Source organism: Urocitellus parryii, unplaced genomic scaffold (genome assembly GCF_045843805.1).
Source record: "Urocitellus parryii isolate mUroPar1 unplaced genomic scaffold, mUroPar1.hap1 Scaffold_59, whole genome shotgun sequence".
Taxonomy (NCBI): Eukaryota; Metazoa; Chordata; class Mammalia; order Rodentia; family Sciuridae; genus Urocitellus; species Urocitellus parryii.
This window is the reverse complement of record NW_027554094.1, coordinates 2,567,478-2,639,566: the sequence shown is the minus strand read 5'-3', so window position 1 is coordinate 2,639,566 and position 72,089 is coordinate 2,567,478. Positions and strand designations below refer to the sequence as shown.

The following is a 72,089-nucleotide window of genomic DNA, read 5'->3' as shown; positions in this document are numbered from 1 at the left end:
TGAGAATCAAATGAGATAAGTTAAAAGTGCTTACCACAGTGGCTAGTTCAATGGTTCACAGACTACAACTGCCAGGCAAGTCTGTTTTGCTGCCTGTGTTTACAAATAAAGTTTTATTGGACACAGCCATATTGATTAGCTTACCCATCATCCATGGCTGGTTTGTGCTACACCAGAGAAGAGTGGTTGCAACATTAACTCTATAGCCTGTGAAGCATAAGATGTTTATTCTCTGGTCCCAGGCAGAAAGTGTTAGACCAGGACGCAAGAAAAGACCACTGACTCCAATTAAAATCAAATTAAAGCAAGCTTATTATTTTGACTGGCCGGGCTGCCTTTCCCTCCCAAAACGGCGGGAACAAAACAGCACCCCACCTTTCCTACAGCCCAGCTTTATAGCCCAGAAAGTTACACAAAAGGGGGGTTACAGATAACAGAACTCTGACAAGCATCACACTAATGGTAGTTTACATTTTTTGCTGGCCCCAAAATCAGAATTCATGAGGACCATTAGAGCCTCAGAGAGGGTCGTTGTCTGGCCAGGGAAGGCCAATATTTATGAGGTGTCACTAAAGTTTCAGAGAGGGCTGCTATCTGGTCAGAGAGCCAGGCATGGGTGAGTTCAAGGCACAGGCAGGCATCCCAAGCAGGTTCAGAATTTGCAGTAATTTATAGTAAAGCCGAAATTAGCTTTTCATGGCTTTGTGGAAAGATGGCTCCCAATTTTAATAAAAGATCAGGTTGGGTCTATCAAAAGAAAGTCTGCCAACCCTTGTGCTAGTTCATAGGTGAATTACCCAGTAAATATTAGCTGCTGTTACTCCACTTCATTTAATTCTTCCAACAGCTCATTCATTGTGAACATGAGGATCCAACTCCAGAGAGGGTAAGTGACTGGTCCAAGGTCACACAGCTAGGATGGTTCAGAACTGGGAGTTGAACTTTCAGCTCCAAAACTTTCTAGAATGTGATACTGACTGCTGCAGTCTGACTGGGTACAAATAACCAAGTTGCCACAAAGCTTTGTAGATTCAAACAGCAACTCTTTATTCCCCAATTCTCACTGGCACTTCACACACCACAAGGGAACCCACTCTTTCCACCGGGCTCCATCCAATTTCCCCCAACTTCCAGGGAACTCACAGAAACTCCAAAGTAGTGGGCGCCCTAGGCAGCAAGAGCCACCCTATTGCCCGACAGTAAAGGTCAAATATACAATACAATCAATCCAGCATCACAGCAATTATATACAGCTTAACTCAAATCATCATCTCAATGGTTCGCTGGCATCACCTTTTAACCATTCCCTCTGGCAAATGTCAGGCATCATTCTGAATGGGTTGCTGCTCTCAACAACTGACTAGGGATTCTCCCATGCTTGGAGTCCTTGGGCTTTGAGTTCTTCCTAAATTAGGCCTTAGGAGGAATGGGCTTAGCTCCCTAGGCAATGAAGGCCCACTGCCAAGTCCAGGGACACCTCCTTCCTCTCTGTGCCCAAGGCTCTACCCAGCCAGCAGGCACAGAACAGCTTTTTTACACCATTTAGGCCTTTCAACAGCCTTGTCTGCCTTCCTCTCCTTGGGCCCATGGCCTTGCTAGGCTGGGCTGCAGTGGCTGCCTCCCCGGGTCATTGACGTTTCTGTTCCACACTCAGGACTCTGTGATCTGCTTATTGGCCTTGCCCTTGTCCTTATAATGGACTGGTCTGAGGCCTTTTCCATTTCCTTTGGTGTGTTCTCCTGTCCTATAGCTACTATGACAGAATTATGTTGTTCTCCCTATCCTTAATCCTCTCAAACTGCCTAGTTATCTTTAATTTCCTATCCATTTCCCATACCAGGGAGTTAAGTGGAGCTAAGTCAGGCCAGTAGTGACAGATTAGTGGGGGAAAGCTCAGAGATGCTCACCCTGGGTCCCTGGAGCCCAGAGAGGTAGTTTGGGCCCCTGGAGCCTGCGGAGGCTGGCAGGATATGGGGACCACAAGATATCCCAGACATTACTGCTCTACTACACTCAAGCTGCCATGAGATTTGGCAACATCTTATTACCAGGGACTTGGATATGATATCAGTTTCCTTGGCTGTTACTAGAGGTTGAGCCCTGATCTGAGTCCCACCAGAACTACCTCACTGTCTTCAGCTCCTTCCCTTCCCTTCCCTTTATCCTCTTGAACTTCCCCTACCCCATCAAGAGTCTTGTTCTCTCTACAGAACACATTGAGGATGGGTACCAATGGTCTCACATGAAACATCACTTTGGCTGTGAGACCTCCATTGACAGGCCCAAGCCTCTGCCTTCCCCTTCTTCCCACCTTCCTGAGCACTATAGTTACCTTCTACTACAGAGTAGGCTCTCAACCACACTCAGTTTTGCCCTCTCCCTTGTCTTATAGATGGGAACATTTTTTCTCAAAATATGCTTTGGGAACCAGCCCATTTGTAATGGTGACACTTCCTGTTTTTTTTCATTTATTCCCTAAATCTGAAATAGCTTCTCACTTCCATTTAACTAAGTTCCATTCTCCCTTCTTGTAACCCTTCCTGGATAAAATCTCTCACAGGTACCTTGTCAGAATTAAGAGGCCAGAAGGTAAATGGTTTTAAAAGCATTATCAGGGCTGGGGATGTGGGTCAAGCAGTAGCGTGCTCACCTGGCATGCGTGGGGCACTGGGTTCGATCCTCAGCACCACATAAAAATAAAACAAAGATCTTGTGTCCACCGAAAACTGAAAAATAAGTATTAAAAATTCTCTCTCTCCTCTCTCTTTCTTCTCTCTCTCTCTCTCTCTCTCTCTCTCTCTCTCTCTCTCTCTCTTATAATAAAAAGCATTATCATCTATCAGTAAGGAGATGTCCTCATAGTCAAAAATGACCCACGAGGATTTAGTTGGCATTTGACACTCACCTTCTATTTCAAGGATGGTTTGTCTCAGAATGTGAGTTTTCTAAAGACTGAGGATTGGCTGGATCCTGGGAGATTCCCACTGGGACAGCACTTCCTCACAAGAAGTGTCTGGAAACAGCAGCAATCTGGTCCCATCTGTAGAGAATGGCAGGGCCCAGGCTCTGTGTCCCCATTTGACTTAAGTGAATGCCTGCTGGAAGTCAGGATCATGCGTTACTTGACACTTCAAATCTCCCATCAGTGAGACTCATCAGAATATTTATGATCAAAGGAATACTAGACCAGGAGTTAGGCAGACCTGATGAGACTCCCCTGTCCAGCTTATTTGGTCATTCCATTTGGTCTCTAGAAGTCTTGATATGAGATTATATGTGCAGAGTAGTTAAGGCTGTTCCTGGAACACAGTAGATGCTCAGCACATCAGGCTCTTAGTACTGCTCCTGCCTCCATTGCTTCCCCATCATCCCCACCCCATCAAGCCCCGTCCAGATCTAAATACTTTCAGAGCAGCCCAGATCCCCAAAGGGGGCTGGGCCATGACTGCAGGAGACCCTGGGACTCCTTCTGGGCTGTGCAGTGGGCCTGGGGAACTAGGGTCACAGGAGCTTAGATTGGCCCAGGCCTTGAAGCCAAGAATCAGGGCTTTAGCACAAGTAGTTGGGTCTAAGAGTAAGAAGGATGTGGTCAGTGTGGAGGGGCTTGGCTGCCATCCCCAAAGATCCATCTTAACTTAGCTGAGTCCCTGGTCCTGTCTATCATGTGATATTGGGGCTGAGGTGGCTATAACAATGATCTCCAAAGTAACTCCCAGCTTGACCACTTCATGGGTGTGAAAAGATTGAGGAGAGAGAGAGTTGGGGGAGCCAAGGTCTCCAGCTTTGACACCCCAGCAGGGGGCAATGCCACCAGAGCCTGGTGCCAGACCCTCTGAGGAATGAGGTACCACAGGGATCTTTCAGGTGAAGCAAGGGCTGAGCAGGAAGCCATCCTGTTGGCAGCATGTTGCAATGGAATGGAGGCAGAGGCCACCAGTGACCAATCAGTTTCTTGTGTTTGCATTCATAACAGCTTCCCCTTGGCAGGAGCAAGAGTCACCACACAAGGGCCAGGGGAGCCTCACCTCTGTGCAAGCTCCCAAGGCCAGGCAGTGCTCCCTGGGGACCCCAGGTAGCCTAAGTGTATTCTGTTTAGCAACTGAGGCCTCTTACCTCTCCATCATTATACTTCTCTCTTTTCAGAACTGTTCTGAATTGTCACGGAAACCAAAACTGTAGTCTCCCCATGTTTTCTGAGCCAGGCCTGCTGATGAGGCCTATTTCCAGCCAGTGTTGGTAGACGGGGCCTATTATGGTTTGGATGTGACATGTTCCCAAAAGCTTATGTTTGAGACAATGCAAGAAGGTTTGGAGGAGAAATAATTGGGTTATGAGAGTGTGAACCTCATCAGTGAATTAATCCCTGATGGGATTAACTGAGTAGTGACTGGAAGCAGGTGGGGTATGGCTGGAGGAGGTGGGGCATTGAAGGTGTGGCTACGGGCTTTATATTTTATATCTAGAGACTGAAGCTTCTTTCTTTCAGCTTTCTGATTATCATGTGAGATAGTTACCTCCATTACACTATTCCATCATTATGTCCTGCTTTACCTCGAGCCCCAAGGAATGGAGTCTTCTGTTGATGGGTTGAGACATACAAAATTGTAAGCCCTCAAATCAACTTTTCCTCTTTTACAGCTGTTCTGATTGGGTCTTTCTGTCACAGCAGCAAAAAAAGTTAACTAAAACAGGGACCATTCCTTACCTTCTCTCCCTCATATGGCCTCTCAAGCCAAGACTTGAACAATGTCTACCTGCCTGCCAGTCTTCCATCTTTCCTTCCTTCCTTCTTTCCTTCCTTCCTGCCTTCCTTCCAGTACTGGGGATTGAACCAAGGAGTGCTCTACCTCTGAGTTATTTTCCCAGTTCTTTGAATTATTATTTTTAAGACAGAGTCTCCCTAAATTGACCAGGCTGGCCTTGAATTGTGATCTTCCTCCCTCAGCCTCCCCAGTAATCAGGATAACAGGAGTTTGCCATCACACCTGGCTGAAAGATAAATTGTTGATCTTTCTGGCTCTGGCTGACTCTAGCCCAGTGCAAGTACCCTAGGTGTACCCCTTGTGTCCTCCTTGAGCCTCAGTTTTCTTGTCAATAATCTGACTGGAGGGAATAGGACTGTGTTGAGCTCCAAGGGCCCCTCCAATTGTGAAATTCCCAGAGTTGGAAGTTGCATTCCATGTCTGGCTTTCTTTTCCTGGTTCTGTAGAGAATGCTGAGCCTGAGTCTCTTGCCCTTCTTTTAGAGGGACCTGCAGCCATTCTGATATCACTTTCCAGTTCCCTACACATCCTTAGCCCGCCTATACATTCCTCACTTCTGGGGGATCCTGGACCTCTTAAGGGTGTGTGTGCACCACACATGCTCATGCTCATACCCCAGTGTGCCCTCCACCCTCATCCACATATGTAAATGGAGAAAGAAAGTGCTAATATGTCTTGACCTTTGTCCATCCACATGGTTTCCCCAAAATGGTGGTAAACACATACCTGGGGCCCAAATTCACAGTCATCAGGCAGACTATATGTGGAACTTAGGCTTTCTTATTTCCCTGTCTGTAAAAACTTTCACTTCATTAGGACTTTATGAGATTTCATTCATCCATTCAGCAAATATGCATGGAAAATTTACTACGGGCCAGGCACCATTCTAAATGCTAGAATGAAATGAGATAACACATATAAAGTGCTAAGTCCTAGACCAGGCATTTTGCAAGATCCAGTCAAAGTAAATTTTCCCTCCTTTATCCACATAGTTATAGCCAACATCCACTGATCACCTACTATGCATCAGGCACTGTTTTATGCAATTTTATTTGTATATTTCTCACAATTCTTTGAAGTAGTCACTATGATTATCCCCATTTTCCAGATGAGAACACTGAAGCACAGTCTGGTGAAGTGATTAGTTCCAGGACACATGGCTAGTAAATGGTAGTCTGGCCCAAAGTCAATGCTCTTAACCACTCTAAAAAAAATCTATCTCTCTGACTAGTGCTTACAGGTTTTTTCTTCAATTAGGACTCAACTCACAGTTCCACATGTATAAGAGAAATGTACACATACAGATGCACACATTGTGCACACATTCATGCTGTAAGTGTTATTGCTCATGCTCAGTGACCCTGGCCCTGTGCTGGTCCCATGAACATGAAAAGGTCCATCCTCCATCTATGTGGGATGCTCCTTTTCCCACTAGACCACAGCTTTGAACTCCCAGGGCCACCCCCTCATCCCAGGGACACACAAGCACATCCACACTTCTTCCTCTGCTCCCATGGCCAGATTAGGGGGAAGAAAAGAGAAGGAATGTTATCTGCAATTGGAGGCTGTGATGTGTGGTGGGCAAGGTAAGCAGGAGGAGGGAGCGGGGAGGGGGGATAGCTGTGACCACAGACAAAGGGCTGGGTGAGGGAGCCTGCATCAGCAGCAGCAGGAGGAGGAGGGAGAGCGAGCCCCAGATCTTGATAAACCATGCAAGGTTGGAGAGGGTGGATTTGAGGATTGGACTTGCAAGAACTTTCTCAAGCCATAAATTTTCACTGGCTGCCTGAAGCCCAGAGCCTGGAGGCCAGAGGCCGGAAACCTGAGCAAGCCCTGAGAAAGCCAATCTCAGGATCAGCAGGGTCAGGTCCAGGCCCCAGTGGTAGGAGGAGCCATTGGGCTGCCCAATCTTTTGGGATTCAGCACTATGCCCCCAGCACCTGGAGTGAGAGTGGCACCCTGCTCTGGAGGTTACCAAGGAGTGCCAGCTCCCTGTGTTGGTCTGCATTTTTCTGCTATTGTGGGCACTCATGTGTCTGTGTGTCTGTATATGCAGTGGAGTAGCTGAGCAGTTAAGAATGAATGTACAAGCCAGGCATGGGGTGCATGCCTGTAATCCCAGTGACTCAGGAGGCTAAGGCAGGAGGATCACAAGTTTGAGGCCAGCCTCAGCAACTTAGTGAGACCCTGTCTCAAAAAGTGTGTGTGGGGGTGTTGGGGATGTAGCTTAATGGTGAAGCACCACTAGGTTCAATCCTGAGTACTGCAAAAGAAGAAAAAGAGGAAAAGGAAGAAATGTCCACATCTGGCTCCACAGCTTACCAGCTGTATGACCTGAGAATGCTGTATATCCTTCCTGACCCTCTGTCTTATCTACAAATAGTGATAAGTATTGCTACCTTATAGGATTGGAAGGATGGTCTGATGTATTGCATGTGGGCCTGACACACAATAAATGCTTAATAATTGAAGTGTTATTTTCACTACACTGAACCCACCCACCCAAGAGACCCCCAGACTCAGTTCAGCTTCCAAAAGGAATGGCTGCCACCCTCACACCTCCTCTATGGTCTTGTGTCTTTATCAGTGAGCATGACTAGCACTCTACCATTCCTGCACATTCTCACCACCCAACAAGGGCCCAATTTGCAGCCCAAGATCCCACCTGAGGTAGCACACACAGAGGATGCAAGCACGCATTCCCACAAAGCATTCATGAATCTACCTACACACATCTGCACATACCTGCATGCACAGGTGCATTCACATTCCTGCATGGGTCATGCATATGAATCCATGCATGATTGCTCAGGATCATATACACTAGCTGTAACACACACACACACACACACACACACAAATATATTTTTGGCACTTGGGATTAAACCCAGGGTGCTTAACCACTGAGGCACATCCCCAGCCCTTTTTATATTTTATTTAGAGATAGAGTGTCTCTGAGTTTCTTAGGGCCTTGCCAAGTTGCTGAGGCTGGCTTAGAACTTGCAATTTTCCTGCCTCAGCCTCCTGAGCTGCTGGGATTACAGGCATGAGCCACCATGCCCTGCTAAACATATATATTTCTAATTGTGATCTTCAACAACTTGCTGCTCCTCTTGGAGTTCAGTTTTCTTACTTGTAGAACAAGTGTAACATTGATCCTTGCTTTAGCCACTTGACCTGTATCTTGAGTACATCCAATTCAATATTGCGTGTGGAGTATACTTGGAAATTTCTATGCAAATATTACCACTACTCCTGTCCACTCTGCCACCAAATTAACAGACAAATCCATTCCCTATACCCCATTCCACTGCTGCTCCTTTAGCCCAAGCCACCTTCTTGTCTCATCTGGATCCCTGTTTGCACCTTTGCCCCACTACAGATCTCTGTCCACCCTGCAATGATGTGTTTTAAAAAAATAGTTCTAATCAGTTATATGTGACAGTTGAAAGCTCTTCGATTCAGTTGAAAGCTCTTCGATTCATGGAGTAGAATTTTTCACTTCTCTGGTTGTGCATGAAGTAGAGTCACACCATTCGTGCAGTCGTACATGTACCTAGGGCAATGATGTCCTTTTCATTCCACCATCTTTCCTAGCCCTTTGCCCTCTACCCCCTGCCCTTTGCCCCATCCAAAGTTCCTCCACTCCTCCCATTCCCCCCACATGAATTAGCATCCACTTATCAGAGAACACATTCAGCACCTGGTTTTTTGAGATTGCCTTATTTTGCTGAGCATGATATTCTCCAACTTCATCCATTTACCTCCATATGCCATGATTCTATTCTCTTTTAATGCTGAGTAACATTCTATGGTGTATATATGCCACAGTTTCCTTATATGTTCATCTATTTAAGGGCATCTAGTGCTTCTGTTAGCTTGTTGCCCATGGTATTTCTCCCCTGCTTAAACCCTTGATGGTTCCTTGGCTTCTAGTTTCCCAGTGTTTCAGAAGAGCAGTGAGCACAGTGGTCAGGCTCTGGAGCCCAACTGTATCCTGCTTCCTAATTTGAATTTGCACTGGGACTGTGGGCAAATCACTTTACTTCTTTGAGTCTCAGTGTTCTCATTTGAGAAATGAGGCTAATAATAGACCCTGCTCTTAAGGTGATTTCAAATATTAAATGAGCTACTACTAAAATGGGACTTGGCACCTCCTTATAATTGTTAAGACACAGAACTCATTCTAGAACATGCCTATCTGTCTTCCATGGACGCTTCCAGCTACAGTTTGAACAGCACTTCCTCTAGAAAGCCACCCTGAATCCCTGCCTACATTAGCCTGCTCAGAAGAAAGCACCCCAAGCTTGGTCTAATAGTGCTGCCCTAGCCTTAACTTTTTGTTCCATCTGTCTCCCACACTCCCCTGGAAGCTTCATGAGGCCATGTTTATTTCTGCCCCCAGGGCCCAGCACATAGTATATGCTCTCTGTGTCCTTGATGGATGGATTTGCTTGCCTTCTGATACTGGGCATCAAAACCAGGGCCATGCACCTGCTAGGCCAGCATTCTACCACTGAGCTACATCCCAGCCCTGGATGGATGGACTTTCTAACATATGTCTTGCACCCTCAACAGAGGACAAAGTTTTTGAAGGAGGAGATTAAGGATAGGCAAGGTAGAGGCTGGGGCCCAGTGTTCAGGTGATAGCTACATGTAAAAGAAGACCAAGGAGTTTGGAAAAGAGACAGTAAGGGCATCTGTATTCCTCATCTTGGCTCAGAGCTTAGATTTTTGTACTAAAGGTGAATCTTTATTTTACTAAGCTCCAGCCTGGTTCCCTAAAAAAGAAAGGTTTCCAATGGAAGATAGGAATAGAACTTATTTTTTGTGGTTCTGGGAATTGAACCCCGGGCCTTGCACATGCTAGGCAAGTGCACCACCATTGAGCTGCATCCTAAGCCATTTTTATCATTATATTTTGAGATAGAGCCTCACTAATTGCCCAGGCTAGCCTCAAGTGTGTGATCCTCCTGCCTCAGCCTCCTGAGTAGTTGAGATTATAGGCAGGGGGCCACCATGTCAAGCTGAATTTGGAACACTTCTAGGGTGTCTACTGTATGTCAGAAAGAATGTTAGTGTGTGTTATTCTCATATTGCTCTTTGGAGTCTGTGGGTAACTAAAATTCATGCTGTCCCAGACCAGCTACAGGGAGTCTATTACTGGTCCTGATATCCAAGAACAGTACTGGTTACAACTTCCCATGTATTTCCTCCAAGGTAAGACCAAGTACAGATGTGGAAATCCAAAGGCTGAAATGAACCTAAATCAACAAATGTTGAGACAAAAACTCCGGGGAGCAGCCAGGGGGTGCAGTGGTGCATGCCTATAATCCCAGCTGCTTGGGAAGCTGAGGCAGGAAAATCACAAGTTCAAAGCCAGCCTCAGCAAATTAGTGAGGCCCCAAGCAGCTTAGCAAGACCCTGTCTCTAGATAAGATATAAAAAGTACCAGGGATGTGGCTCAGTGGTTAAGCTCCCCTGGGTTCAAAAAAAGAAAGAAAGAAAGAGAGAGAGAGAAAGAAATTTCAGGAAGCAGGTCATGCACTGAGTAGAGAAGAAAGAGTGGTGCATGGAGAAGAAAGAATAAGAAGGAGGAGATAAGAGCGTATATAGAGAGGAAATAGGAAGGGTCAGTGTATGGTGCTTCTTTCTGGCACCTTCTCAGGCTGTGTCCACTCTGATAATGCTATAGTGAGGCTGCATAAATACATCACAAGTGACTTCTATTCAACCACGGGCCCATATGCATGGAGAGCAAAATGAGGGGACCAGGAATCTGAGGCTTAGAGCCAACTTATTGTTCTATGTTCTCAGGCCTGGTGAGCCAGGGCTGTGGGCACTGGCTGGTGGTCACCTGAGGGCAGGCGCTGGTGCTCTGGTCAGCAGCAGGAGGTGGACACACTGCTGCCTATGGTAGACCTTCCTACTTTTTGTGTTCATTCTGGAAGAAGCTCTTCCATCCCTGGCCCTGTGTTGCCCCTTCCCTTCAGGATACTGAAAAGTGCCAGCCACCAGCTCCTAAATTCATGTCTCTGGGGGTATGCAGAGCATTCATTGACAGGCAGTTCTTGGTTTCTTTGAGTACCTTGTAGCCTTTTCATCTTGCCACACCTATTTTCCAGGCCAGGGATTGATGTAGACACCCTGCACACAGGCCTTGTTTCCTTCTCAGAATCACTAATAAAGAAGGTCTCAGGAACTTCATATATTTTATTTTGTTTTTAAAAGTCTATCACAAGTAACCAGGTGTAGTGGGGCATCCTGTAATCCCAGCTACGTGGGAGGCTGAGTGAAGCAGGAGGATCACAAGTTCAAGGTCAGCCTTAGTAAATTAGTGATATCCTGTCTCAAAATAAAAATAAAAAGGGCTGGGAATGTGGCTCAGTGTCAAAATGCCCTGGGGTTCAATCTCTAGTACTGCAAAGAAAGCTCTATCATAATATATTAATTTTTTAACAGTGCTGGGGATGGAACCCAGGGTCTTGTACATGTTAGGTAAGGACTCTGCCCCTGAACTACACCCCCACTCGAGCAGTTTCACTGCAGACTCGAAGAGTGATTCTCTAAGAAGAAAAGTGACTTTCACAGAGTCACCCATGCAGGAAGCAGCAGATCAGGGACTTCAGCCAAGATCTGTCAACTAACAGAGTTCATGGCTCCAATCCACTATCTCCTTCAGAGCAAAGGCCAAGGAGTCAGAGGAGCAGATGTCCCATGCCTGGAAGTCCCCGGGTCATATCTCACAGTGATGTCATGGACAGAAGTAGCCTCAAGGGTGATTTGTTCCTAATTGAGTTCCTCATTTAAAAGATGAGGCCAACAGAACCTAATAAGGGAGAGGGTTTTACTTGTCAGGGCCATAAGCCTATTAAGTGACACGACAGAGTCTGGAACATAGAAATATCTCAGATACCGACACCAGAGTGTGAGTTCACAGGTGCCAAGAAAGCCTTCGACATTTGCATACCACAATGTTGGTACTTGAGGCTCATTTTGGTATTTTTTTCGTGGAGTAAAGAGACCGCATGTTGGGATTTGGGATGGGCCTGGGACATTCATGCTGACATCTTAGACTCAAGATGGCTCCTACAGTTTCATCAAAAAGCAGAAGCTCAGAGGGGGGCAGAGAAGGCATGTCAAGAGTTCCTGCAGTGCCACTCAGATGGAAAAGGGCACCTGTGTGTGCATCAGTTCCCTGGCATCAAACAGAATGAATGGTCCAGTACCTTGGTCTCAGAGGACTTAGACAGATGGACCCAAGGTGGCTGACCTAGTTGAGGCAACCCTTGCTTTGCCTGTAAACCATGAGCACTGGGCCTCCTGGGAATTTTGCTTTGAGCTCCACCAATAAGGCAGAAGTGTCCTGAAGTCCCTGCAAATCTCTGCCAGATGTCCCCAACCCAGCTCACATACCCAAAGACACATATTCCCAACTGGGTGCAGGGGAAAAGGTGGGCAAGAGGGCCTGTGAGGGACCTCAGGACTTACTGCCACAGTGGGCATGTCCCCTGCCTCAGGACCCACCAGGAGGGGAAGCTGGCACTCCACAACCACTCTGCCCCAGAGCAGAGGCAACCAGGAGATTTTCCTGGTTAGGCCAGTCCAAGCCAACCCCCTATGGGCCTGAGGAGGGGACAACCCTATGGACCAGCTCCTCCCAGCCCCCCACTTACATCTTTATTACATTCCTGGAAACCATCCAGGCCACATTCCGCCTGACAGGCTGCTGGGAAGACCCACAGAGCACTATGGCAATGCTGGTTGGGCCAGGCCTGACGGCCAGCAAGAGCAAGAGCCGCAGGGCTAGGGAGCCTCCCTTCTAGAGCCAGCCTGGATTCCTCAAACGCCTCCAACACCAGCCAGCCCCCACTCCATCTAGAATGCTCCTGCCCCCAGTCCACTCACCCCCGCCCAGCCAGCAAACCCATGCACACGGTGCCCTCTGCAGGGCTTGATGTACTGCCAACTCCAATGCCCAGATCCCCAGGCCCTAAAGCCTCTGAGGAGGACTTGGTGCTGCCTCTCCTGAGCAGTCCAGAGCTAGAGCTTTCTAGCTTTGGTTAGTTTTCTCTCCCTTTTGGAAAATGTAGTTCTTCATCAGGCCCCCAGTGAGTTACAAAGAGCAAAAATCAAAATGTTTCTCAGAGTGTTTCCATATTTATAATTTGGTAGAGAATATTTCATTATTTGTGGAACCAAAAAGCACATCCATAGACCTTCTAAATCCTCAGAAAATGAGATCATCACCCCCACCTTTAGCAGCCCTCCCCAATATCCATTCCCAGTGAAAGCAATGCACCTTCTTGTTTGATGCCTGCACCCCTGGAGGCCCACAGGGCTGTAGGAGAGGCCACAGCACAGAAGGGAGCACAGCTTCGAGCCCCTCCAGCTCCCTCACTCATCTCCCTGTTTGGGAGTCCCCCAATTCCCCCTCACTCCCTTCCTTCCTCCCTCTTTCTTCTCCTATCCATCTCTTCCTTCTCATTTTAGCCACAGAAACCTTCCATGAAGCAAAACCCCATGTGAAAGCTCAATGGTCAATCAGGTCACCAGGTGTCATTCTGGTTGAGAAGAAATGGGACTCAACAGTCCCACCTTCTGGGCTCCCACTTGTGCTTCAGGGGCCCTGGAAACCTCCTGAACACTCCAAGGAATGGAGTTTGAAAAACACCGGGGTTGGCCAGGTGTGGTGGCACACGCCTGTAATACCAGCAACTGGGGAGGTGAGGCAGGAGGATTGTGAGGCTTTGGGGATGTGGCTCAGTGGTCAAGTGTCCCTGAGTTCAATCCCTGCTACACACACACACACACACACACACACACACACACACACACACACAATGTGATTGTCAGCTCTGGCAGTCAAACAATAGGTGCCTTTCCTTGCTCTTAAAACATACCCTTCTTTCCTGCTCATCTCCCCTCCCTTCTTCCTTTCTGTCTTTGGCCTTCCCCGCTCCTTTCTCCCCTCTTTGCCCCTCACACTATGCATGGGCCTCACTTACAGAGCCTTAGGTCTTGTCTGGCTCTGCTTTTTCTGCCTCAGGTGAGTGGCAGGGGCCTTTTGCCAGCTCTGGGCTATAATTTGGAGTCCCTGGTTGGCCGGACAGTGCTTGCCAGTCACATGAGCAAAGGCCCTGGAGCCAGGCATCCCTACCCAGACCTTTAAACTGTAATCAAGGCAAGAGTGGGGGCACCAATTCCAAAAGAGAACTGGAGAATTTCTGTTGTTGTCTGGAGGGACTAGGGAAGGTCAAGCACAATGTCAGATGCAGACACATCCTTGAGTTAAATATCCCTCCCCACTTGCTCCATGGTGTGGGACCGGATAATTGAGGGAATTAAGGAACAGAATCCTGATTACATACCAGAGTCCTCAAACCTGCCATCCTGCCATAGAACCCTCCAGAAATAACCGCCCTGTTTAGGCTACAGACAAGGGAAGCATGGATAGTTCAAGGCTGAGGGTCAAGGTCTGAGTCCAGAGCCTTCTCTGGCTTCCTTTTCCCCAGCAGGGCTCCAGAGTGACCTAAACTGTCTTCTTTCCTTGGATGCTATGTTCCAGGTACAGTGCTAGACACTGGAAATATAGTTGCAAATGAATAAGCACATATCTCTGTCTCATGTTGCTGACTTTCAAGACAGTGAGGATGGAGAGTAAACCAAATGGTTAAGTAGAAAATACTATCAGACACTGAAAATGGAATCAACAAGGGGCATGGGGAAGTAAGGCAGGGGTAACATAGGGTCAGGAGGGTCTCATCAAAAAGGTGACATTTAAGCAAATACTCAAAGGACCTGAGGGAGAAACTTGAGTATATACCCAGGGGAAGAACACTTCAGGCCAAGGCCCTGGGGTGAGCACATGCTGATGTGTTTGATAAACAGCCAGTATGGCTGCAGAGAGCCATAGGAAGGGTGGGAGGAGATGAAGACTGAGAGATAAAGGGAGGAGGAGACCCTATAGAGCAATATGAGTAATTCAAAGAAGTTTAGCTTTTGTTCTGAGTGAGATGGAAGGATTTATAGGAGGAAGGGATATGGGATCTGATAGAATTGTGTTAAGACGCTCTTTCTAGTTGCTGAGGTCCCGGGGCACTGGGAACATAAGGTAATGATCCAGGCTGGGGAGAATGAGGACTCAGCAGATGGGTGGTATCTAGATATAGTTTGAGATCAAAGCTAAAGAATATGAGGTGGGCACGAGGGACAAGAAGCCCTGGACCAAGGTGTGTGTGACAAATCCTAGAGTAAGGCCAGAGGCTACTGAGCCAGGGCCTGACCCTCCAGGAAGTTGCAGTCCAGTGGGGCCTATAGATCCAACAGGATGTGTTGCTGGCACACAATCCCAGGGGGCTGCACAGCATAGGGGGAACACTCTGACCATGAAATACTATAGGGCTGGACATTGACCAAAACACAGTTGAAGGAGACTGAAGAGTCCTAGATAAGGCAAAAGAAGCGCATGTCTAGTCTGGGGAAGATCAGGCTGATTTGTGTATTGAAGTCAGAGTTTGCTCTTCACTTGGGGCTAGATGGAAACTGAAGCTAGCCCCCTGGGGTGGAATGTTATGGTTTGGATGTGAGGTGTCCCCCAAAAGTTCATGTGTGTGACAATGCAAGAAGGTTCAGAGGAGAAATGATTGGGTTGTGGGAGTCTTAACCCAATCAGTGAATTAATCCCCTGACAGGATTAACACAGATAGTAACTAAAGGTAGGTAGGGTGTGGCTGGAGGAGGTGGACACTGGGGGCATGCCTCTGGGGTATATATTTTGTATCTGGTGAGTGTGGTCTCTCTCCTTGCCTCCTGATCATCATGTGAGTTGCCTTCTCCTACAGCAATAGGTCACGTAGACCCTGGGAGTCAAGGCCAGTGGCCTGGGCACTGGACTAGCAGCTTGGGCTAGTTTTCCTATCAAATCCATCTCCCCTATCAGATCCCTCTTCCCCTTCCCCTGGCCAATCCACCCCACTTCCTCATTGTAGGGAGGGAAGGGATGGGAAGCACAGGGCTGTACCAAGTCCTGAGAGAGGAAGGAGCCAAAGTTACTTGGCTCATGTATGCTGCAGGACCCTAGCTCTGTGCTCCTCAGGCCACAGGGATGTGAAGGGCTCATGGGTCATACATCATCTAGTCTACCAGTGCATGCAGAGGGCCTGTGGATCACCATCTGTAATCATACTTGTAACAGAATATATTGGTAGCTCCAGATTTCAGAAGACCTGGTACCAACCACGGCAACAACCATAGCTATCATTTATTAAATTTTTTTATTTGTTACCAGGATTGAACCTAAGGGTGCTTAATCAATGAGCCCTATCCCCAGCCCTTTGTAATTTTAATTTTGAGACAGAGTCTCACTAGGTTGCTTACAGCCTCACTAAATTGCTGAGGCTGACCTCAAATCTGCAATCCTCCCTCCTCAGCCTTCAGAACACATGGGATTACAGGCTTTTGCACCACCGTACCCAGCTATTGAGCTTTTCTGTATGCAGGCACTGTGCTAGATACTTTCTGTGTATTATCTCATTTAAAAGACATGATAAACCAGTGAGGTATATGGTAGCAGTATGCCCATGTCAGAGAGGAGGCAGCTCCCACCCAGAAACGTTGAGTTCCCTACCCACTCTATGTAGCTAGGAAGAAGCAGACCTGGGATTTGAACCCACGGAGAAACATACACCTATTTTGACTGTGGGTGATTTAACCATGAACTCAGAGTGGCATAACCAACATCCTTTGACTGGTGGTGCTAGGGAAAAAGAAAAGAGGACAGGAGCCCCTCTTCCTAGGACTCTCCTTCCCTCACTTTCCCCAACCACCCCGACCCACCTGCCCTCCCTCCTCACTTCACCTCTTCCTCTTTGCTGATTCCAAGGAGGCAACTGGGGCTGGGGTAAGGGCTCTCCATCTGCCAGGTCTAGAGAGGCAAGGCCTGGGGCTGGGGTATCCAGGAGGGGAAACTATTTGGCTTGAAGATCCAGGGCAGAGGGGGAGTGGAACAGGGGGCTGTCCCGGGGAAGGAGGATCATGCTCCAGACTTGGGCAAAGCCCCTCAAATTGTAGCAAGGGTCTGACCTGGCTCCAAACCACTGTGGTCTGGCTCATTCTTGTTAGCAAGGAATGAGGAATTTGAAAATTACTGGAAGGATTGAGGGAAACAAGGAATTTCTTCATCTACACTCAGGGCAGGTTTGGGGTGTAGGGAGGCCTCCACAAAGGCCCCATGCCACTGTCCTCAACTCTAAATCCACCCTTGCTAACCTTACATTCCCTAGTCCTGTCAGCCTGTGATGGCTGCCATGATAGGACACTACTTGCGAGGAGCTCAGCAGGATTGAGAGGGTACTCCACAAAGGAGCTCCCAGAATCAGGTCAGTTGGGGCTCAGCAAAGTGGGACTGAGCTGAGGGCTACTTTGGGGACAGCAGAGTAAAGGTACATTCTTATGCAACATTGCTGGAGCCATTCCATTGGATCTCAAGTTCAAAGCTAGCCTCAGCAAAAGTGAGGTGCTAAGAAAACTCAGTGAGACCCTGTCTTTAAATAAAATACAAAATAGGGCTGGGGATGGGGCGCAGGGGTCAAGTGCAAAAAAAAAAATTCAGGGAAACTTGCTCAGCTCAGCCCTCAAGGATGTGTGCCTCCTGTCCCTCTGAGAGGGGGGCTAAATACATGCTGATTAACCAAACTTCCTAGGTTCGAGACTAGACTCTTCTACTTACTATGTGACTTGGGGCAACCTCCTTAGCATCCTATGCCTCAGTTTCCTCACTTCAAAAACACAAACAGTGGTGTATTCATCTTATTAGGCTTTTATTTTTTTTTGGGGGGGAGGATGAAATAAGTCACAGAAAGCACTTAAAGTGGTGCCTGTTGCATAAGAAACACTCAATTACCTTGACATAATTTCTATGATCCCACTTTTAGGTCCAACCCCATCCCTGCCATCCATTATGACACTGGAAAAGCCAAGGCCCACTCTGCTAGTCCAGCATCTGCCTGTATTCCTGTCTTCCGTACAGTCTTACCCCAGCTTCTGTGTTCTGGCCCTTCTCTCCTGTCTTGTTTCTAGACTCTGACTGATAATAGTGTCCCAGTACCAACATTATCCACCTCTGCTCTGGTCACTGGTGACCTTTCCAGTGGCTTGGGGCCCTTCCAGCTCCATGAAACCCTGGGGACTGGGGATTACCTTGTCTGTGCTGGGCCTTTTCAGGACTAGAGTCCTGGTTCTCCAGCCCCTACTTGGGTTCCACTGCCTGCAGACAGATTTCCAGCTGCTACCAACCTCCATAGCTGTCCCCTGACTGTTTAGCATCACCTGTCGCTGGATTCAGCTGGTTGCTGGTTGGAGGTCCTCACCCCTGCCTGGATGTCTCCCAGACCTCTCTAGAGAGCCTGCTGTGCAGAGGACTGACTCTGTTTCCATCATGACCTGTTTTGAGACTCGGTAGTGGCAGCAGATCACCAAAAGAAGGATGTTGGGGGTTTCCGGTGGCCAAGTTCAATGGCTCCACGCTTAGGTGGGAGCCCTGTGTGCACTTGGCCATCCAGAAGAGCCCTTTGTACCCACCACAGCCCTACCCTCAATCTCCCTCCCCTAGGCCCTTTTAGGAGGGGGACTAGGAGGCTGCTCCCCTGCTCTGTCAGCCACATCTAGTTTGTGCTTGGCTCCAGAAGGCAGAGGTCAAGCAAGAAAGAGGAGAGAAGAGGGAGGAGGAGGAAACGTGGTACTGGAAGAGAGATCAACGTCCAGTGGTGGAGAAGCTCAGGACAGGGCACCGGGGAGGGTGGGGAGGGGAGGGGAAACTAGGCCCGGGGTATTTCTGTACAATAATCCAGGAGAAGAGGGCCAAGCTGACCAGATAGTGAGTAATCTTCAGGGGGCAAAGGCAGAGACTCTGCCGGAAGCCTGGGGCTGGAGGAGCTGGCCTGGGGCTCAGTCCGTGGACTGGAGCCATGATTTCAGATGCGGGGAATCTGAGGCCAGCTGGACCCAGGGACTAGTGAGCAGGGAAGGTGGGAGTGGGTGAGAGGAGCCAACCATCCTCCCTGCCCCACATCCAGCACAAGAGGATGGAAAGTGAGGTGTGACAGACCTGCCCAGCTCTCTGTCTGCCACCATGGGGTTATCTGGCTGGGCGTGGGGGCAGAGTTTCTGAAATGCACACTTCCTGGGCTCTGGCCTGTGAGGGAGATGGTGTGAGAAAGGGGGAGGAACACACTCTCGGAAACCTCAGGGGAAGGGTCAAGCCCTCATTTTCTTTCCCATGGGATCTCCAGTCATGGGGTTGAGGAGAGGGAATGTGAGAGAGTCAGGTCATGGGGGGAGCAGGGAAGTCACCAAGTACCAATTCTATTTTGTGCCTCTTGCCATACATTAGCACATAGATTCTTCCTGAAAACCAGATGAGGGAACAGTGATGCATATTTACACCGAGGTGAAGTGATTTGCCAAGCATCATGCAGCTACAGAGGCAAGTAATCAGCAAACACAGTTCTGTCATGCCCCAAAGCCTGGCTTTAGAAGCAATATTGCAAAGTGAGGGGCCACAAGTCCAGGCTTTGCTCTAAGACTGCCTGGATTTGTGTCTACTACCTATTCCCTGCCAGCTGTATGACCTTAGGCAAGTGACGTCATCTCTCAGCCTCAATTTCTCATCTGTAAAATGGGGCTAACAATAGAATTACCTTCAAGCCAGGCCCAATGGTGCATATTTGTAATCTCAGAGCCCTGTGAGGCTGAGGCAGGAGGATTGCAAGTTCAAGGCCAACCTGGGCAACTTAGTAAGACCCTTTGGCAAAATAAAAAACAAAAAGGACTTAGGACATGGCTCAGTGATAAAGTACCCCTCCGCTTAAGTTTCCTGTACACACACACACACACACACACACACACACACACACGGTACATTCTTAACATTGTTATGAGGAGTAAACAAATTAATATGTATAAAACACCTAGAACAGTGCCTGGCATAAAATAACTCATTGCTAAGAAACACAAAATGAGTACTTTTCTTATGTCCTTCATAGATCTCCTTAGAGGAAATCTATGAGCAAGGCAAAAGAACTATTGGGGAAAATACAGGGCAGAGGGTCACTCCAATTCCCTTAGAATTGGAGTACTCCCATATTTGGACAATAGTATTAGGAGTCTTCCAACCAGAAGCTCGTGAGACCCAGCAATTGCACTTCTGGGAATTCATCCTAAGGAAATAATGGGTCAAGAGAGCAAAGATGTACATAACAGGATGTTCATTGCCAGGTTGTTTATTATAGTGAAAAACAGCAGCTTGGTTTAATTAATTATGGTGAATTCATACACAGCAGCCATTAAAAACAACAAGGTCAATGTTTTAAAAATATCGATTCAGAAAGAGATTCCTGATATAGTTGGTTGTTAAGACAATAAAAGCAGGTAAGTAGAGTTTGAGAGAGGAGATACTGGAAGGACAAGGTTGGGGTGGGGAACTCCATCTTATTTATGGAGCACATAAAATTGTTTACTGTGGACTTTCATTACTTTTGTAATGAGAAAAAAAAAACAAGCAGCAAAACAATTTCCATTTGGGGGGAAAGAAAGAAAACCTTAAAGGTTTAGAATGTCCAGCTAGGAAGTAGTCATGAGCCTGGAATGGCTGGGCCTTCAAAGGAGGATCTCTCTGCTCCTTTGGGAGTGGGCCCAACATTTTATCCTCTTCAATCCTTCTCCCTGCCAAGAAGCAGGGGTCAGTGGGGAGCAAAAGGGCCTGGTGGGGTCAGACACACCCACCAAGTCTGTGGTGTTCAACAGGCTGGCATTTGCTGTTAAACCAGTTTCAAAACCACTGGCCAATGAGCCCTTCCATGTTCTTCTGCTCATTGATTCATTCACTCAACAGGTATTTTTTGAGCATGTGCTCTGTGCCTGGACTATGTGATGAAGCTGGAGTCCTGCAAACAAAGTGTAAGTGTTCAATAAATAGACAAAAAGTTGGTTGTCTTGGAGCTTGTGTTTTAGTGATGATACACAGGTAATTCATGAGACAGATTGTATGAAAAGTGTACTAGATGATGAGAACTATACAGAAAAATCAAACAGGAAGAGAGAAGAGTGAATATGGGATTTGGGAGTGGGATGTGTCATTAAAAGTAGAGAAAAACCCAGTGGGGTGGTGCACACCTGTAATCCAAAAGCTTGGGAGCCTGAGGCCGGAGGATCCCAAGTTCAAAGCCAGCCTCAGCAACTTAGCACGGCCCTAAGCAACTTAGTGAGATCCTTTCTCAAAATAAAAATTAAAAAGGTCTGGGGATGTGGCTCAGTGGTTAAGCACCCCTGGATTCAATCCCCAGTACCAAAAAATAAAATAAAATAAAAAAAAGAAAGAAGAAGGAAAACCAAAAAATCAAGAAAATTTGAAGTCCACTCTTGAAGCAGTTCTAGGAACAAGCCATGAAAAAAGAGTAGTCCAACCAGAGGAAACACCAATTACAACAGCCCTGAGGCAGGAAGGGAGTTTGATGGGCTGAATGAAGTATAGAAAAGATGTCAAATAGGCAATAGGATTAGTGAAGCAGAGAGTACCAGATGAATTTGGAGAATAAATGAATATTAAAGGGGGCAGGATTTGGTAAGCTATGGTGAGGTTTTGGCTTTTACCCTGAATGAAATTGGGAGACAGGACAGGGTTTTCAGTAGAGAAATGACAATCACTTGCTTAGGTTTGAACAGGATCACTTTGTCAGGTGACATGCATATAGGCTGGAAGGAGAAGGGTCAAAGAGAGAAGCTGGGGACTGACTAGGAAGCTATAACAGTCATCCAGAGGAAAGATAATGTTGGCTTCAGCCAGAGTGGCTGTGAAATTGAGAGAAGTGATTGCTACCATAGTCCCGTTTTGCTCTGACCTATTAGGTCTGGATTTTTCATCACATCCCGAACAAGCTAATGCAGTCACTTTGTTTTAGTAAGAATAAGGCATACAGTGTGTGTCACTATAGAAATATCCTTCTTAGTCCTGAAGATCTTTGTGTTGTGTTATCTGCTACATCTCCAGTGCCTACAACACTGTTTGGTGCTCACTTGGCACTTAGTGAATGAATGAAATAATGAATGATGAATGAATGAAGGAAGGAAGGAAGGCATTAACTGTGTAGATAAGGGACCAAGGACTTGGACTAAAGGTGGGAAGAGGAGAGGGTAATGTTGGCTCAGAACACACATGGAGGTGTTTCTGGTCCCTTCCTCTCTCTGCCTGGCTGAATGTGAGTGTAAACATTAGTATTCGTAATTTTTGGCCATATCAAAAAATGAACCCATTTAGGAAAAATCACTCGCATTTTATTTAAGAGAAGGGATGCAAGCCGGAAATGGATAGAGTTCCTAATTTGGGGACAAATGGAGTCCAAAGCTTTGGCTCATCTCAGTTCTAGAAAACCAGAAGCACTAGCTTTTCACTCTGCTCTTTTGACACAACCCTTCCAGCTCTTCTAGAAACTTCATTCCCATTCAACAGCATGTCTTTTCCAATCTTTTTGCCCTCCTGCCTGCTGATTCTTCCAGGGCTATCCACTAGCCCTCTTATTATTTTGAAATCCTCATTCCATTCAATGGAAACGCCTCTTAATCTTGAAACATCCCAAATCTCCTTGATTAAGCTATACCCGAATTCTCTGCAGACCCTATCCCTCTTGTCTCTGTAGTCTGCTATGGAAACTTAACTTTCCCTCTAGCTCAAGAGAAGGGTAGATTGACTGACTCAGACCCTGGATATCCCATTTTCCTTCTTTATCTTCTATAGGTACATAATAAGCCATTATTAAGGTAACCTGGGGAAGGTCTTGCAAAGTTTAATCAAGCACAGTGCAAACAAGAGAGGGAAGAAATAGCATCTGCCTGTGGTTTCATTGCACATCTCCATCCTTCTAGTTTAAACACGGCAGATAGATAAATATTCCAAATGGAGGTCATGCTGTTTCTTCCCTCAAAGTCCCACCAACATGGCAACACAGAGGTTTTGAAAAGTCCTTCAGTTAAAAGACTAAGGCAGAAGGATAGAGAAAAGTGCAACACAAGATTGAGAGCGGGACTGAGGTTGTGGCTCAGTGGTGGAGTGCTTGCCTAGCATGTGTGAGGCCCTGGGTTCAATCCTCAGCAGCACATAAGAATAAATAAATAAAGTTCCATCTATGATTAAATATATAATATATGATTTTATATACATATAATTGTATATGACTGGGAAAATATGAAAAATATGTATGAAAACTGGAGAAAGAGGAAACCCAAGTTGGCAGTGGGGGGAGCTCAGAAGCAGATCAATTTCTTCAACAAACCTCAGAAACATTCGGGAATGAGGCACACCACCTATCTCTGAGAGCAGGAGTGTATTTCGACTGAAAACAAGTAGTGTGGTTTAAAGTTTGTATGAGAAAAATTAGACCTCCAAATATTTCTCCCAGATGGACAGAACACTGGAGATTTTTTCCCAGAAAGGCTGGACACAGAGATACCAAGCACGTTCTAGAGATCACTGCAACAGAAGAAAATGATGGTCCACATGCTACACAGCAAGGTGTTCATGCCCCCACTCAGCTCCAGGAACATATGCAGCTGTGACTCTCTGTTCCCCTGACAGAGACTGGAGTCTTCCTCTGGGAAATAATATTTGTGAGTCCCCCAAAAAGTCCAGGAAATTCTGGCTGAGCCTGGTAGCACACACCTGTAATCCTGGCTACTAGGAAGCTTGAGGTAGGAGGATCACAAGCTCAAGGCCAGCCTCAGTAACTTAGTGAGACCCGGTATCCAAATTTAAAAAATAGAATAAAAAGGGTTCTGGTTGTAGCTCAGCAGTAGAGTATACCTGGGTTCAATTTCCAGTACCCCTCAAAATCAAAACTGACAAAAGTCCAGGAAACTCACTCTGCTCTGTGCAGTTGAAAACCCCTACAATCTGCATACAGAATTCCAATAAGCTTTCAGTTCCTCACTCTTAGAAATGAGTGGACACTCAAGGATGACCAGACATTTGAGGAAATCCTTTAATGGGGAAGACAAAGACTAAGACAAACAGAAAATTTAATTCAGAGGAAGTAGACACAAAGCGGGGAACAGAAGAAAACTCAAAACAAACAACTACTACATCTCCATGGCTTGCAACAACAAAGGGTGACCTTTTGCTCATGCCATATATTATCTGCATGTCTGTTCTGTTGTCTTCCCTCAGGATCCAAACCGAAGAAGAAGCTTCCATCAGAGGTATCCTCAGGCTCCTAGCAGACAGGAAAGAGAGATGGAGGCATTGCACAGTGACTCTCAATGCTTCTGCTCAAAAGTAGAACATATCTCTTCCACTCATATTTCATTGACCCGAACAAGTGATGTGTCCAAATCTGATGTTTGCAGTTCAGAAAACATTATTCTGCTGCATAGACAGTCCTGATAGACAGGATAGAAAATGCTTTAGCAACACCAGAATCTACAGGAATCCGTAGAACGAAAACAGGAGGCAGTCAAAGAGAAAAGAGAGGAGAATTAACAAATTGTCAACATGATAAGATAAAAGCAAAATTAAATAAATTATGAGCTCAAGGGTGCACGACTGTAATGCCAGCTACCCAGGAGGCTAAGGCAGGAGTATCACAGGATTGAGGCCAGCCTGGGCAACTGAGTGAGATTCTGTCTCAAAATATAAAATAAAAATGATTGGGGATATAGCTCAGTAGTAAAGTGCCATTGAATTCAATGATTCAATTCCCAGTACTGAATGTGTGTGTGTGTGTGTGTGTGTGTGTGTGTGTGTGTGTAGTTGATGACAAATAGACAAAAGTACAAAGAAATGGAAACTAAATAAAATTAAAAGAAGGCTCCAAGAAGCCCAATATGTGAATTAAAGTAATACAATGGAGGGGAAATAAAACAAAGACAAGTGAGAGTAGGAAAACATTAATGAAATAATTCAACAACATTCCTCTTCATGAAAGGGCAAATGTTTCTGAAATGAAAGGGCACAATAAGCACACTAGATAAAAAAGACAAATAACAGGGCACGTTTTGGTGAAATTTTAGTGTACTTTACAAAGCGGCCTTAAAGTTTACCAAAGAAAAGCAAGTGTATGAATCAGAGTAGCATCAAACTCCTCAACCACACACTGGAAGCTAGAAGATAATGGATCAATGTCCTTGAATGTTTTACAGTAAATGGTTTGCAACTTAGAATTTTATACTCAAATGACCAATAAAGTGTGAGGATAAAACAAAGACATGTTCAGATGGAAAGGTTCTCAAGACATATACTTTTTTTTTCAAGAAGCTGTTGCAGGATTTGATCTATTAAAATGAAGATTGAGATACTTCCTACCATCTTTCCATGACAACATAATGGTGTGCATGAATATCCTGGCTGATGCTCTCAAAGGCATCAAAAATACCAAAAGGGAGCTGTGTGTGGTGGCACACATCTGTAATCCCATCCACTCAGGAGGCTGAGGCAGGGGGATCATGAGTTAAAAGCCAGACTCAGCAAAAGTGAGGTACTAAGCAACTCAGTGAGACCCTGTCTCTAAATAAAATACAAAATAGGGCTGGGGATGGGGCTCAGTGGTTGAGTGCCCTTGAGTTCAATCTCCAGTACCAAAAAATAAATTAAAAAAGGAATGGCAAACGCCAGGTATGTTAAGTTGTGCTTCAAAGTCATCATGTGGCTTCTAACTGAGAAGACAAATTTGAAATCAGTGATGACCACAGAGCTGGATGGTCAACCCCAGATTTGATAAACAAAGACATAGAAAAATGGTAGAATAATCTCCTTCCATTCAATCACATTGATTTCATTGTATTGAAAACCTCAGCTGGCATCACAGACCATGAAGAAGCCAGACAAAAACACACAGGAGGGGAAAATTTGAGACACTTTTTCTTGGGATTTAAAACGTACATACTATTAAAAGATGTCAATAGATCAAATAATGAAGAATGATCCAAAAATGAGAGAGATCTGGAAGCCAGAAAGCAGGGAATCTAATATTACAGAAATGTGGGGATGACCCCTAGGATGAAAATAAGTCCCCAGACTTCCCTTTTACCATCATTCTTTGTATATAATAGGGAGCCAAGCTGCAATCCTGGAGCCCCAACAGCAGCAGAAAAAGGATCATGGAGAATTTTAGAAGAGATACTTCCAAGAAAAAATGCTAGGACATATTGAGATGAGGTTTACTTTTCTGGCAGACAGTTTGGGGGTGAATTAGTTATAGGTACACAGAAGACGAAGCAGGCACAAAATATTGGAGAACATAAAGGGTATTCAAAAAGGCCATATAATCATAGGAACTTCATATTTTTATTGGTACTTTTTATTTATACGTGACAGTAGAATCCTCTTGATATAATTATACAAGCATGCGATATATCTTATTCCAATTAGGATCTCAGTGTTGTGGGTGTACATGATGGTGAGATTCACTGTGGTGTATTAAATTCTATGCATATATAGGAAGGAATTCCATATAAATAGAGCTATATCAGGATGATGGGAAGAAGGGAAGACTTGTATGACTTTAGGTGAATAAAGGGAGATGTTCTTTTAGAACAAGAAGTCAGTAGATAATATATAAAACTGAAAATCCAGTATATATCAATATATAATTTAGAAATGTAGAGGAAAATATCAGTAAAATATTTTCCATCTAAAAGTGCTGAAACCAGGCATGATGGTGCATACCTGTAATCGCAACATCTGGTGAGGCTAAGGCAGGAGGATTGAAGATTCAAAACCATCCTCAGCAACTTAGCAAGGCCCTAAGCATATGGCTCAGTGGTTAAGCACCCCTGGATTCAATCTCTGGTACTAAAAAATAAACAAGAAAATGAATCAACAAATAAATAGACTAAAAATATTAGACTCTAAGGTGTTGGAATTAGGTATAGAAAGGTTAAGGCAGGGACACTCTGCTTTTTGCCATAAACAGTACAAACTATGTACATTATTTTTTTGAATTTTATTTTCCTACTTAATTGTGAATCTGAATATCTCTTAACATGTCCAATGACTAGTTCTCTTTCTGCATATACCCTATTGGTAACATTTAGCCTATTTTTTGGAATGGTATGCCTTATTTTTAGGAGTCTATTATAATTTATAAATTTGTACATTAATTCATTTAAGGAATATTCATTGAGCATCTGTTGTATGCCATGCACAGTGGAAGGCACTGGGGATACAGAAGATACAAAAAATAAGAGAACAAGTCTGTTTAATGGGCCTGACAGAGAAGCAGTAAACAAATATAGACTCACTTTCTTTTTTCTTTCTCTTTTCTCTCTCATTTATTTATTTTTGTACTGGAGATTGAACCAGGGGCCCTTTACCAATGAGCCACATCCCCAGTCCTTTTTAGTTGTAATCTGGAGATGGAGGCCTTGCTAAATTGCAGAGGCTAGTTTTGAATTTGAAATCCTCCTGCCTCAGCTTCCCAAGTGGCTGGGATTACAGGCAGGTGCTACCATACTCCTGACCAGACTCACTTTCTGGAACAGTTAGTGTTCTGAGGAGAATAAAAAGGAGTGTCAGGGTAGATTATGAAAGGTGGGGAATGGCTGCTTGTATTGGACTGTTAGGGAATGCATCTATGAAGAGATGAAATGCAAATCATTTACATCTCATGAGAATTAAAGTACAGATTCAGCATTTCAGACACTAGGAATAGAAATTTTACATGTGCTAAAGCAAAAATAAAATAAAATAAAGGGGGTGTTAGAGAAACGGAAGACCACCTGGATAAAAGTTGCCAATCATGTCTCCCAATCTGTCCTTTGTGTTTTAATTTTGTTTATGGTGATTATTGTTATACAGACATTTCAGAGTTTTGATGGCATCAAATGTATCAGTCTTTTCATTGAGATCTTTTTCACTTTCTATGGTTTCTTTAAAAGAAGGTTTTTCCCCCTACATCAATATTATAACCATACTTTTCAATATTTTCTTATCATAGATTCATACTTTATATTTTATATCTTCTGCTTTTAATTTGTCTGTAATTTCACTTTTAAATGGTGTGAAGAAAGGATCTAAATTTTTTCCCAAATGGATAGCCAATTGCCTCAATACTATTTATTGAATAGACCATTCTTTCTCTGCTTATTTGAAAAGCCGCCTTCATTAAACACCAGATTACCACATACACATGGATGTGTTTCTGGTCTCTATTCAGTGCCATTGTTCCCCATCTCTATCCCTGTGCTAGGTCTGATTATTAGGCCAGTAATCCTGCCTCAGGCCAAATTGGCTATTTAGGGCTCTTGTCCATTCTGATTGGTCTGAATTTATGGCATACCCATTGTTATCTCCTTTGAATAGAGCTCTAGCACACAGTTTTTATTCCTAGAAATGTATGAAATATTTGGATGTCTGGTCAAGCAAGTCTCCCTTTCCATTGTTCTTACCTTTCGAAATTGTCTTAGCTATTCTTGTGCATTTTCTCTCACACATGAATTTTCTAATCAATTTGTCAAGTTCTGTGAAAACTCCTGCTGGGAATTTGACTGTGAGAGAATTAAATTTATAGATTAGCTTGGAAAGAATTGATGTCTTTACATTATTGAGTTTCCCATCCAGGAACATGAGTGTATCTCCATATATTTAGATCTCATCAAGTGTTCTTTTGTAAAATTGTAGATTCTTCTTTTTATAAGCCTCTCACACTCCTTATTTTGTTTTTCCTTAGCTATTTTATACTTCTGTTTAGCAACAGAAGTTTTTGGGTGAAAGAAACTCCTTTACCCGATTTACTTTCTAATTGCTCATTGCTGGTTTATCTTGATTTCTTTTACAAAAAACTTCATTTTGTAATAGTTTTAGATTTATAGGAAAAAATCCAAAGAAGGATACGGATGTAGCTCAGTGGTACAGTGCTTGCCTAGTGTGTGTGATTCGGTGGATTCAATCCCCAGCACCATTAAAACAAAAAATAAGAAGAGAAAGAAAGAAGAATTCATTTCAAAGACAATATAAAGATTTCTCATAATCCATGACTCATTTTAAAAAGTTTATAGTTGTAGATGGACAGCATGCCTTTATTTTATTTATTTATTTTTATATGGTGCTGAGGATTGAACCCAGTGCTCACATGTGCAAGGCAAGTGCTCTACCACTGAGCTACAGCCCCAGCCCTCTATGCCTAATTTTTATATTATGAACAACTTACATTACTATACACACTTAATGAATGAATCAATGCATTATTATTAACTAAGGTACATTGTTTATTCATATTTCCTTAGTTTTTACCTAATGTCCTTTTTTCTGTTCCAGGATGCCATTCAGGATACCACATTCCATTTAATTATCACATTTCCTTAGGCTCCTCTCAGCTGTGACAGTTTCTCAGACTTTCCTTGTTACTCACGACCTTGATCATTTTGAGGAGTACTGCTCAGGTACTTCCTGGAATCTGCCTTAACAGAGATTTTTCTGATATTTTTCTCATGATTTGACTGAGTTACAAATCTGGGGAAGGGAGATCACAGAGGTAAATGCCATTTCCATCACATGATAGGAATATATGATCAACATGACTTGTCACTGTTGATTTTTCTGTAATCAATCAGCTGAGGCAAAATTTGTCATAAAGCTCCTCCATTATAAAATTACTTTTTTCCACCTTCTATAGTGTACTCCTTAGGAAGAGTTACTATGGGCAGGTCACACTAATTGTTGTGGGTAGAATATTTTCATAAATTACCTGAAATTCTCATGCCCTGGAGATTTATCCATTCTGCTTGATTTGTGTCAGTATTGACTCATAAACATCTATTTTTATATTTCGGTTATAATATAATACTCTTTTAGATTTGCTCAGGTCACTGGGAGCTCTTTCAAATAGATCCTATGTTCTTCATATCCCAAAAATGTGTTTTTTATTTTTATTTAATCATGTGTTTGGGTTTAGGTTGGAGGGGGTACTCCCATACTTTCTGAAACGATAGTATATTCCAGTCCTATTTTGTGCATTTCCTGCTCCAGTTGTCAAACCAGCCACTTCTTCAAGGATCCATGTTTCCTTTTATTGGAGAATGGTATGAGACACCAAGATCTAGGTACCAAGAGTGCTCACTGCTATCACGATGTACTTGCTTTTAGGCCTTAACAGCCAAAAGTACCAAAATGTTTGTGTGTATTGTAATCTATGTATATCTATAAATATTTCTGTATGTAACTATCTGTATCTATATAGTAAGCTAAACATGATGATGACTTCAACTCTAATCTGTAATCACGTGGATGATTCTAGTCTACTTCTCTTGCTTATCTATAAACTACAACAATGATGAATCAGGCTCCAACTATTGAACATCCATTAACTTAATTGTATTCTTCCAGTATACATGTATGGTGGTATAAGAATTGTTAACCATACCCCTGCAAAAAATAAATTTCTCACAATAAATCTCACTTTCTTTTACTTTCAGGTTTACAGATTGCAGGTTTTCAAAGTTACTTAGGTTAATCCCTCCTTCCTCTCACCACCCTACAATTTGATTCTTTGGTCACATTCTGCATTCCATCCTGGAATCCCCAATCTCCTAAAAGATTTTTTAAAATTTGCTTCATTAAGATTACTTCTTTATGCTGTAAAGTTCTGTGGCTTTTGAATAATGCTGTGTCATGTAGCCACAATTTCAATATTATACAGAATGGTTTCACCACCTTTAAGTCCCCTTTGCTTCACCTACCCATCTCTTACCCTCCTCACCTGGAGCCCCTGTGACCACTGATATTTTTATTATATGGTCATCACTATAGTTTTGCCTTTTCCAGAATGTCATTTCCAGATGGTTTGGAATCATATAATATGTAGCCTTTCGGAATGACCTCTTTTGCTTAGTTCACACATATTGTTCTGTTTCTTTTTTTGTGGGGGTGAGGGATGGGTACTGGGGATTGAACTCAGAGACAATGAACCACTGATCCACATCCCCAGCCCTATTTTGTATTTTTTATTTAGAGACATGGTCTCACTGAGTTGCTTAGTGCCTCACTTTTGCTGAGGCTGGCTCTGAACTTGCAATCCTCCTGCCTCAGCCTCCTGACTGCTGGTATTACAGGTGTGCACCTCCTCACCTGGCTTGTTTTGTTACTTAATAGCTCATTTATTTGTAGCATTGAATAATATTCCATTGTATGGGTGTTTTTTTTTTATTTCTATTCACCTACTGATAAGTAGGTGAATGTATAGTTGCTTACTAGTTTGGGCAATTATGAATAGGTAAATCAAGAACAGGTGGATCTATTGTTGCTTCTACTTTAGGGCAATTATGAGTACAGCTGCTATAACATCTGTGAGGAAGTTTTTGTGTGGGCACAAATTTTCAAATCACTTGACTAAGTACCTAGGAATACAATTACTGGATTGTATGTTCAGACAACACCTAACTTTGTACAAAATCACCAAACTGTCTTCTAAAGTTGTTGTACAATTTTGCATAAGCAATAGCCATGAATTAACATTCCCATTGTTCCACATCTTCACCATCGATTGATAGTATCAGTTGTTGGACTTCAGCCATCCTATACACATATGTGGTATTATTTAAATTTGCAATACGCTAATGGTAAATGATGTTGAGCATCTTTTCATGTGCTTGTTTGCCATCCATATATCATCTTTAATGAGCATCTGTTCTGATTTTTCACCTATTTTAATTGTGTTATTTGTCTTGTTATTTTTGTATTTTAAGTGTTCTTTCTATATTTTGGATATAAGTTTTCTACTGTATGTGTTTTGTAAATATTTTCCTCCTATCTTAAATGGCGTATTTTGCAGAGTAGATGTCTTCAATTTTAATTAAATGTAACATCATTTTTTTTCCTTTTATGTATTGTGCTCTAGGTGTTATGTTAAAAATTAACTACAAACCCAAGTTCACCTTGGCTTTCTCTTGTGTTTTATACAATTTTTACTCTTTTATGCTTTACATGTAGGTATATAACTCATTTTGAATAAATTTGGGGGAAAGGTGTAATGACTTTGTTTAGCTTTTATGAGTTTTGTTTTGGTTTTGCTTCTGGGCATCTATAAGCAAATGTTGCTAAATTATCCTTTTCCCACTGAATGATCTTAGTTACTGTATCAAGGAACAACTGACTATATTTGCATGGGTCCACTTCTGGACTCTGCACTGTGTTTTGTTGATCTTTGTGTCTATTTGCATAGATGTGTGTGCTATTTCACTAACACCACATTGTCTTTCACTACAGTTGCTTAAGAGTCAGTCATGAAATTTGGTCATGTGAGTTTCCCAACTTTGATTTTTCAGCATTGTGCTGGCCACTCTAGGTCTTTTGTCTTTCTATTTAAGTTTAAGTGTCAACTTATCTATACAGAATAGCTTGCTGGGATTTGGTTTAAGATTGTATTAAACTGGGTGCAGTGACACATGCCTGTAATTCTAGTAGCTCAGCAGGCTAAGGCAGAAGGATCATAAGTTCAAACCAGTGTCTGCAATTTAGTGATGTTCTAAGCAACTCAGCAAGACCCTGTCTCTAAATAAATTTTTAAAAAGGACTTGGGATGTGGCTCAGTGGCTAAGTGCCCCTGGGTTCAATCCCTGGTACCAAAAAAAAAAATGAAATCTATATATCAAGTTGGAGAAGATCTGACATCTTAACAGTATTGAGCCTTCTAATCAAAGAACAAATTTGTACGTCATTTAGATCTTTGATTTCTTTCACCAGTTTTATGTTTTTCCACATATAGAAGCTATTTTGTCAGATTTGTATTTAAGATTTTATTTTTGTAACTATTTTGAATGGCATATTTTATTTCTAATTTCAGTTATTTATTTTCTTGCATATAGGAAATCAATTGACACTTGTATATTAACTTTGTATCCTACTACCTTTTAAAACTTATTAGTTTCAGGAGGATCATTTGTGGTACTAAGGATTGAACTAGGGCCTTATGAGTGCTCAGCAAGTGCTCTATCACTGAGCAACATCCCCATTCCTTCTTTTGGTCAATTATTTGGTGATTTTTACATAAATGATCACATCATCTGTGAACAAAGACAGTCTTATTTCTTATTTCCCAATCTCTCTACTTCTCATTTATTTTTATGTGTTACTGCACTAGCCAAGACTTGCAGTATGGCATTGAATACAAGTGGAGGGAGAGGACATCCTTGTTTCCAATCTTAGGGAGGGAGCATCTAATTTTTCACCATTAAATGTAATGTGAATATAGGTTGGTGTATATTTTCTTTATCATGTTGAGTAAGTTCTCTGCTCTTCCAGGTTTACTGACAGTTTTTATCATGAAGGAGTGTTACATTTTGTCAAACATTTTTTTTCTGCATCAATTGATGTACTCATGTGATTTTTCTTTAACTTGTTGATGTGGTAGGTTACATTGCTTTTCAAATTTTGGACTAGCCTTGTGTACCTGGAAGAAATCCCAGTTGCTCACTGCATTAGCTTTTCATTGCTGTGACCAAAATACATGACAAGAACAATTTGGAGTGCAAAAAGTTCATATTGAGCACATGATTTCGGAAGTCTCAGTCCATGGTGGGCCAACTCCACTGCTCTGGGCTTGAGATGGGGCAGAACATCATGGCAGGAGGGCACAGGAGAGGAAAGCTGCTCAGCTCATGGAAGCTATGAAGCAGAGAGAGAGAGTGTGTGTGTGAAAGGCCAGGAACAAAATATAAAACCTAAAGTCATGCCCCCAGTGGCCTACCTCCTCCACCACAGTCTACCTTCCTACACTTACCTGCCAACCTGGTACAGTAGTCCTTTCAAGTTATTAATCTATTAAATGAATTAATGAAATGATCAGGTTCCAGATCTCCTCATCTAATCATGAACTTTTATGTCTACACCTCCTATCCTAACCCAAACACTCATGGTGCACAATTCCGTTTAAACATTATTGGCTTCAGTTTGTTAATATTTTACACAGAATTTTTGCATAAGAGATATCAGTCCATAGTGTCCCTTTCTTGTGACGTCTTTGTTTTTGGAAACACTGTAATGCTGGCCTCCCAAAATGAGCTAGGACATGTACTTTCTATTTCTTTTTCTGGAAGACACTGGAGAAAATGTGTATCATCTCTTACTTAAGGATTTAAAGTTTTTTTTTTTTTTTTTTTTTTTTTGGTAGCACTAGGATTTATTAGGATGTGCCTTAATACAGGTGCTGGGGCTTGCCCATGGTGCTCTTGATGTATAAAGCCCGGACATTCTGCCAATTCTTCTTGAGCAATGACACCAGGAAGTTGACAGCCAGGTGGATGTTATACACAAGCTCATCATCTGTCATCTTCACATGACCAACAGCAACAGCCAGACATAGCACCTTCTTCATCTGAAACTTGATTGTGGATTTCACCTCATCAACTTTGGCCACCATGTTTTCATTGTGTGTCAGCAGGGAAGGGAATTTGCCAGCCTTATTTAGGCCTGGACCCAGGATTCGGGGAATCTGCATTATCAAGGACTCTGAGGCCAAAAAGGCATCATACTTCTTGGCTAGCTTCTTGACCAACTTCTTATTCCTGTTGAGCTTCTTCAATGCCTCGATGTCCATGTGGGGGATATCCACAGCCTTGGCCTCGTCACAGTGTTGCTGGTCCCCCAGGACGCACACAGAAAACTTAGGGCGTGGAGTGGACTTAAGCCTGACGGTGCCCGAGAAGCGCTTGTCCTTCTGGGGATCATAGTTCTTCAAGCTGATCTGCAGCTCCACTGTTTCCAGAAACTTGCGGAGCTTGCGCTGGTTCCCGTGCAGGACTTGTCGCGAGAGACTTTGCTGCTCATTGTTCCTCGCGCCGCAGTACCAGAAAGAGAGGGATTTAAAGTTTTGAGAGCATTAACCAGTGAAACCACCTGGGCGTGGTGCTTTCTATTTTGGAAGGTTATAATGGTTTCATTTCTTTAATAGATATCAATTTGTTCAGATTATCTGTTTGGATTTCATAGTTTGTGTTTCTCAAGGCATTGGCCCATTTAATCTAGTTTATCAAATTTACAGGCATATAATTGGTCATAATATTTATTATAATGTCTAAGAGATCCGTAGTGATCATTCTTCTTTCACTTCCAATACGAATCATTTGTGTTTTCTTTTTTCTTCTTCTTTTTCTTCTTTTTTACCTGCCAATCATTAATTTCAAAGAACCAGTTGCTGAATTGGATGATTTTTCTCTTTGGTTTTCCCTTTATTAATTTCATTGGTTTCTATTCTGTTTTTTTTTTCTTTTCTGCTGCTTTCTTTAGGCTTCAATTATATATTTTCCTATGCACCAAGGTGGAATTTTAGACTCTAGATTTTAGACCATTTGCCCTTTCTCCTGTATACATCCAATACTCTAAATTTCCCTCTACATACTGGTTTTATTTTTTTCCTTTTTATTTAATTCAAAATACTTTCACATTTCTCTGAGACTTCTTTGATCAATATGTGTTATTTAGAAGTATGTTTTTTGAGGTCTAAATATTTGGGGACTTCACATTGATTTTTAATCCTGATATCTTGTCTCTTCAGTAGAGCTGAATTTTCCCTATTCTTGATAATGGCTTTTCTTGAATTCTTTGAGTAGAGATTAATTCCATCTGCATATAATAATGATTTATATCTTATTTTTGAATACTTACAATAGTAGCATATTTCTCACTATATTCCCTTGATCAGAATCTTCAGTACAATGGAGAAGAAACATGGTGATGATGGGTACTCTCATCTTATTCTTGAGTTTGGTAAATAAGGCTTCTAATAATTAACCACTAAGTTTGATGTTTGCTGTAAATCTCTGATATTTTACAGTTTTCTAAGAGTCTATTTAAATGAGAAATGGGTATTTAATTTCTCATATTTTTTTAAAAAAACATCTATTAAAATGATGGTGTAATTATCTCTTAAAGGCAATATAGTGAATTAATTGATAGATTTTCTTAATGGCAAATCAGCATAGTGAAATGGGTTCAAATCGCAGTTCTTCATCCATTTTTTTAACTGTGGACTTGTGTAACCTCTACTCTCCTCAGTTTTTAAACAATAAGAACTATCTCATGAGGTTGTTGTGCAAGTTTATATATATATATATATATATATATATATATATATATATATATATATATATTACATATATAACATATATGATTAATCTAGAACTTAGAGCAGAACATGACAAGTATGAAATAATTTTTTAAGTCGTTGCATTCTTGGAGGTGAAATATATTTGGTTTTGATTCCTTTAGTATGTCAGTAGATTTCATCTGTTAAATGCTTACTCATGCCTTTTACATCAGTGTCATTAGATTGTAATATTCTTTATGTAACCTGTTGCTTTCTGTCATCAGAGTTATGAAACTTTCTAAAGTGAGTTGGATATTTTCTCTTTTGGTATGCTCAGGAACTATTTATGTGACAAAGAAAATCTGAACTTGTTGCCTATATTTATATTAGTTACATATTGCTGTATAACAAATTACCCTAAAACTTAGTGAATTAAAACAACAGACATTTTTAAAAATACTTTTTATTTGTAGAGGGACACAATATCTTTATTTTACTTATTTATTTACTTATGTGGTGCTGAGAATGGAATCCAGTGCTTCACATTACTGAGCCACAACCCCAGCCCCAACAATAGAAACATTTCTGACCTCACAGTTTCTATAGTCAAGCCACCAGGCACAGCTCAGGGCTTATTTCTGGCTCAGGGTCTCTCATAGGCTGTGATCAAGGTGTTGACTGTGGCTGCTGTCCTCATGAGGTACAACTGGGAGCAAAGCCACCTCTTTGCTCACTCACGTGGCTGTTAGCATGATTCAGTTCCTGGTGAGTTTTTGAATTGAGGTCATCAATTTTTCACTGGATATTATCCAGAGGACTCTCTGAAGTTCATGTCATCTTGACCATTACATAAGTCAGCTCATGATATACAGTAATGTGCTTCATCAATGCCAACAAGGGAAAACCAGAATGCCACCAAGCTGGAAGTCAGTCTTTTTGTAACCTAATTTTGGAATGGATCCACAATTACTTTTGTTGCATTCAACTCACTCGAAGCAAGACACAGGATCCAGTCCACGTTCAAGGCAATAAAATTGAGGAAAGATGTGAATATGAAGAGGTAAAAACTATTGTGGGCCATTTTAGAAGCTGTATATCACCATTTTAAGGGTAGATATTTGATTAGGCTTCCAATTCCTTCTGTGGTTACTGGGCTAACCAGTTTTATACTAATTCTTTACCAGTTTTGGTATTTTATGATTTTCTAGAAAATAATTTTATTTAAGTTTTCAAATTTATTTGCCAAATGAAAAAATCTCCTCCAGGGCTATTAGTCTTATTATTAATTATGTCTTCTCTTCCTTTATCAGAAAGAACATTCATTTATTTCATTGTCATTTCAAAGTACCATTTTCACTTATTGATTAATTTTATTTTTATTCCTTTTATTGGTTTATGTTTTATCTTTATTAACTCCTTTCTTTTATTTTCCTTTGTGTTTATAGTTTTTTCCTAGCTCTTGAAGTTTGATTTTTTTTGGCACTGGATCTAGGACTCAGGGGTACTCTACCCCTGTGTTATATCCCATGTCCATTTTTATTTTAGTTGGAGACAGGGTCTCACTAAGTTGCCTGGGAATTTATGACAGCCTTCTGAATAGATGGGGTTACAGGCACACATCACTGTGCCTGGTTTTCATGTTTGTATAAGTGCACTTAAGGCCATGAATTTTTCTCTGAGTGGTTATTTTGTTACATCCTACTAGTTTTGTTATATAGAGATTTGATTGCTTTTCATTTTTCATTGGTTTATACTTTCCATTTTAATCTTTCTTTTTTTATTTATGCATGACAGTGGAATGCATTACAATTCTTATTATACATATAGAGCAGAATTTTTTATATCTCTGGTTGTATACATAGTATATTCACACCAATTCATGTTAATTCTTCTTTCACCATATTACAAGTGTGCTTTTCCCCCTCTTTTTTCTGGGGGCATAGATTTCAAAGCATTATTTTATTTTTAAACCATTATATTATTGACCCAATGGTTACTATGTGACCATATGTGATATTATTATTTCAAATTTATTGAGCTTTCTATTTTGACTTAACATATCATTAATTTCATGAGTATTCAATATGTATTTAAAAAGTGTATGACTTTTCTGTTCATACAAACATACAAATGTTCAACTTTGCTAATTTGCTCACTTTAATACTGATGTCTTTATGTAGTTAGCAGATTAGTAAGTTAGTACCTGATGTGTTGATTTCTGAATAAAGAATATTTTTGCCCTATGATTATAATTTTCTGTTATCTATGTTAAACCGTGCTGTAAAGGTTCATTGCTGTTTTATCTTTGTCATGGACTATTCCTATAAGGAACTAAATATTCTTTATTTATTATTTAAATCTTCTTCTGTCAGGCATGGGTATTACTACATTTCCTTCTTTTTAGTTAGCACTGAGTATATTTTCAACCTTTTTGTGTTATTTTGTTTTATGTATGTCTCATAAATGGCAAAAGCCTAAGAGTCTTTATATTTTAACAGGGTAATTTTAGCATTTACATTTACTATGATTGCTTATGCACTTAGACTAATTTCTGACATCTCATTTTGCATTTTTTAAATTTGCCTTCTTTCTCAGTGTTTCCAACCCCTTTGCTGTCTTTGTTAAATGGAGAAAATTCTCTTCTTTCCATTTCATTTTCAGTAATGATTTCAAAAGTATACCTTTTAATTTAAAGCTTCAAAAATTTGCCCATACATTACACATATGCATTCTCTACCAGCTTTTAACATTAATCTGCATGTATTCTCTCTCCAAACAAAGCAAGAAGCTTGGTATATGGTTTTTTACCTCTGCTCCCTCTTTACTATACTACAGTCCACCCCTTGCCCTATGCTTCCACCCCATCACATCCTGTGTTGATACATTCTCTTATACTTCACTCATTTCTTTTTAAATTTTTTCCCCAATTTCTTTTGTAGTTGTAGATGGATAGAATGCCTTTGTTTTATTTATTTATTTTATGTGGTGCTGAGGATCAAACCCAGTGCCTCACATATGCTAGGCAAGTGCTCTGCCACTGAGCTACAATCCCAGCCCTCATTTCTTTTCCATTATTCTAATATCCCTCTTCTTGTACTTGAATTAATCATTTTGTTTCTTAGTGTGATATATTTCTATCAGTTATGTCAGAAAGAATCTGTAACTAATAACATTTCTGAGTGCTTGAATGTCTTAAAAATGCCTTTCATTCACCCTCTCTATTTTCTTTAATTGGTCACTAAGTGTATTCCACAATGGCTATTATTTAAAATGGAATTTTAAATGATATTTTACTATCTATCATTTGTACAGATTTGAGGTAAGAAAAAGGAGTCTATTTCATCTGGTAAGCCCATCATATTACTCCCATTATACCTGCATCTTAATGCAGGGCTCACTACCTATGAGTTGAGTTTGGAAAACTTCCTTTTATCACCCCTTTCTTTGCTCCCCTGTTCCCATCAGAAAGAGATGTCAAGTATCAGGACATTGATGGAACTACCTTCAATTAGCAAGTAAAGTCACTATGCATCAGCTGTCATAAAAAGGGTGTGAATTGCTTCTTTTTTTATTTTGCCCATATGACCAGAGCTCTATGCAGAATTAGGGACAGATTTTCACTACCTATATACTTTCCTTTTTGTCTTTGTCTTCCATAAAGATGCTAGGAGGGAGACAGTATCCAGTATTGTGTTTAATCTTGTGACGGGAAGAAATATCTCAAGGCTCATGGCTAGGCTAAACTATCCTAGCAAGTATGAAAGAGCTCACATTGAGGTGTGAGGTCCAAAGTCCAGATAAGGGTGAAGGGAACCGTTGCTTTTCTTTGCTGTTGTTCTATGTGCATATCTGTCCCTTGGGAACCTTGGGGGAAGAGCTGGCTTTGGTCTAGAGCAATATTTTGGTACACCCAGGTCCCTTGGCCACCATAAAATACTCATTACACCAGATTTCCAACAATAGCTTCATGGTAATATTCTTGCAATTCCAATTCTGTAAAGGTAAAAAGATTAAAGATGAATGTGCCTTCAGTGATGAAGAATGACAAGAGTATCAATTGCAATGTGCTTCAGCCATAGATCAGCCATATAAGTTTGCAGAGGTTAAGGACTATGCAGCTAAAGGGAACTCACTTCTCAACATACACTTTGCCAATGGTACCCTTGGATTGGTGCAGAATCTGTACAATTCTATAAGGTGTCTCTACCTAGCCCTACCCTAGCTGCCCCTAAGGATGTCAGACTATCCCTTTGCCCTTAGCAAATGATGTGTAAATGTCTGTTGTCCTAATATTCAAAGGTGTATCCTGGTGCCTTATCCCATCTCTTGAGTTAGACATTAGCTTTTGTAATACTTCTTGGGTTAAACCTGAGGCTTTAGAAAGGAAGGTTTCCCATGAATGTGTGGGTGCTCACCTGTAATCCCAGCTACTAATGAGGCTGAGGCAGGAGAAACACAAATTTTAGGTCAGCTTGTCAACCTAGTGAGACCCTGTCTCAAAATCAAAAATAAATAAATCAGTTAGAGATGTGGCTCAGGGGTAGAGCACCCCTGGATTTAATCTCTAGTACAAATGTTAGACCAGGATGCAAGAAAAGACCACTGACTCCAATTAAAATCAAATTAAAGCAAGCTTATTATTTCGACCAGCTGGGCTGCCTCTCCCTCCTAAAACAACGGGAACAAGACAGCACCCCAACTTTCCTTCAGCCCAGCTTTATAGCCCAGAAAGTTACACAAAGGGGGGTTACAGATTACAGAACTCTGACAAGCATCACACTAATGGTAGTTTACATTTTTTGCTGGCCCCAACATCAGAATTTATGAGGACCATTAGAGCCTCAGAGGGGGTCATTGTCTGGCCAGGGAAGGCCAAGATTTGTGAGGTGTCACTAAAGTTTCAGAGAGGGCTGCTATCTGGTCAGAGAGCCAGGCATGGGTGAGTTAAGGCACGGGAAGGCATTCCAAGCAGGTTCAGAATTTTCAGTAATTTATAGTAAAGCCAAAATTATCTTTTCATGGCTTTGTGGAGAGATGCCAAATTTTAAGAAAAGATCAGGTTGGGTCTATCACTAAGAAATAAATAAGGTTTTCTTAGATGATATAGATGGTAGATGCAAAAAACAATGTTCAAAGCAAGGTCTAAGCTTATACACTCTCTACTACAGGCAAGCCAGCTGGAAGCATTCAGCAGGCAAATGTCTGAGGTTTAGTGCCAGACCATGAAAAGCATGGTTATCTCAGACACTCATTTATTTATTCCTCACATTTTTCCTAAGTCTCTACAGGACAGTCACCCTAAGGTACCATCCAACTCTGCCATTCATGATATAGGATATCTCCAGTCTCTGTTATATCAGGGGGGCCTCTTTCAATTGAAAATGGCAGGACTCCAACTCAAACTGATATAAGCCAAAAGGGTATCTTCTTAGTTAACATAAATGAGAAGTAAAATCATGTGCCACATAACATTTTGGTGAATGACAGGCTGCATATACAATGGTTTGTCCCATGAGATTACATCTCCTAGTGAGGGAGTTGTCATCTTAGTGTGGGTAAGCACACTATATGATGCTTGCACAACAAAAAAATCATCTTGTTAAGAGCCACAGCCAAGTCAGAATGACACCTGGCATTTTGCCAGACAGAATGGTTGAAAGATGAGGCCAGGGAATCATTGAGATGATTATTTTAGTTAAACTGTATATAATTGTTGTGATGCTGGATTGATTGAGTTGTATATGGACCCTGCTCCGGGGAATAGGGTGGCTCCGGGAATCTGCCTGGGCATTAAGCAATGTGTGACTGTGCAAGGGTCACACTGGATCCTGGGCTTAAATGGGGTCTATTCATCTCCTGAATGCCTGCTTCTCTCGCAGGCTGGTTCTTCTCACAGAGCTCTTGAAACTCTAGGCTTAGGTCTTCTACTGATGAGTCTTCAATGACTCTTTTTTTTATGCCTTTATCAAAAGTTCCAAGGAGGGGGGCCCTGTGAGGTGGTACAAACCTGTAATCCCAGTGGTTCTGGAGACTGAGGCAGAAGGATTGCCTCAGCAATTTATTTAAAGCCAGCCTCAGCAATTCAGTAAGTCTGTAAGCAACTCAGTGAGACCCTGTCTCTAAATAAAATAAATGTTTTTTTTTTTTTTTAATAGGGCTGGGGATGCGGCTTAGTACTTCAGTGCCCCTCAGCTCAATTCCCAGTACCAAAAGAGAAAGAAGTTCCAGAGAGGGCTTGTATTGGCCCAGCGAGGGTCACATGACTACACAAATCAATATCTCTATCTACTATGATCAAATGCTATGGTGGGCAAGAGTTGAGTCTTCATCTGTCAGCTCTTGGAGCTGACTCATATGGACTCACAGTGAGGGAGACATGATTTCCTGAGAAAATTTTGGCAGCTGTTATAAAAAAAAAAAAAGCAGTGGATGCTGAGCAAATGGAAACAATGATCTCTTGCATTTCTCATTTCACAGATGAAGAAACTGAGACTCAGAGAAGAATAGCCCATGATTACATGGCCCTTCTATCTGGCAACTTTTATGCAGTACTAGGGATTGAACCTAGGGGGACTCTACCAGCAAACTACATCCTCAGCCCATTGCATTTTTTGAGACAGTGGCTCATTAGGTTGCTGAGACTGGCCTCAAACTTGCAATCTTCCTGCCTCAGCCTCTGAAGCAGCTGGGATTACAAGTGTGCACCATTGTGCCCAGGTTATATCAAGCAATATTAAATGATTTATGTACACTGTACATTAAGAGAAGCCACCTCTGGCTTTTGTCCCAGCATCCACAGATGGTAGGCCATCTGTGGAGGCAATTTGACGATTTTAAGGCCAATGCTGCAGATGGGTGCTGTGACAAAAACACTGTAGAATGACAATCAGGACACTTGGGCCTTCATCCTGACTCTGCCATTAACTTGCTGAATGAATTTAGGCAAGACCATTCTTCTCCTATGCCTCAGTGTCCTCATGTAGAAGCAGAGAGTATTGGAGTAAATGGTCTGAAAACATGTTCTAAGTTGGTGCTTTAGTTTCACTCTTGGGGAAAGAGGGAAGGAGAGAGTCGGCAGACTGAGGGAGCCCCTTCTCTGTATCTGGACCCATGTGGAATTTCTGCAGTGGAGACATTTAACCTGACTTTAATTGGAGTTGAGACGCCTGATATTTCTGATAGTAATAACATGCCCTAGGTGGGGGCCAGGGGGAGCAAGGCCCCCTGAAAAAAACACTCAAAAGCCCTCTCTGTTCCTTCTCTTGAAGCACAGCCCCCAGCAGGCGGGGGTCCCAGCACCAAGGCCCAGGGAATTGGGGGTTCCTGAGAAGCCGGGGCTTTAGGAATCCATCTCAGGCTGGCAGGCGGCAATGCTGGCTGCATCGCGGGCTTCTGCACCTCCTTCTTCCTTCGGCCTGCCCCATCTTGCCCTGATAGGCCTGGGGGCTGCTTCAGGATGGGCCAGGGGCTATGGAACACCAGGGAGAAAGCCAGACAGTGGGTGGCATGTGAGGTCCTACCTGCAATGTTGCACAAGTGGCTTGGCTGAGCAAAGAGGCTTGGTGTCAGGGTGTGTGTGGTAGTGGGAGTTATGGGGTTGGCAGGACACTGCTGTGGTGGCCACGGCTGGGTGTGTTTGTCCCTCCCTAGATATCCATCACCCTCATTTTCCTCCCCCCACTGAGTCCATCTTTCCACACAAGCATCTCCTCCTCTGTGGGAGGTCCCTTGGCTGCCACCCCAGCTTCTCCTGCTGTGACACAGATGTTTCATCTTAACCCTCCCTTTGTCACAAAGTAAATCCTAGCCTAGATAGGTATGGGGGAGCAGGGTCACTCATTCAATAGGGATCCAGCTAAAACTTCTTAACTCTTTTCCCTAGCAGGCCGAGCACACTATGTGTTAGACAGTGAACTTAGATGTCCTGCCTGGTGTCTAGCCCCTCATACTGTATTTATTCTATGCAGGAGTTGGTGAACTGCTGGCCAACCACCACTATATAAACAGCGCCTGGAGTCAGTGACTAAGTGGTGCCCTTGCCACCACTCCTTTAGTTTCCCATCCCACCCCTGGCCTGTTTTCCCATCTTAATGATCCCTCTGTGATGGGGCAATGAGTGGGCAATGGAGAGCCCATGCTGACCACTAGCCCAGAGCAGGCAGCCCTCCCATTACCCACAAAGCTCAGGGGAGGGCCGGGGGTGGGTCGGGAGCTAGTGCTTTCCTCCCCACTTTAAATATATGTATATTCAAGCAAGGAAACAGACTTCACTTTCAATCTTCTCTCCAAGAGATTGTCATGAACAAAAGCAGGTCTGGGGCAGGAGGAGGAGGGGAAGAGAGGAAAGTGATTTGGGAGATGAAGGAGGTGGCCCTACAATGTCCCCTTTTAAACCTCAATCAGGTTGTTTTTCTTGGTCATTTTTCCCCTCCTTGTCCCTCCAGCCAGCATTACTTAAAGGAACATTATGTTATCCCAAATCAGATTTCCAAACATCACCTCCAGGTCACTGTGAACACTCAGCAATCTGGCTGCAGGTTCCTGGAGAAGGAGTCCCCTTTAAACTCCAACTCAGGAGGGAGTGGCCCCTATCACCAACGCTGTGGAAGCCCTCCCAGTTGGGCTGGGACAGAGAGCAGCCTGCGGGGGAGGGGGGTGCAGGGCAGGAACTGCTGTGCTGGGGTGGAGCCCATGCCACCCCAACTCCACTGTGTCCTGAGGGGCTGCTGGGGCTCCCACTGCCCACTGGAGGACACCCCTGGCTCTGCCGGATGGGAGCTGGACCCTGGTGGGGTGATGTGGGTTTCATTTTTCCGCTGCCATAAACTTGGGCTTGTCAATGTCATAGAGCTGCCAGGGGAGACTAGAGTCAGGGCTGGCGCCCAGGTGGCAGTGCACAGTGAGAGACCACACTATTCCAGCTGGGTTGGTGAGGCCTTCAAGTGATGAGAGTGAGGCTGAGGGTGTGGGACAGCTGACGGCTTCTGGAAGTATAATGCTCCCCCTATTCTGTTCCATCTGTCCAAGTGAAAGGCCACCCTTTGCCCTCCCCTCCTCCTTCCTCTGAGGACAGAGCAGGAGGTGAGGGAGAAGAGGAAAGAGAATACTGGTTAGGGGGTGGCAAGTTAGTACACATCTGAGTAGGAACCTCAGCAGAAGGACCTGGGCTAGACACAAAGCATTTCCAAACTGGAGATTCAGGTCCCATGGGGCAGTTTTCTCTCACAGAGAATTGGGAACAGAAAAGAGTTGGGGTATCTTGGCGTCTCACCAAATGGAAAAAGCTAAGTGACAGCAATTGGAACTGGGGTGCCTGAACATTTGGTGTGTCCTGTGTTGATGCAGAACTGAGCGCTGCCAAAACATTAAATTTCAGGTCCTCAAGCTGAAACATTCTTTCTAGGACCCTATTGCCATGAATTTTTGTGCACTTCCCAGTAGCCCCAAGGTGCAAGAATTTAAAAGTCCATTTTAGAGACTGGAAAACAGAGGTCCAAAGAGGACTTGAAAAGAGTCCATGAGGAGTAAATTGAGGAGTTGGATCTAGACATGAGGTCTTCTGACACAGGGGTCACCACGGAAGGTGCCCAGCAGCAGCACCCATGTCACCCTCAGTTTAGGGAGTTCTGGAACTTTGGTCATCTAGGTTTCTTACTCCAGGGGCCTTCAGATTCTCTGACCTCAGGAAGTGGACCCAGGAGCCCAGCAGACCAGAGATGGAAAATTGGGGAGCTGGGGGATAGGGATGGGGAGAGTCTCCTACCACTCCCCTCATCTCCACACTCCTCCCTCCTCCTAGGCTCCCTAGCAGTCCCTCCAGAGCACCCAAGAAAGGAGACACTGAGGAGGGATTCAACATTTTTCTCATGCTACTCGTTCCTGGGCACCTGGCCCAGGCACCCTCCCTTCCACGTTCCTCTGGGAGGAGGGTGGCACAGCACCCACCGCAACCTTGGGCAGACGGACACTCGGCACGCCACTCCCTCCACCAACAGGGGCCGCTTCAGACATCAGCTCGGAGCATGCAGAGGCCTCTCCCTCACTTGTTTTATTTATCCTGGCCCAAGGACGACGAAGCCCGGATGGATGGGGGGGAGGATGATGAGGCCATTTCCAATACTTCCTCCCGGCCTCTCCATGCCCCTTGGTACCTGGGAGGAGAGGGCAGAGGTCTATGGTCTGAAAACCATGACTTGAAACTGTAAGGGTGCAGGGATGAAGGGAGAGAGAGAACTCAGAGCCCACAGCTCTGTGGTGGACTTGCAGGTAGTGCACCACACCCCAGGGGGGCTGTGATCCCTGATGGGCCTCAGCCCCCCAGCAGGGCCCACCCCAGGCCCAGCCTCAGACAGCTGTGGATACATGGGGTAGACACTGGCCTGGTTCCCTCTGCCTTCAGGGTCAGGCCTGCACCAAAGTGTCAGCACCCCCAGGAAGCCAGGCCGAGAGCCCTCTGTTCAGGCCAGTGAGCAGAGGGGTGGCAGGCCTGTCTCCGTGTCCAGGGAGCTCCAGGTCTGTATCCCCAGAGCCCAACAGCCTCAGGAGAGCTCCCCCACCCTAGAGCTCAATGTCTCCCCCTCTTCAGCTTGTCTGCATGGCTGGAATCCCTAAATCCAGTCACCATGTCCCCATCACACCCAGCGCTGTCCTTCAGCCAAGCCACACATAGAACTGCTTCCATCTCCCTCCTCAGCTAAGCCTGCCCTTCTCAAGGGCTCAGGGACTTGGCTCCTCTGAATTCCCTCCAATTTGTCTCCATCACTCCCATGCCCAGGGACGTTCAGCTGCACTGTGACCTGGACCTCAGAAGACAGGCAGGAGGCATGGGGGTGTGAAGACAGGCAGGAGGCATAGGGGTGGCAATGAGCTGGCTTGCTCCTGATAGATATCAAGGAGGGGAGGACATTTTTTTCTTTCGCAGCCTCCCTCCTTTCTTCTGGATTCTGTAGGGCCAGGAGGTGTCAGGGGGTGGGTAGCCTTAGGCTCCATCAGCAAATGTGTCTGGACATCTCCAGGGTGGGTGATGAAAGGCGTCGGACTTGGTTCCTGCCCAGGAGGATTTGTCAGACCGGTTGCTATGGTTCCAATGTGTTCCTCAGAATTCATGTGTTGGCCCTAATATGGCAGTATTGGGAGGGGAACCCAGAGGGAGGTGTTTGGGTCCATGGGACAGAGCTGTCATGAACAGAAGAATGGGGTCTCGTGGGAGGGAGGAGTTCTCACTTTCGAGGGTCTGGATTAGTTACCACAACGGGGGGTTGTTATAAAGAAGCCTGCTTCTTGTATTCTCCCCATCTGTCGTGTGCCTGCTTGCCCTTTCACTTTCTGCCATGAGCTGAAACAGCACAAGACCCTCATGGGTGCCATGCTCTTACACTTCCCAGCCTCCAAAACCATGAGCCAAAATAAAACTCTTTTCTTTACAAATTACCCAGTCTCAAGTGTTCTGTTATAGCAACAGAAAATGAATCCATAAAAGAGGCCATATTAGTAATAACAGCACTGATAAGAGTAATATGGTACTTTCCCCATGGCAGATACTATCCTAAGTATTGTACACAGATTAATCTTTTCATTTTCACAAGGGCCCTATGGGGTGGTAATTATACTTATCTTCAATTTACAGGCAAGGAAACTGGGGTTCTTGCTCAAAGGTATTCTGTAACTTTCCCTAGGAACTGGATAATGTTCCAGCTGGGATTCTGCACCCAGGGAGGCTGCCTCCAGAGCCTATGCTCCAAACCACTACATTCGACCTGATGGGAGCTAGGCCTGGTGGCACAGGCTTATAGACTGAGCTGCTCAGGAGGTTGAGACAGGAGCATTGCATATTTGAGGCCAGCATCAGCAATGTAGTGAGACTGTTCTCAAAAGAAAATCAAGGGGGCTGGGGATATAGGTTAATGTTGCACCCCCACTATTGCAAAAAGAAAACAAAACAAATAAACCAAAACCCCCAGCCAGGAAAGCTGGCAGAATGTTTGGAGGAGAGACCTATTCTTTCCAACAGGAGACTCGGTGAAGGCTTGCTGGAGGAAGCAGCCCTTGTGATGAGCCTTGCAGGCAGCTGGACCAGGCAGAGAGCTGGGAGAGAACATTCCAGGTGAAGGCAAGAGGAAAAGCCATCACCAGGGAACAGGGCATTGAAAGTCAGGTCCTAAGATCGTAGGGAGCTCAGAGGAAGGAGGAGTTCAAGGGCAGCCTTGCAAGTCAAGGCTGGAAGACAGAGGCTCCTGCAGGTCAGGCAGCAAGAGATGAGCTGGTTCTGTTCTGGAAGGGTGGCAGTGGAGATAGAGTGGTGTCAGGAGATGGCACAGATGACAGTTTGATATAATCTAGTCCCCAAATGGATGTCAGGTGTGAGGGAGAGTGAGGTGCTCAGCAAGGAAGACATGAATGCTGGCACTGGAGCACTGTGGAAGAGGGAAAGGTGGGTGGAATGGGGTGGTTTGTCGTGGATGTGGAGAAGTCGAGGTGCTTGTGGGCCATTCAGAAAGGCTCCCATTTTGGCAAACAAGGAGAGCCCTGTGTGCCCTGAGTGTGGGATTCCTGCATTTCCATAGTGGGAGATGTTTCTGGAAAGGAAGCTGGAGCCTTGAATAACAAGTGAATTAGGACTTGATTCAGCAGGCCACAGGGAGCCCATAAGGGCCCTTGAGGAGGGGAGTGGTGTAATCTGATCTGCCTTTCAGGAAGGTCGCTGTGGTGACACTGTGGGAGACAGGCTGCTCAGGAACAGAGAGTGAAGGGAGATGGTGGGGATGGGTATGAAGGGACACACAAGAGAGACATTTTAATGACAGAAAGGGCAGGACCCAGAGAGGGGAAGAGAGGTTAAAAATAATGAGTGATATGCCCTCTGTGGAGAAGGAGCAGGTATACTGGTCAGGGGGGAAATAGAGTGGCTGGCAGTGGGGACAGGGACCATTGAGGTCTGTGGCTTTCTCCCTACTTGTTTGCTCCCCTGGCCACAGGTTTTCATTTGAGGACAGAAGAAATGCTTCCAAAGATAGCACTCCCTCCTGCCAGAGGTTAGAGATCTCCAGAGCCAGGACACTGACACACACCTGCTGCAGGCCTGGGCTCCATAGCTGGGAAGACAGGGTTGGGGCCAGCACTTCCCAAAATATGGGACCATTGCCAGGTTCTGTTTCCAAAGGAATTCCTGGCTGGGGAAACACCAGAAAGCAGTGACTGTGAGGAGGGGAAAGAGCCCACCCATCCCTAAACAGGTCTCAGCATTTACAGAGGGGTGGAAGGGGCGTGTTTCAGGCAGCTTTTCACTGCTGTGACTAAAAGGATCCAACCAGAACAACTGTAGGGAGGAAAAGTTTATCTTGAGGCTCACAGTTTGAGGTCTCAGTCTACATACAGCCAGCAACATCATGGTGGAAGAGTATGGTGGAGGGAAGCAGCTAACATGATGTTCAGGAAGCTGACTCTACCTGCCCAATACAATATGTACCCCAAAGCCACACCTGCCATGCCTCCCCACCTCCTGATACCACTCAGTGAATCCCATCAGGGTATTAATCACTGATTGAGTTAAATCTCTCACAACCCAATCATTCCTTCTTTGAACTTCCTTGCATTGTCTCACTCATAAGCTTTTGGAGGACATCTCACATCCAAACCATCACATGGGGTCTTTCCCTAGGAATTAAGCCAGCCAGACTTAGATGTACCACTGTCAGTTACTGTCAAGTCTGGGGCCACACCCCCTCCATGCACACACATACTGAGACGGTCTCAGAGCAGGAAGGACCCTGGCAAATGCTTGAGTCTAGTACCAAAATGTCGACCTTTGGGGAAGCAGATAATTCAGAGACAAGGCACAGGGATGAAGTGACAGAGCTGAGCCTTTATCTCCTGGTTTAGGACTTGCTAGCACAAAGCTCCACCTTCTACAGGGAGGACATAACAAGAGAGATGAAGAAAACGTGGGATGCATCTGTCACCACCTGGAGAGAAGTCATTTCTTCCCTCCTTTTCTGGAGATAGGACTGAGGACTAACTGCAGTCACTGTCATTGCCAGAGCAATTAGACTTTGGCAATCCTTGAGAAATTGAATTTGGCAAAAGTGAAGCAAGATTGAAGGCCAAGAGATAATTCTGAAGAGGCTGAAAGAAAGTGGTGGAACCCACTTAGAGAAACTGGGGTGCCAAATTGGAAGATTGCAGGACCTTGGCTGAGGGTGGAAGGGCTTCTGGGAATGGCTATTAGCTGGAGAAGACAGGAGACAGCAGAGAAATGGAGGGTTGGGGAGGGTGTGGTCCTTGTCTTGCTCTGATTTGGCTTCAGCCCTCAGCTTACCCCCTGGGTCCTATCTCTGTCTGTAGAGATTTCCCTTATATGTTCTAGTTCTAAAGCACTTTGTTCCTCCCAGGACAGCATCCCCTTTCTGATATCCCAATGCATGCAATGCGCACTCCATGGAAACTTGTTGATGCTATAACAGAAATTGACAAGACTGAGGAGCTCCTGATCCTAGGACCTCGACTCCTCCATCAGAAGTTTCCCTAGGGTCCAAGAACACACCCCCACCATGACCTGGCCTGGAATCCCTGAGAGAAGTTGTTGTTGGGCCAGATCCAGAGGATGAGGGCAGGTTGGAGAGCGCAAGGAAGGAACGAGTCACAGAGCAGCTTGCCATCTCCTGTTGAGCAGTAGGAGCCAAGGCAGAACCTCTTCCAACACTGACACTCTGTTTCCAGGTTGTCAACTCCAGCCCAAGGTTATACTCACAGATAGAGGCAACCACAAGCCCAGCCCGTCATCTTGCTTTGCAGTGTCAGACATTCTTTTGAGAGAGGTGACAATGCAGCCTTTGTCTTTCTCCTTCCTCTCTTATTCTCACTTTCCCTGTCCGCTAGCTCTTTAAGTGGTCATTTCCTGGCTTTCCTCCAAAAGGGGAGAAAAAAAAGAAAAAAATAATAATAGGCCACCAAGAGAGGCCACAGAGAGCATTAGGTCAGACCTGTCCTTCTTGTGAACTGGCTCTCCTCTGGGGCCCTGAAGGGAGCAGAGGTGGTGGATATAGTTCCTCTCCTGCTCTCTCCTAGAGGAAGCGGGGGGAAAACGGGTTCCCTTTCCAGTGCCCCAGGGCGTTGCATTTGCAGTAGACAACACCTGGACCCTGGGAAGTGTATTAAGGGTAAGTGAACATTGAGCTGGATTTTTGAAGGTGTCTACCTGCCCAGAAGCAGAAGGATGGATTTGGTGGCAACCCAGGTCACCTGTGAGGTCCAGACTATGGCAGGGGATTTTGAGTAGCAATTTCAAGAAATTAAGGTTCTTCCCTGGGACTCTGAACCAAAAATTCTGCAGAAACTGTTACCCCATCCCATTCTATTACCCTAAGCTTTTAGTCAAATGTTCCTGTGCCTTTGAGGTTCTCCAAAGGTCACTTTATCCATCCCCCAGCCTCCAGGCTGTAAGCCATTTTTCTCCAGCCTGGCTAACTAATCCCTCCCTTGTAAGTTCAGGCATTCTGGTCTCCAAAAAATTTTAGTGGGTGACCATGGCATTGGCCTTGGGCCCTGGAAGCCATGTGTGCCTGCTTCTGAGTGCAGGGTTGGGGTGTTCCAGAGAAGGGGAACAAGGAGCTGCCTGGTAGAGTCAGCTGGGCAGCAGGGCCTTTGGGGAGCAAGTCCCCTCTCCTGTTGAGGATCACTTTATAGGAGAGCCTTTAAGTCTCCTTGGACTTTCCCTGCCTTCCTGGCTGCCTGCCTGCATCTCAATTTCTAAGCTGAGCCCAGGGTCTGGCCTCAGGAGCAACCTGAGTCCCAGCCCCAGGCCTTCTGAGAGCAGCAGAGTCAAATAGCTCCAATCAGCCTTTGGCTGCCTTGCTTCCTGCAGGTGGAAAAACCATCCTATTTATCCCCAAATGGATTCATCTACTCCAACAACAGACAGACACAGAGACACACAAGGAGTTGTAGACATATGTGTAAGACAGTTCCATAGATGCACAGCCTCTCTCTCTCTCTCTCTCTCTCTCTCTCTCTCTCTCTCTCTCTCTCTCTCTCTCATCTCTCTCTCCCTGTCTCTCCCTCCTTTCCTCCAACTGTCACTGCCTCTCTCCATCTGTCTTTGTCTCTCCCCCACCCTCTGTTTCTCCTCTTTCTCTCCCTCCCCCTTTCCCAAGGCCCCCTCTGTCTTTCATTACAGCATTTATCAAAGTGGCCTGACCTCATGTTGTAAAAATATACAGCGTGTAACAAAATCAACCTTAAACTCTCTTCTAAATATATTAAAATAATAGGAATTTTCATCTTCCTGATTGAATTTGCTGCTTGATATTAGAAGCATGCCAGGCCTTTCTGGGCCCAGTCTGGGGCAGGGAGGGGCGGATATTCCCTGCCTGAATCCTCTCTGTTGGTCAAGGGATCAGCTTCCTTGGGTGGTGGGGTCCCAGGGAGGCAGTGAGGCTGTGTTCTAGCCAAGGGACCTTGGGCAGTCACCTCAGTCTGCAGCCTGCACAGTCCACTGAGCATGTGTAGACAAATATCAGGGCTTCTCTGGTCCACATAGCACCTCATCTTAGCCTGGAAACGGTGAACCTTTGTTTCCCATTCCCATCAGCACCAGGGTTCATAAGCCATACTGTGGTAGCTCTCATGCTTTCAAACATCCAATTTCTTGGCCTGTGGGACTACAAGCTTCTTGAGGGCAGGGGCCGTATCTTGTTCTTTCTGTCACCAGGATTCAAAACGGCCTGGTACAGAACAGAGGCTTGGGCGAACATGGGTGGAATGAGCAATTTTGTTCACTAATTTATTCAAGGGGAATTAATGAACACTTAGTATGTTCCAAGTGCTGGGAACCCAACCCAAACCAAAATAGATGTTGAATTCTGCCCTCCTATAGCTGTTATTGTAATGAATAAATAAATGGGCCCACTCAGCTGGTGAGAGGGAGAAATTGTTGCCCTAGATTGGGTTTCCCCTCAAAACCTCCTACTCCCTAGAAAAGCAAATGACAGAACTTGCTAAATATTAGACTCTGCTCCACAGAACTACTGTGTCTGCCTCATTGTGGCTTGCTTAGGCTTGCATAGGAGGCTGATGTCTTCTTGGGGCAACACTGTACAGGCAGAGATGAAGAAAGGACAGGGTTCTGACATAAGACTCCATACTCATTTAGGATTGCAGCTAGGAAATAGGCCTGGCAAGCAGTGAAGGATCATTTCCTAATGGGCAAAGTTCAGTGTCAAAGGGCAGGGACCTGATCAACAGTGGGCCCTGAGCTTACAAAGAGATATAAATGAGACAGGACAATCCTGTGGCAGGAAGGCAGCTACAGGTGGATTTTGTGTCTTGAAGAAGCAATGGTTATCTAAGGAAGAGCCCTAGAGTGTCACATGGAGGTATGAATCCGTTGGTGTAAGCAATGGTGTGCTGGGAAATGTTTAGTAAATTGCTCACTGAGAGAATAAAAAGCCCTAATTTGCAGTGTTTGCCAATTACTATAATATAAATACTCCCAAGATATCTGACTTCAACTTCTGAACATGACATCACTAAATGCCAATTTGGGAAGATCTATGCACAAAGGCCTTGCCCTGGGCTGGGGATTGGGATCAGGAATACCATTCTTAGGGAGGGACTTACACTAGGATGGGGATGAGTGTTTGACTGAGGTCATTAATGTCATAGAGTCTGTGCCAGCACTGGCTTGATCTATTGGCTGATTTAGCATTTATAGAGGCAGTAGGACATCAATGCAGTGGTTGGGTCCTAGGGATCAAGGATAGTTGCTGATGTCTGATCCTGAAAATTAAAGCATGCCATGATATGGTGCTTCCTCATGTAGCTGTATGAAATTTTCATGTATTCATTCTTTTGACCTCAAATATACCCTATAACATAACATAGGCAATTCTTATTATCACAATTTTAAGATGAAGATAATGAGGGCTGGGGATGTGGCTCAAGCGGTAGCACCCTCGCCTGGCATGCGTCCGGCCCGGGTTCGATCCTTAGCACCACATGCAGGCAAACATGTTCTCCCTGCCGAAAACTGAAAAAAAAAAATGAATATTGAAAAAAATTTAAAAAAATATGAAGATAATGAGACCCAGATGGATTAAATAACTGTCTCATGTCGCTGACTCCATTCTGTTCTCAACCTCCATACTCTACACCTCTAGCCATGATTCTCCGATGTAATCTTCTTGAAATAGATCACTTGCTTTGGCCCAGAGTACCCAACTGAGCATTATGGCCTTGCCTGCTGCTGCTAAATACTTCTTCCAATTCTTTTTCTAGAACCCACCTCCCAGGGGCTATTCCTGGCCTCTTGAAATCTGTAGCCACCCACACCCCCAGAAAACTCAGTTCTAATCTTTAATTTATTTTGTGACTGTGAGATCTGGGATGATGATATCTGTGTTTTGAGGTTAGGGGTAGCTAAGCCTGGGTGGTCTTTAGGAAGAGGGAAGAACTTTCTAGAAGGGGGAAGAAAAGGAGGAGGGTGACAGCTCAAGTCCCACAATTGTCCTCTGCTGCTATTAGCATTGCTGTGACCCCTGCACACAATCAGAGCAGAGTGAGCTGTGACCTGCTGAAGTGTCAACAGGATAAGAGACTCTGAGCTCCTGGGAGTCGCTGCTGGAAAAGCTCATCACCTACAACATGTGTTCATGTGTGCGTGTGCACAGACATGCTTCCATACCCGGACTCAAATGAGAAACTGTATCTGAGTGTGGTGATTGGTTCATGGGGGAGATGCTATGATTGTGTGAGTGAGTAAGAAACATGGACATCCTGGACTCCTGGAATTTACCTGACCTTCTGGAAAACCCCCAGCAGAGGAGGCTTGGCAAGGTCTCCAGGGAAGCCCTGAGAGGGTTCCTTGGGGGGCATGCTGGCTCCAGGAGGGGCTTTCTTGTGACCCAAGGTCACTGGCCCTCTTGTGTCCCCTACTAGACATAAGTCATCAGTCTCCAGCAAATGCCTGGAGAGAGGGGAGGCATTTCCTCTGAATTTTTCTCCACAAAAGGAAGAGACATACAAATGAGGAAAAGCTTGTAAGGAAGCACCAGGGGTGGGCACCTGTCTCGGCCTGCCCTTGGTTGTCCCTGTGGTTGCCTGTGACAACATGATCAATCCCAGTGTCTCAGCTTTGTCACAGAAGCACAGTATAGAGGGAGGAGCATGGCTTAATGTTGGAGTAGGTAGCTTAAGTAGGCATAAGCAATGAGGATTAGGTAGAGGAAATTCAGGCTTTGTCCCAGGGCCACACACAATGGACCAATGCACCACCTGGGGACCACCTTCATGCAGTCAGACATGTCCATGACAGTCTGGAGAAAATGGATATGGTATATGCTGAACAATTTCCAAGATGGCGAAATCTGCACACGTACATTAAGCCATCATGGGAAACTCAGGAACCACCCCAAATACATAATACATGAAAAGGGAGGTTCCCACTCCAAATACCAAAACTCTCCCCATGGGGACCCCAGGTCCTTTCCTCTTATGGAGATCATCCCCTCCACACACCCTGGAGCATTATTTCTATTTCATTGTCATAAAATCATTGTTGTTCGTGGCTGAGTAATATTCCATTGTGTATATTCACCACATTTTCTTTATCCATTTGTCTGTTGAAGGGCACCTAGGTTGGTTTCATAGCTTGGCTGTTGTGAAGTGAGCTGCTATAAACATTGATGAAGCTGCATCCATCCTTGCTCCATTGAGTACCTACTCTAGTACTTCAGATGAACTCCCACATACTACTAAGCTTTGGTTTCCTCATCTATAAAAATGGAAATGATTTCCACCCTACAGAACTAAAGGATATGCAAACATCCTGCTCAGTCCTTAATTGTTCCCCTAATTTCCCCTCTGTATAGTCAGACACTAAAAGCAACCTTCTCCAAGGCAAAAATCCAGAGGTCCAGCTGTTCTTCCTCTCCCTAAGCAAGGAGGATGGGGAGGAGCCCTCTATTCAGACTTGAGTCTTTGTTGGTCTCTCCTTCCTTTACGTATCAGCAGATAGTTCACAGGCCCCAAACCCAATGTCTGAAATCCAGCCCTCCTTATTCATACCATACAGCTCAGATGAACTCAGCAGTTTCTTGTCCACAGGCCTGGAAAGATCTCTAGGGACTCAGGTAATCCCCTCTTCCGACATTTTTGCAATACAGGGATTTTTAAAGATACAATCTGTATATCCCACAAAGAAAGCTTAAGACATTTCATCATATATGTGTAGATGCTAGATGTAATCAAGTAGGAGTCCCAAGAAAGGGTGCTTTAGCTGGGCATGGTGGTGTGCACTTGTAATTCCATTGACTCAGGAGGGTGAAGCAAGAGGATCACAAGCTTGAAGGCATCTTCAGCAATTTAGTGAGGCCCTAAGAAACTTAAGGAGGCCCTGTCTCAAAATAAAAATTGAAAGAGGGCTGGGGATATAGCTCAGTGGTTAAACACCCTGGGTTCAATCCCCAGTACAGCCTCCCCCCACCAAAAAATGAAACAAACAAAAAAAAAAAAACAGGGTATTTGTCTATTGTGAATTGGTTCTTCCTTTAAGCTTGCTGACATGAGGGACATTTTGTCCTATAGCTCATGTGAAATTTGATGAATTTATAAAAATGAAGCTAGGTCTAGCACAGTGGCACACACATGTAATCTCAGCAATTTGGGGAGCTGAGGCAGGAGGATCACAAGTTTGATGCCAGCCTAGGCAATAAGCAAGACTCAGTCACAAAGTAAAATATAAAAAGGGCTGGGAATGCAGCTCAGTGCTAAAGTCCCTGGGTTCTGTTCCCAGTATAGAAACAAATAGGACCTGGGAGGGGTCAGGTGGCTGGCTGGGAGTCTTGGGGGACTGTTGACATAGATAAGGCTGAAGGGTCCAGGACTGTACCTACAGAGAGTGTAGTAGACTGATGGAGGGTAGGGAGAATTGGAGGGCCTCAGTGGAAAGAGCTCCCATGAGCACCAAGGGGCCTGCAGCCTGCCACTCACCATCTGTACAACTTTGGGCAAGGTATAGAATATTTGGGGGCCTCCATTTCCCCACCTGCAACATGAAGGGTCTGGACTACTGTGTCAGACCGTCTGGGGCTATTGTGAATATGACATGACATGATGCATGGAAAGTGTTCCATGGACCATAAACACTGCACATGCGGAGACAGAGCTAGGCGCCCAGGATGCCTGGGCCTCTGCTCTGGGCCACCTCTTGTGCTGGGAGTGCAGTTCCACACAAGAGCTCCCCCTGGACTGCTGCACTGGGAATGCTTTGGCATCAGGGAGTGGATCTCCTACTTCTCTGTGTGCCCTTCAGTTGCCCTGCACTGGGCTTGGCCGTGCAGACGTAGTCTAGCTACAGTCATTCGCCAAATATACAATCTCATCTGAATCCACACAGCACAAAATGGGACAGTCAGAATTAGGATCTTTTTTTTTTTTTGGTCTGTGACACAAATCCATTCTTGCTTCAAGACACACATCTGCTTTTCTCACTTCTGTATAACTCTCTGTGATGCCTTCGTGACCCACTCTCTGGCTTGGTGGGAAGGACATTGGGTCAAACAGAGAACTCAGAAAGCAGGTTGAAGCCAGGTGTGGTGGTACGCACCTATAATCCTAGCAGATCAGGAGGAGGATCATGAGTTCAAAACCAGCCTCGGCAAATTAGCAAGGCCCTAAGCAACTCAATGAGACCCTGTCTCTAAATAAGATATAAAAAATGGGGCTGGGGATGTAGCTCAGTGTTTAAGTGTGCCTAGGTTCAATCCCCAGTACCACCCTTACCAAAAGAGAGGGGTAGGTGAAAAAAGTTCTGGCCATCCCTGGCTCAAGCTGGATCCCAAATATTCTGTTGGTCACAGGTGACTTTATGTTTCAGATACTGCTAGTGGTAGGAAGGAATGCCTTAGGGGTGATAGGGTATTGAAAGAGGAAAAGGGCAAGTGTTGAGAATATCAGAGAGAGGCACTCACTCGGACCTCCCTTGGTTACCCATTGTACCTAAAAAGCCTTATTCTGAGGAAGTTCTTCCTAATGCTATCCCAAATCCTTCTTGCTGCTATCTAAAACTCCTTTTTTTAAAAAAAAAAATGTTATACTTGTTGATGGACAGAATGCCTTTATTTTATTTATTTTTATGCAGTGCTAAGGATTGAACCTAGTGCCTCACACAGGCTAGGCAAGCGCCCCAACACTGAGCTACAGCCCCAGCTCCTACAACTCATTTTTGTCTCATTTTCTTGCCTCTAGGTTTTCATACAAACAATTTCTCACAATCCTTCAGATAACTTCTTTTCAGGGGCCCTTACTAGCAAAGCTTTTATACTCAAGAGTGAGGAGAGTTTACCATCAACTCTACCCAAGGGAGTTAAGAGGGACCTGGGAACAAGAACCCCGGAGTCAGTTTCTGGCTCCAGCTGAAGTCTGTATCCTCTGGACATACTCCCTGTGCTTCAGTTCCCCCCATGGAAAGTGTTCCTCAGGGCCTAGCAAAAGGTTGGTGCTCAAAAAACAGAAGTATAGTCTAGTGATAACATTAACTGCAATTTTTGTTTCTTATAAGTACACAGTAGCTCATTCTGGACCCCCCACCTCAGCCAATTCCACTACAGTTCTTGCCCGCTGCACTTCTGCTGTCCTGCAAATTCTCAGAAACAACTGGTAGTTTCATTATCTGGGCAAACATCAGAAAGATGTTTTCTACAAAAAACCGTTAACTTGTACTCTTGTTTATTTCTCTCATACTTAGTAAGAAATAGGAGAAAATCTGGAAATAGCTCAAGCAAAAAGCAAATGGTCTTCTATAAACCAGAGAGGGATTGCTTTTCTATATGTGAAGTGTAAATATTGGCTGTACCTGACATGTGCATTGGGACTGGTAGCATTCTAAGCTTTCTCAGATTTCTTTCTGTTTAATTTTCACAAAATACCCCTGTGAAGTAAGTAGAAATTGTTATTACTTTAACACTGAAAAAAATTAAATGATTTCATAGAAAAAACACAGCTAGTAAGTGAAGAATTCCAAATTGGAATCCAGAATATATTCAACATAAATATACAATATTAAATATTGTTTTTATTTCAAAATCATAAACTTAAGACACAAAATATTAATCATTTTTGTGCAGACGTACTTCTGAGCTTTTAATTTCTGCTTTCACATAATCATTAATATGAACCCTTCCTGAGCTCATGGGGTGTGGTAGAACCTGGAAAGTGATGTGTTTGTGGGCATGAACCTGAGCAATGCAAGGCCTGCTGCCTCTGGCAGGCCTAGTAGCTCTAGTCACACTGCACAGCTGGGCTGCTGTGGGCTAGGAATTTTCTACACCATGCACAGTGGCCACAGGACTGGTGTCATCCTCACCTGAGCAAAAAAATACAGACGTCCAGGAGTCACAGGTGAAAGTCACCAAGCATCTCAGAGAGCCCTTAGATGACTACGAAGAAGAAGTCTCAGAGCTGAGTATGATGTATGTGTGAACAAACCTAGAGCTAGGCCCTGCCCTTGGCAAGGATACATTTTCTTATATGGGAGACTCTGTAGTTGGCTACACCGATGGATGCTGCTCCAGTAATGGACAGAGGAGAGCATGAGCAGCAATTGGCATCTACTGGGGTCCAGGCCATCCTTTAAACATAGGCATTAGACTCCCTGGATGACAGAAAAACTAAGAGCAGAAATCCATGCAGCCTACAAAGCCATGGAACAAGCAAGGCTCAGAACATCAGTAAATTGGTTCTATATATGGACAGTATGTTCACTATAAATAGGATTACTAACTGGGTCCAAGGCTGGAAGAAGAACAGGTGGAAGAGGAGTACAAGGAAGAAGGTGATCAACAAAGAGGAATTTGTGCAGCTGGAGGAGCTCACCCACGGCAGGGATATTCAGTAGATGCATGTTCCTGTTCATTCTGGATTTGTGGGCAATGAAGAGGTCGATAGGTTGGCCAGAGAAGGGGCTCAGTAGTCTCAAGACTGAGTGGAGTCACTTGGGTGCTCTGGAGAAGACTAGCAATGGCTTTTGTTGCTGTCATTTCCTGGATATGCATCAAGACCTTGCAGCAGGAGTGGCTGCAGGAGACAGAGCTGAGCCAGGAGTCACTGTGTCCTATGACGTCTTGGTAAAAAGCACTCCAGGAAGTGTCAGGAAGTGGATATCTTTGATTTCTGGTAATTCTGAGATCCACTGCTTACTGGGCTTAGTATATTTTCATGTGTTTTATTGCAGTTTGGCCCAAAGTGCTTGGGTGTTGTTTTTATAAGAAATCAATGAAACACTGGTTAAAAGATACAGACAGGAACTCAAAAAGAATTGTGGAATAGTTCGTTGACCTTCTGATTTTCAAGGTGGAGTCACCTGCCCTTGTAGTCACTCTGTGCATGTGGCTCACAGGAAGAACTTCAGGTGCCTGATGCTGTGTACACAGGAGACCGTGGCTATGGAAGAATGGCCTCAACTCTTTCAAATGTGTGTGTGTGTGTGTGTGTGTGTGTGTGTGTGTGTGTGTGTGTGCAGGGCTGGGGATAGAACCCAGTACCTCACACATGCTCCACAATTACAATTTTGTGCATGTATATGTGTGGTGGGCACTTGGGATTGAACCCAGGGATGCTCTACCCTGAGATATTCCCCCAGACCTTTTTATTTTTTCATTTTGAGAGGTCTTGGTGAGTAGCTAAAATTGACCTTAAACTTGTGATCTTCCCTCAGCATGCTAAGTGCTGGGATTATAGGTATGTGTCACCACTCTTGGCTCAGTTACACCTTTTTTGGTACCAGGGATTGAATCCAGGGCACTTAATCACTGAGCCACATCCCCAGCCTAATTTTATATTTCATTTAGGGACAAGGTCTCACTCAGTTTCTAAGTGCCTTGCTAATCTTCTGAGTCTGGCTTTGAACTAGGGATTCTCCTGCCTCATCCTCCCATATTGCTAGGGTTACAGGTGTGCATCACTATGCCCGGCTCAGTTACAGATTTTAAAGACCAAGATGCATATATCTTTGAAAAGTTTCTTTGGATTTTTTCCTTAAAAATACTGTGTGGGTGCAGGTTAACTCTTCTGTATCTATTGATTTTCTATGTGAATGATCTGTACATGAACAAAAGCGGGGTGTTGAAGTCCCCAGCTGTTATTGGCCTGAAGTCCAGCCCCCTAGACCAAATGGACGTAACAGACATCTATAGAAAGTTCCATCCAACAACTGCCAGATACACATTTGTCTCAATAGTGTGAGGAACATTTTCCAGGATGATCTCATGATAGGCCACAAACAAGTCTCAATAAATTTTAAAAAATTAAAATAAAAATACTGTGTGGGTTTAAAACTAATGTTTGGCATGATCTTTTATTTTTAAATTTTATTTTCCATAAAATAAGAATACAGAAAATCATACACACATACACACACACACACACACACACACACACACACACACACACATACACATGAACCCTTACTCAATAACTCTCTTGGGTAAAAGATTCTAACAGGTAACAGATAGGAAAAGGACACAAATGTCCAAGATTTAGTCATGAGATAAATGTCTAGCATATATCCATGCCCATTAATTTGCTCAACTTGCTTAGTGTTTGTCCTTAAGATTTCAAAAGCTCAAACTATATTTTAATCTCTGAGATATTATGTTAAAGTAGTATTTCACTATTTAGCAGCTCAAAATATGAATAATTTGCAATAATCAAGAAATAATTAAAATATGTTTCCACTTTTCTGCAATTTTTTGAATTTTTCTGAGCCTGTACTGATGTATCTATAAACAGTACCGAATTCTATCATTTTACTTAATTTTATTAAAATTCTACAATGGAAAAAGATAAGAATAGTTCCTAACAAAATATCCAAAAGTATTTGTGTGTGTGTAGGGGGGGGGTAGGGATTGACCACAGGGCCTTGTGCATGTAAGTCTAGGACTCTACCAACTGAGCTATATCTCCAACCCCTTCAAAAGTATTTCTACCAATTTTAAATTTTAAATAGTGCAAGAAATGAATGGTTAAACATTTTTCTTACATTAAAACTGTAACAGAGAAATGAAAGAATTTTTAGGTAAAAGCTGTTATTAAGTTGCACAGAGATAATGTGTCCTTCTACTTTGACTAATATAAGTAAAAGAATAATGGGATGAGGTTGTGGCTCACTGGTAGAGTGCTAACCTAGCATGTATAATGTCCTAGGTTCAATCCTCAGCACCACATATAAATAAATAAAGTAAAGCTAGAAAAAAGGAAAAAAATAAGATTGCACATAGGCTAGAACTAAATGACCCTGACTTCCTTTCCTGAGGCTCTCAGAAATCCATGTTAGTGAGCATCAGAGACAGTGAGAAAGTAAGTACAGTACATATCCAAATGACAGAGTGTACAGGATTCCAAAGTGGAACCTTTCTGTGAAAGTGGTATACATTTCACTTTTTTATTCAAAAACATGTTAATACACAACCTTCAGATCCTTTAACACTACAGCATTCAGTCTTTCAGTATAGTGCAACTGTCTACTGTTTACCTTAAGTTGCAAAAAGTTTGACTAAGCCACCACTCACCCACTGAAATGACAGAATTCAGGTTTAAGCTGTCAATATGCTTCTACCTACTGCAACCACTACCTAAAAGAACCCCTTCCCCCTTTTGTGTGAATTGTACTTGGGGTCCTATAAATATTGGTTCTAGAAACTATATCTTTAATAAGAAATCCAGCTCTAAATCAAAGAAATTTCAAATAATGATTATAAGATATTGCTAGTTACTTTATTGTAAAGTTTGATTAGCCATTAATAATTTTTTAATGTTTTGGTATAAATTATTGACACATAATAATGAGCTTCATTTTGACATATTCACAAATGCACACAACAGTTTTCTCCATTTTAATCATTAGTACTTCCTCCCTTCCTGCCTCCCCCTGATTCCCTTCCTCTACTGGTCTTTAATAAGTCAATTTTTCTTGTTTTAATAAAAGATATCTTCCTTAAAATATTGTTTTATAAATTTTATGGCATTAAAATATACAGAGCACAGTTACTAACCCCCTAAAACACAAATCAAATTAGAAGAGAGTAGAAAAAAACAAAATTCATTTCCAAAATTTGTGCTGTTAGCAAACTGTTTTTTAAGGTATGACTACACTAAATAGTGATCATCAAGGGCCGGTAAAATATGTGACACTACTGGAACAGGATTAGCACCTTAGAGCTGCTACCGACAAAAAAAAAATTGTACACAGTTAATGAAAAATTCCTTGAGTTCAAAGAGGCTGTGACCTTATTTCCCTTCCCCATCATGTCATGACACTACTTGACATCATCTTACAAGGAAATAAATTTTGCCTATAAGTACTGCCCAGTGATGTGTACTACCCCTTGAAGAGACTATCAAAATCCAGAGCTAGAAAAGTGGCCTCAAATTATATAAGAGAATAGATAATCTAAGTTCACCTACCTATCCACTGTACCTAACTATCAAGGACATAGATGCAGTCACTCATTTCATTTCCTGTTTCACATTCTCAATAAATCAACTGTGATTTCATAGAGTAGATTGAGGTCACATTCTCATGAGGCTTCACAAAGGTGACTCCAGTGTCCCTCAGGCACACTTTTTACTTCATCCATCCTTAAGTTAAAAGAAGCATGGTCCTTCATGGCCCACAACTTCTTGGGATGGGTCTTCAGTTAATTCATTCCTGATTGGTGAGTGATTTTCCTTCTACTCATAGTACACACCTGGAACCATCCTTCCAATCAAGTCCAGGTTCTCATCTTTAAGTGACAGAAGGACATTTTCTTTGATTGCTTTCTAATCACACAAATCACTCCTTCCTCCCAGTTATACCCCTCCCCACACTCAGTTGCATCCATTACACTTTCTGTCCATGATCTTGCAATTCTCAATCATCTTACTCCCCATTTTAGACATATTCTCTAATTCACTAATTTTAATACCTCCAGTCTAACTCCTCCACCAGGCCTGTCAGACCTCCAACTTTAATTTCATTAATCCTCAAAAACATCATTCCACTAACTTTCCCATGAATCCCCAATCACTCTATCTATGAATAAGTCTAGCCTCTGACTTTCACACAAATTACATTCTCCCCTTGCCAAGAACATGCTTATTTCTCCTGGCAATTGAAACATGCCTTCAGGAGTCACATCTGGTCACATTTTTATAAAAGATTTCCCTTTCTTCCCATTTCATCCTAGATAAGTATTCTGTCAGAACTCCATCTCATACCTATTACTCTCTGTATGTTTAGCTGAAGAACTTATGGTTCAAAGACTAAATACACATTTTAAATCTTTCTTAGTAACTAACTGTAAAATTTGAGTGGTTATAAGTTTATCATAGAGGAATACATATTTTAGTCATTAAGTGCAGGTAGGTTTATCACATAAGATTTCATATTGTCCATCTTTTCAAAACCTCACAATCATTCCTATGTTAATTTCCATCAAAAGTATTTCTCTAGACAAAGAGCGTTATTATAACAATAAGAATAGCTGGCACTAATGAGACATACAGAAAGGAAAAAAAAGAGTTGACTTAAAGAAGTAGATTTAAATGACAACTTACATTTGGAATATAGGTTTAGGGTCTATCTCCAGAGTAAAGGACACATTTGTTTCCTGGCCAGGATAATAAACATACTCTCTCTCTCTGAAGGGTAAAAATTAGACTGCTTTGCTAGTAGCCCCTTAAGAGTAGAGAGTTTTCTAAACTCCAAGTTTCTCAGTTGTGACACAAATACACTGTGTACAAATATCTACAGAGTCACTCAGCACTGCCTGAATCATGGATCTCATAACAGGGGAACTGGTGACAACTTGAAGCTCATACTGTTATGCCCTGAGTCCTAAGTATGTTTTCTCTGATCCAGGAGATTTCTGTCTTTCACCAGCATCTATGTTAACTGTGGCAACCTCTCTAAACTGTGACAGCAGCAGCGGGCGCACAGTGCATGAAGGCAACCAGGAGGACTCTGGGCAGCAGCCGGCCGGGCCGCCTCCATAAACCGGTGCCCCATTCACGGAGGCCCCTTCTGATTCTGGAATGTGTGGAAGTTTGTGACACACGCTTCCGCCTTGGCCTTGGTGCTGTTGCGTGCCCTGGAGGTGGTGTGGCTCTGTGAGGAACAGGAAAAGATGTAAGAAAAACAATAAATGGTTTAAAAAAAGTGATGGAAAATTTTTGAATCCAGAGTTAAATTCACAGAAGATTTGGAAAAATGAGTGATGCTGCAGGTGATATTGCTGAGATTAAAAGTGACTTTGAGTTTAAAGCCAAACAACGAATTTCTCAAAAACCTCATTCCAAACAAAATCTTCAAATACTTTTGAAGCAAATTTTGCAAATGAAGTAAAATCTGAGGATATACTTGCTAATAAGAAACTGTGGGCTCGACTTGAAGAATTATAGAGATAAGAATTGCTGGGTGAACTTGATAGTAAGCCTGATACTGTGACTGCAAATGGAGAATACCCAGCCTCTTCTAAAGTGGAGAAGGAAGATCAAAACACAAATGTGAATGTGATACATCAAGAAACAAAGTCCCTTGCCCCCAGCAGTAATCATTAGGATGTTACACATTTAGAACAATTCAATGGACAATTGACTAGTCAGTTGAACTTTTCAGTAAATGGTTCAAGTTTTTGTCAGAGTAATGAAGAAGATGATGAAGACAACAGTCATGATGGTGATAATGAAAATGACCATAATGCTTTAAGAATTGGAGATAATTCTGTACCAAAAATATATTTTTCTCATACGGTTGAACCTAAGAGGATTCGAATAAATACTGGAAAAAAATACCACTTTAAATTCAGTGAAAAGAAAGAAGTCGTCAAACGTAAAGGACAACTCTGGAAGAGTGGTCATTCTGCTCAAGAGCTTCCTACAATCAGGACTCCTGCTGACATTTACAGAGTCTTTGTTGATGTTGTGAATGGAGAATATGTTCCTTGTAAATCTATTCTGAAGTCTCAAAGCAGAGAAAATAGTGTTTTTAGTGATATCAATGAAAGTAGTGCTGCTGAATTTGATAAGAGGATTTTTTGAGGAGTATTAGCTGTGAAAAAGCCAATTGCAGTGACACCAGTGAAAGCATTTTAAAAGAAGAACCACAAGAAAATCATCAGAATAAACTTTTCCCATTATCAGGAGCACCTGAGGCTTTTTCTGGAACTGTAATAGAAAAAGAATTTTTATCCTCTTTAACACCACACCCAGTCATTGCTCATCCTGTACTACTCACCATTCTGGAACAAAAAGAAATTCTGTCAGAAGTATCAGAATGAACTGCCAAAAGGGTTTCAAAGTTCAAAGCTGCCATATTTCAATAGAAAAACTAGGAAATGGGAGTTTACATCCTAAAACCTAGTTGTGAATTTTTAGAATGTATAAGCAAAATATGTTACATGTACTTTGAAATAAGGTGTTTTGAATTAGTTTGGTAGCAAGCTGTCATTCTTATCAGTGATATTACAAAAACCAAAGTAAATGTTGGAATATAGTAATATTCAGCTTGTTTTGTTAATTCTCTTACTACTAAGTTGGCCTTACAATTTTGAATTATTTTTCAAAGAACACAGTTCATACACATTGCTTTTGTGTTTTAAACTAAACACAAGCAGTTTTGTACCAGCTGTGATACTGTGTGTACCTAGCTGCTCCCCAACCAACTTTTTGACAGCATCACTTTTTAGGGCTTCAGTGTGAGTTCACAGATGATAGTTCCCTTGACTTTGACTTCCAAACTTTTCTAGCAGGTATAAATACCTAATTCCAATGTTAAAACACTCACACCAGAAAACATAAAGTGGATTCAGTTTCCCCAAGTAATTCCAGATATAAAATGCAGTGTTTTCTCTGCTGCAGTTCTAAGCCATTACAGGTGCCTGACAAATTGCTGATAAAGAATTTGCTTTGAGTTGGTGATGGTTTCCTTGATACCTAAAAATTTGGACTGCTAATGAGAACATCCACCCAGTAAACACATTTTACCTCACATTTAACCATTCCTATAGTACTCCAGCCTGGGCTTCCAGAAAGCTACTTTTTGGAGAAAATTAAGATGAATCTGTGGCAAAATGCATTTTAAATTGACTAAAAATGATTTAGTTTTACTTATTATATTTCCTCAAAAAAGAGGTTTATAAAACTAAATTCAACTCTTATATAATTTCTTGAATTGTAAACTGAAGTTTTCTGTCCTAAAATGGCATTTATAAAGAAATTTATCAAAATTAATGTGAAAGTTTCAGTCTAAAAACTGTGTCATATATTCTAACAGGTTACAAAAAATGCAAAAAAAGCCAACTCAAAAACAGTTTATACCAAAGAATAAATAGCACAAGTTTTTGTATTATATGTTTCCAGAGTTCAAAAATTATGGTGATATGATTTGCTCAATATAACACCTAAATTTACACTTTGAAGGTTATGAGAAAAGAATTCCTGTTTCATTTCAATAGACATCCTCATGAACATATATAATATTTTAGATTTAAGTGTACATAATTAAATTGCTGCCCATGAAGGTGCAAAAATATTTAAAATGTTGTATTTAAAACATTGATTTGGGTTAATACATTATTGGTATCCAGAAAATAATATGTTTTTACTTTATTACTTGTCTGAATTAAATAAATAAAAGAATGTACACATATGTATAATGTCTCAGCATAACAGCTACTGAGTATTAGCTTAGTTTTTAAATTCTAAATAAATGTGAAAATAGAAATGCATAAATAACTATTTGGGAATACCCATAATAATATTTTTGATTATATTTAACAAATGTATTGTGTGTAAAAACCTGGAAGAAAAATTCACTAAAAAAATATTTTAACCTTAATATAGACCATTTTCTTTAATCAATACATAATATTTGTATAACTGTAAAACAAATTAGCATATTTGTGCTGTTCTTTACCATTTAAAATAAGTAATGATGTATAGGTATTCTCAAATGTTTGGATGTATCTTTTAAACTCCATTAGTAAATTGAGTCTGACATTATTCAATTAAGCCAGTATTTTAAAATACATTCAGGTTGTGGATGATGGGAAGTCATGGTGCTCAATGCAGAGCAAGATATTGTATTGGATTTAAAGTTAATTAACATACTTTTGTGACAGAATTTATATAATATTTATCAATTTAGCAGCAGCATGAACCAAAATATCAAGTAGAATTGGGGAGAGAAAAATAAAATTGAAATTTAAAAATCCATAATATTTTCATTTTATTTTCTACAATATGGGAAATAAGACCACTATTTGCACCAAAACATTGCCATTTGATTCCTGAACAGGAAATTTCAAAGGCAGCAGCTGACCCAAGTGGCCCTATTGAGGACTGAAATGCCCACTTCCAATTTTCCAAGCCAGGGCTCTGGCTAGGCTAGACTATGAAGGGTATATTTTTCTAATTTGCTCACCCCAGCAGGTGCCTTTTCTTATTTATCCTCCAGAGATAGTGCATTTTCCTAATTGGACAGTCCAGAGTGTATGCTTTTACTATTTTGCACAGAGCACTGGATGCTTGGCCATCCTGCCTCTCTACCCATTGGACTAGGAGCACTGTGAGACCAAGGAGACCCATCTTCAGGGAAGTGATACACACACAAACTGGATCAAAGCCGACAAACTCAGGTTAGAAGGCATGTAATTGAATACGGCATGAAGATGGAAACTGATGAATTGTGCCCATTTTCCATGGAGTCAGCTGAATCTGCAGAGGTACCTTTGTTTTTATAAAACTCTCTGTAAGAGGTCAGTTCCATTTAGAAGTGTTTAATCAATGAGAATTTATTTAAGAAATCACTTATTGTAACATGGGCAGCATTCAAGAAAGTAACAAGTGATGAGTTTACCCAGACACCAGCATCAGTGGAAACATTACCACTATTCTATTGAAGAGGACCAGAAAGAGCAGAGCAGTAGGAAGAGGCTGACATCATGAACTGAATGAGTCATAACCAAAGTGAAGCGCCAGAGAGGATGAGCAGGAAAAAATGCCCTGATTTTTCTCCTTTTGCCCTCTGTTCCTCAGTTTCCTTGCCAAACCCCAAAAGAAGACAGGACAGGGGAGCTCAGGCAACACAACCTTGAGGATCAGACTCTTGGGGCACAGAGGAGAGCAATTGCAAGGTGAGACATTACTACCACAAGATGCAAATTACAACACGGACAACCATTATGTTGGGGACAGGTAGATTTAGTGAGCCTTAATCTATGCTAAGGATTTACCCTCAACCTTATGAAGTCAGTTCTCTTATAATCCTGGTTATACAAATGGAAAAATTAAGGCAAAGAGAAACTAAGTTACTTGTCTTCTATGGTACACAGCCAGTAAGTACACTTTTTGTGGTACACAGCTAGTAAGTACTGCTCTGGGACACATGTTACATAGTATAACATAAAACTAGTGGGACCTTGTCTCAAAATGAAATTAAAAAGGCTAGAGATGTAGCTCAGTGGTAGACTGCTTGTCTAGCATGCAGAAGTTTTAGGGTTTGATCCCTAATAGTATCCCCCTTCCCCAATAAAATGGTTTCAAAATAAATTACAAAGTTAGCCCTAAGAAGGCTTTGCTAAGGAGCATTTTCAACTGAGAAATTCTAGTCTTTATTAGAGTTCAGCTCTGATCGTGACCTTATTTTCAACAGAGGGTCATGGTCTGTGCCATGTGTGAAATCCATGAGAGGTACCCCTAAGCCAACATGTGAGGCCCCTGAACTGAAATCTTGGCTTCACTTAGTGAATATCCTCACCTTCATCCCCCTTTCCTCAAAGTACATACTGTCATGTTAGGTGGCAATACTTAATATTCACTGGGCATTGGGCACATCTTGGGCACTATGCAGAGTATAAGTTGTGCTACTTCTCAATAACTCTATGAAACGAAAGGCAATTTTATACTTGAAGAAACTGAGTTTTAAGGAGATTGAATGATGCAGCCACAAAAGTCCAGCTAGGAAGTTGATCTGACACAAATGGTTTCACTCCTGCACTTAGTCTTTAAGCTACTAGTTCTCTGAGTATAGGAAACAGATGAAAATTTTAAACCAGCCTAGAACTTTGGATAACTCTTCAGGAAAGCTACAGAATAAAGGAGATGAATAAATAGTGTGGGCAAAACAGTGGGGAAGATTTCTCCAGTGGCTCAAGGAGTAATAATTATAAAGGACTCTGGAGAAGAAGTGGGCCAAAAGAGTCATGTAAGGATAATGTAAAAACAGTTGGATTAAGGAATACTGTGTGGAGAAGAATAAATACTAAACTGCAAAACTCAAACTGGAATCTCTGTAAATGGCAGGGACTGGGAATAAAATTTTTGGTTATCATTTTTTTATTTCTTCAATCTCCCAAACTTGTGATGGTTATTAATCTTCTCATTTTTTAAATCGGGATATAACATACAAAGAGAGAAGTATATAATCTTAAATGTTTGACTTAAAGATATGATTTAAATGTTTAACATGTAAAGAAAGCACAATTTTTTATGTTTATATTTGGGCATCCACCATATACATGAATACAGAATATCCACATGCCCCACAGTCTTCCTGGTGGACCTTCCCAGTCAGTTTACTCCAACACCATCCCAGGAAACTACTATTCTAGGTATCTTTTACTGTGGATTGCTTGAGATTCATACAAATGGAAATATAAATATCCTCTTTGTGCACAGCATCTTTTGGTTTTATCTGTGGGGTTATCTGTGGTTCTACAGGGAGCAGTCCATTCTATAACCGTGCTCCATATCCCATGCTGGACATACCACAATTTGTTTACCCACTCTATCATCGATAGACTGGAGGTTAGTTTCCATATCAAGATTATAAATATCCTTGTTAATATCTATGTGGATATAATGACTGCTTTCCATGGGCAGACATCTAAGTTTTGGGTTAGTCATATGTTGAGCTTTAGTATATGACCAGCTTTTTCAAAGATGCCTGAAAATGTAGGCTCCCCAAAACAGCATGCAACAGTTACAATTTCTCTACATTCTTACCAACACAAGCATTTTCCCTTGTTTGAGTGGTACTTTGTATTTTTAATTTGGATTTTCCTGATAAGTAATCATATTTGTCACTTTTTCATATGCTTTTTTACCCATTTGCATATTTTTTGAGGTGTGTTTTCAAGTTCTCCCATTTTTTAAATTAGGTTTTCTTTCTTTTTAATGGATATATTAGAGGACTTAATGTTTTGGATGTGCAAGTTTTGTTGTTTGTATTGCAAATATTTCTTTCCAGTCTGTGACTTGCGTTTTCAATTTCAAAGGGTATATTTTGATTATCAAAGTTTTTGAATTTTAATAAAGTATTATCTTTCAATCATTAATTGTGTTGAATAAGGTTGAATGATTTAAAGAGATCTGAACTGGTACTATTCTTTGTGTAAAAGCTTATTTTTAAATTTAATTGTTTATCAAATGTGTTTAACACATTAAAAATGTACATATTTATGGAGTACCATGTGATGAATAGTTAAATGTATATGTTGTGTAAATACAGATTAAATTTATTTAACATTTATAAAGTGCTTCAGATTTTTCTTTCTTCTTTTGTCAGTCTTGTTGTGCTTTTCAAGGGGTGTTTCCATGTTAGCTAAATGAATTGACATAATGTGATTTAAAATGTTCTTTTAAAATAAATAATATTAAATTAAATGTCCTTTTATGGTATGCCACACAAGTTTTATCTTTTTAAAAAATCATTTTTACCAGTGGTTTATAAATTATATTAATCTCTATTTTTAAAAATTAACTTTGGTTTTCTGTTTCTTCTGTTATTGGTGTATTTTTAATTTCCATTGATTATTCTCTTATCTCCATCAATCTTTCTTTGGCTTTGATCTATGTTGTTCTTTTGACTTCCTGAGAAATATTAAATCACTGATTTTCAACCTTTTATTTTCCCAATATATGTGTTATGGAACAAATATCCCTTTAAAGACTACTTTGGCTATATCTCACAAGTTTTGATGTAATGTTTTTTATTTGGTTAAAACTATGTTCTAATTTATTTTGTGCTTCACTCTTTGACCCATTGGTCTTTGATGTGTATAACAGTCAACAGTCAAGCATGTGGGGATTCCCCAATTACCTTCCAGTGTTGATTTCTAGCTTAATTCCAGTGTGGTCAGTGTGAAAGAAATCCTTATATGATTGAGTATGTGGATATACATTGAGAGTGAGTTTTTGGCCCAGAATATATTTTATTTTGATAGACATTTCA

At 42.7% G+C, this 72,089-nt stretch overlaps 3 pseudogenes; 2 read left to right on the top strand and 1 right to left on the bottom strand.

Moving 5' to 3' along the window:
* Window positions 1-33,904: 33,904 nt before the first annotated feature.
* Window positions 33,905-34,485, bottom strand: LOC144252771 (large ribosomal subunit protein uL1 pseudogene; annotated as a pseudogene).
* Window positions 34,486-55,175: 20,690 nt separating this feature from the next.
* LOC144252799 (ribonuclease H1 pseudogene) lies at window positions 55,176-59,789 on the top strand (annotated as a pseudogene).
* Window positions 59,790-64,985: 5,196 nt separating this feature from the next.
* Window positions 64,986-66,180, top strand: LOC144252798 (unconventional prefoldin RPB5 interactor pseudogene; annotated as a pseudogene).
* Window positions 66,181-72,089: the final 5,909 nt, after the last annotated feature.